Raw genomic sequence first — 55,206 nt, forward strand, 5'->3', positions numbered from 1 at the left:
CGTGGCCAACCAGTACTGAAAATGAATATCAATTCATATAAAAGAAGAAGGGCAGTACAGCATGGGGTGAGTACTGCATCTCTCACCAACCGTACGCCTCTTAAACCAACTTGATAGGGATAAGCCAACAGGAGAAGAAGCATCTATGATCTCTCCCTTTTTTGCTTTACAACATACGAAACATGAGCCGGTTATTGTGATTTCGCGAGTTAATATGAACACACATATGTATATTTTTTATTCTCTAAGATTGGAACTGAGGTGGAGATATAGATGCTTGGTCTTAAAGTACACCAAAAGCCGTTTTCAACTTATACAGGGCTTAATTTTATTTTCCTACATTGAGTGACTTGAAAGCATGTATGAAATGCCCGCGACATCGACATCAACATCCCAGCACCTGAACATGTGTTCCTTCGTTATATATACTGCTTCGTCCAACCATAAGTCCACCATATACACATCCAGGACATTTCTTGCTTTCGATACGTCGATATGGCTGTTCTTGTGCCAAAGGCTCGCTCTCACGTGATTATCGCCCTCCTGCTCGTGATGGTTTCTGTGTCGAAAGCCGTACTTGATGCCCATTATTATGACCAGACATGTCCTCAAGCTGAGAAAATCATATTGCAGGCGGTCCAAAATGCCACAAGGCACGACCCCAAAGTCCCCGCTCGCCTCCTTAGAATGTTCTTCCATGACTGTTTCATTCGGGTATGAACATTTACAAGCTCATATGCAAAAGCTCTCTCTCTCTCTCTCTCATGCGTGTCATTGGATGCTGCATACACACAGGGATGCGATGCGTCGTTGCTGCTTGGCTCTACTCCTGGAAACCAAGCAGAGAAAGATGGTCCTCCTAATATCTCGGTTCGAGCATTCTATGTGATCGATGATGCCAAAGCAAAGCTCGAAATGGCATGTCCACACACAGTCTCTTGTGCTGATATCGTTGCCATTGCAGCTAGAGACGTAGTCACCATGGTAATAGCCATAACTCCCCTAGCAAGTGGTTTTTACCTCACGATGCGCCTTCTGTGCATGATCATTCCTATATACTTCTCATAATGATTCTGAGCTTTATTCTAAATCTGATACAAAGGCATATGAAGTTCGTTTGATTTCTACCTTGTTCATTAGATTAGTTCTAGCACGTTCGCAATTACTCCGTAGGATTCACTCAAGAAACTTCAAACAACTTGTTATTGATGTATTCCAGCAACAAGTCAGTCCAGTAAACTCGACTATCATTTTGGAAAAAGCCTAGCTATCACAGTTTTAGAAAGTCGAGGTCTATGAAAATAAACCAGCGAGCCCGAGAGAAATAGGAAAAGAGTTTCAAATGGCTTCCCATCTAATTACTGTATTCTGTGGTCTTGTAGTTATCATTTGATTCACTTGAAAAGTTACTCCCTCGATAAAGAAAAATTACGAAGTTGCTCCACACATTGAAAAAATTTCTAACGCCTCGGGATAGCTATTATGGCATAATATTGGCTACTGTTTTCATTGTTAAGGCTGGAGGGCCATATTGGAACGTGCTGAAAGGCAGAAAAGATGGAAGAGTATCAAATGCTTCAGAGACGGTTAACTTGCCGGCGCCAACCTTCAACGTGACCCAACTCCTTCAAAGCTTTGCCAAAAGAGGCATAGGCCTCAAGGACTTGGTCGCGCTATCTGGTGGCCACACTATAGGCTTCTCACATTGTTCTTCTTTCCAAGCCCGGCTTCGTAACTTCAGTTCGACTCACGACGTTGATCCGACCTTGAACCATGCATTCGCACAACAGCTGAAGAATACTTGCCCTAAGCCGAACAGAGACCGAAATGCAGGACAGTTTCTGGATGCCACTGCATCAACTTTCGACAACAATTACTACAGAAGACTTGTGGCGGGTGAAGGTGTGTTTGGGTCGGATCAAGCACTGTATAGTGATTACAGGACAAGGTGGATGGTAGATTCGTTTGCCAGAGATCAAAGTCTGTTCTTCAGTGAGTTTGCAGCTTCTATGGTAAGACTTGGAAATGTTGGAGTGCGAGAAATTGGAGAAGTGAGAATAAAATGCAGAGCGGTAAACTGAGAGAGAGTTTACTTTATGAAGCATGATTTGCCAATTTCTTTTGTTTCCCATTTCTGTGTTTGTTTCTGATTCAATAAGAACTAATCTTTGTTGATGGTGTAACCATCACATAAGGGTCGATCTTTGTTAATTGCACAAGCATCACATGAAATACTTCATTTTCAATTTTCAAGCTAACAACGCTTTGTTATTATATTCATCAATCACAATCCGATCAAACTTATTATTTATAGGAAAAAAATGGGATCAAATCGAAGAATAGTGGGTAAGGAAGAAGGTACAAAATGATCAGAATGGTAATAGCAGATACAGTACACTTGTGAAAGATGACCAAGCCCGCTTCACCAAGATATACGTATCTATGCTTACATATCTTTCTATGTGATTGTTAAAGGCTTGATCAACTAATTGAACTCAAGCAAAAGCTACATCAGAACGAAAGACATACTTGACCCCCTTCATCACATTGCGGGCTTCATGAAGCAGACACTTATCACCATGTATATGAAGTAGAGCCATTCCTTCAGCTGGAGCGACCTATAGAGTTAAGGTGGAGATAAATCACGAACAGTAGACCAGGACATGGAATAACAACCCCCCCGCATATTTGAGGATGCAACACGAAGAATGCCACAAACAAAACGGGGCAAAGACAATCTTTATTGTATGAATCCAAAAGAAAAACTTCAAACAGAGAAAACACAGAATGGATATACCTCAGCCACAATACCATTTCTTGAATTATAGAAGACAGTTTCTCCTCCAACCAGCATCTCTGAAGGAGAATTACTACGGTTGCTTGAACCATTCTTGGCTTTTGACTTTGAACCACCGCTTAAGTAAATTAGTAAGGTGTAGTGGGTACGTTTTCCTTCACCAAGATCAACACTTTCATCAATATGTCTTCCAAATCGTTGACCAGCCTTGTACCTGATGCGTAGGCAACTCCAACAATCAATGAAATCAAACTTTACAGGTACTGATAACAACTATTTTCTTTGCCAGCTTTTACGGCTATTAACAGAGCGACTTTCAGTTCACACTGTACAATTGACTGTGAAAAGGTTCAAATCCGATCTAAGCATATTCAGAAATAAACCAGCAGTGATGTGATTTGAAGCAGAAATCAGACCTCAAATGCACAAAACAAGGGAAGTCGTTTTCAGTTTACCCCAGATTGACGACACTGTATTCTTGCCAATTCAAAGCCTTGAAAAAGTTAGCCAATGGGTGACTGATGCATCTATACATGGAAAAGATACAGAATGCGGTTTCGGTAATGCTATAAAGCAATACAAACCTGTAAAATCTGATATTTGGATTCAACCCAACAGCAACCCTCCCTCGAATTTTGATATCAGAGAATAATTTGTTAAGTCCAGATTCCCATATTGCATTTGCAAGCAAGGGATCGGTGATAGAAATTCTATCATTGTCCCTGTAAGCTTCGCCTTTCGTTGGACCAAGGCTTCCTTGGTGAACAAAGCCAAAGGATTCAACAACTTTTACAAATGCATTAGATTCAGCTGGAGTTAAAAAATTCTGCACCTGAAATCTTAACCATGAAAGAGAAATCACGACTCGAAATACACGTTCATTCTATATGCAAACACATTTTCTTGTAAATTAAAATAATCGGTTCCATGTTGCTTGGATCGTATGCACGAGTGGGCCTAAAAACTAAGTCGCCGCACCCTACTTGTAGTAGTGATGCGACAATCAACGTTCTCGTCCTAAACCATCTCAACATATGAACCACCATGCAGAAAGCTGTGTGACAAACTCGTGCACTGGAAGAAAACAACTGTATTCTCAGATTAAATGCAGAAAAGATAGTTGACCCTTGATGTGGAGCTACTCCAGTGGAAGCTGCATATATGAAATTCGAGCAGAGTTATGGAGACCGTGTGAATATTTTCTCGAGATATGATTTAGATAGCAATAAGTCATCTTATTATCTAGACAAACCAAACAACCAATGCAGTCTGCTAAAAGAATCAATATATCTAGCTGCCGACTCGATACGTCCATATCAGGCTCTGCCTCTGGCTAACCATGACTAGCTCTATTATACCTCATAGCTGTAGAAATTACGTGGTTTCACATAATCCTACTTTCTTGAAAGCAACATTCAATTGATCCACCTTCTCAACAACCCTTTTCCGCTACAAATATGCACAAACACCTCACAGGCAATCAGCAGTTGCCTCCTCAGAAACCACCGACACTCAATGAACACGTTCCTCAGAGCATCGTCCCTTCCAAAACGGATCCCAAAACGACACCAGAGGAACAGTTTTTTCCAATCCACAAAAGCGAGTATATCTGGACATATACCGGACCGGAAGCACTGATTACGGCACGGCAACAGACATGGAGCAGAAACGCTGCGCAAGAGAGCAAGAGGCGGAAGACGTACGGTGAAGAGATCGGTGTCCTTGAGGCGAGTGATGTGGAGATCTTGCTTGGGCTTGACGAGGGGCCACTTGGCAATGGTGGGTGATGGAGAAGGTTTCGTCTTGCAGCTTCTGGCCTTGTCTCTACCGTCTCCCATCTTCCTCTTCCTCTTCCTCTTCGCCTTCGCCTTCCCCGTTTCTTCTTCTACCATTCTCCAGCTGATTGAATTTCCCCAGATCACAAATCACATTCCGTCGCAGGTCCGATTGATGACCCGGTCCGATCGCGGGTCCTCGGTGCTTCGATGGGCCGAATATTGGATCATGTCAACCCAGACCCGCCAGTTTTTTGTTCTCTCTTTTTTTGGGTCGAAATTGTTGTTTTGATTCAACTGGTAAAACCAGAAGGGCCTAACATAAGTAGGCTTTCGTATACGGAAGATCCCAAAGGGTTTGGGGGTGAGGAAATCCCGGTTCAGTGCTAGTAAATTTCTCCCGTAGGTTTCGGCAAACCTAATTCGTGACGGACTTGGCCTCTTTAGGAATGTGTAGTATCCGAATATGATCACAACAATCGAAAATAAACACACAGGCCGTAGTACCTGAATGTCTCCTATCCATAATTCGATTCTTGATAAGCCATGTGTCGAGGGGATGTTGAGTGATGAATGTGACCAAACTTCCTTTGCCCATGGACATAACCAGAATAGATGCCATGTTGTCTCTGCATCGCAATCCTTGCGCACGAAACATATATATTGGATTAGGTACAATTCTCTTCCTGAATAAATTTTTCTTTGTTGGTAGTCTGGCACAAAGACCACGTACTTTAGGAGTTGTTTGCACGTTCCAAACATCCTATCATAAATTGCATGTTGAAAGGACGATCATTCTTGATTTCGGTTGGGCTTGTTCTACTTTTGATTGAACGTTTGCCTGACTGAGTCCCTGTCTAGACTAACTAACTGATCTTTGGCCGCTTGAGGCCTCACTAAGACTGTAAGGATTTCTTTAGCAATTTGATCATCAAAACTATTTTTCACAAGTTGTGCATTCAATGGATTTTCCTCCTTGTTAATCAGGTCAGCCACAAAAATTGTGGCTTATCGCTTTGAGCAAGACCTCTTATCACTCATCTTTTCTACCATTTGTCTTAGATAATTCTTAATTGTCGTCCATCACCTACAGACCATTGCACTGAGTAAGAAACAAATGCCCTGCCCATTAACAAACCAAGCCCAGGAAGGGCGTATCGCTTTCTTCGTATGCCAGAAATCTCTCTTCGAGGAAAATAAATTCCTTTTAACAGCTTGCTTTAGAGTGATGATGGGTTTTGGGTTAATCTTCAAACTTGTTTTGCCAGCATTGCCTTATTAAAGGCAATCCAATCTCCGATGCCTAATTCTCCCCCATTCTTCTTAGCTTTTAGAATATCTCGTTTCTTCCGATGTAGATCAGATTTGGCTTCATTAGTCTTCTACCAAAAAGAAGCAATATTTCCGCTCAATTGTTTTGCAAATGGAGACCGAATCTTAAATATGGACATACCATACTATGGTAAGACTGGTATCATAATTTTGATCAAAATCTCTTCCAGCTTTAGGCATCAATTTCTCCTTCCACCTCTCTAACTTTGCACTCTCTTTGCCCAATATACATGCAAACATATCTTCCTTAGATACTCCATAATATGACGGAATTCCCAAATATTTACTAGTTTTTTCAAACACCAGATCTCTCAATTAACTGGCCATATTCTCCTTTAAGTTATGAATACCGATTCAATACTACAAATATGTTTTGACATTCCTGTAACTTCCCATCTAAGAAGAAAATTGAGTCATTTGCAAAAAAAAAAAAAAAGAGAGACAAAGAGGGACGCCGCCCGTTTAATTTATTGCATTTGATGTTGTCAACATCCACTACGTTCTTGATGAGGGAAGAGAGTACATTAGTCTTTAGAATGAACATTTAGGGGATAAAGAATCTCCCTGTTTAATACCCCTTGACGGTTTGAAATACTGTAAGTGCTCCCCATTGGATTTCACACTAAAAAATATAGTCATTACACATTGCATAATTTATATCACTAACTTCCAACTTCCAACTTCCAACTTTCTTCTTCTACTTTCGTTTAAAATCTTGCGAGTGAAAGTGGAGATTCCACCCCTTGTGTTATTAAAGCTTTTATCTCAATTTTTCAAGTGTCAACAAGGTGAATTATTAAAATTTCCATTACTTTCTACAGTGGATTTTTGTCGTTCAAAGACAAGAATTGTTGATTTTCTATAAGGTAAGTGAAAACTCTAGGATCTAAGTTAGATTGATCTACTAAGTACTTTTAACTTGATTGGTTGATAGTTGTTAATTTTAATTTCGCTTGAATTTAATGATAAGCGTGAGCAAGTCTCAGTAATGTTGTGTTGAGATATTGTGATGATTTGACTCGTCTTGATGAGTTCTTACATGCTTAAAAGGTATTTCAATGATTTCCGTGGGGTGTGGTAATATGTTGGATGTTAAAAATGTGAAAATGACCAAATTGGGTTTGAGAGTGTCATTTTCGTATTTCGATTTACCAGCTGCTGCTCATATTCACCATATATTCATTAGTTATTGCTAATATTCACCAGCCGTTGTTTTTATTCACCTTACATTCACCAGCCACTACTTATATTCACTTTATATATACCATCCACTGCTCATATTCTCCTTATACACACTTGCCGCCTTATACACAATGGCCGCTGCTCATATCCACTTGCTGAGTATAATCACATACTACTCATATCTGCTTGCCAGTTATACTTGCTTGTCATTTCTGACCCAGTTGTTTGACTAAAGTCTTTTATTATATCGTTATTGGCATGATGAGAAATGAAGGATGGTATATTTGTTAAAGTCCGTGTAGTTATTTGTTTATCATTAATTGCATGGCCAAAAAGGACAAACCATGAGGGCCGATATGGGACCGGCCAAAGCGGACAATACCTCAAGTAAATTAATCTATGGATGACAAAATGGGACTCCCTTTGTTATGTGTGTGGTTTGAGGATGAACCAGGTGGAAGTTGGTTGGCTTGTAACTATTCGGTCCGATGAGGGCAGGGAGTGGTCGCCGAGGCCAGAGGGCTCGAATAAGGAGCGGTCCTGGCAGGCTTTTAGGATGACAAAGGAGGCAGAAATGAACTGGATTGCATAACGAACAAGAGGAGAGCGTGTTTGGTATGTTGAGGGAGTGTTTAGGATACCTCGTAAGTTGAGATGGATCATGGCCACTAACTCGTATGAACTCACATGAGCGTGTGTTAGTGACCTTTTGGTGATGAGTATGAACTTACTTATGTATATCAGGAAGTACCTATGAGTATGTATATCAAGAAGCTTCATGACAAGTATGAAATATATATTCCCTGTGTATAGTGTTGAACCACTATGTGATACTTGTACACCATGAAATAATATGCCATTTGCTTGCATTTGAGTGAGTAATTTTATGCAATGTTGTTATTTATTTCAATCGGCATATCATGATAAAAGAAGATAATGCATATACTAATGCACTCGTTATACATGGTTATTTTTTTATTGTTTTGAAGTCATGTTGTTTGTTGGTACCAGATTGAGTTGTAAGCCGATCTCCTACTTTAGATTTAGAGATTTTATTTACTGGGTTTCGGCTCACCCTTTATTTTTTTTTTTCAGAATTATAGGATTATCTCAAGGGAAGAGATGATGCCGAAGGCCATCAACCGTTGAGTTAGATGGTGGCTTGGTTAATGTTTAGACTCGCTTTTGGGTTAACATGTGTGTAGTGGTGCTAGTTGACTCGACCTTCTTCTCAAAACTTTTGTAATGTGTCGCATTTCGTTTGAATAATGTATCAAGATGGTAACTAGTGATGTTAAGAAGTATAATTATATTAATTAAACTCGTGTGATCTCTTGTACGGGATGATGTGGAAATTTTGTGGTGCTTCAGCAAGCTATTAATAATTACGAATTAAAATTTGGAAAAGACATGTGTCGCGCGTGACGTTCTGAAGCGTTGTAGAAAAAGTTACTGAACAAAGTAAGATGACATTCATTAAGGTTTTCATTTGAAACCACATCATCTATAATTACAATTTCATTTTCTGACCAAAGCTTGCCTAACCTTTTACAAAGTGAGGCCAGTTGTACATCCACTTCATGATTTTTTTTTTCCATTAGAGTACTTCAGAGAAAAATCACCAGCAGGTAAAAAGACATAAAGCTCCGGATGGGGAGAAAAGCACAGCTGACAAGAGAAGAGCGGCTGATTGTTGACACATGAATTTCGCTTACAAGTTTATCGAGCATTTTTTTTCAAAGAAACAGTGATTTGGAGGCTTGACAAGTGGACTTCCTGATATCTGTTTGGTCTAAAATTTGTACACAAGGTACGTCAACGTCTTGACTTACTCCCCTCAAAATGTCAGCCAAATCAGACAAATGTATGAGCGCGTACTTGCCGTTTCTGCACCACTGTGCAGTCTGCTTTGGTGAACTTGCTTTTGCACTTAGCCTAATCCAAACTCAAAAGCCCATCAAGGCCCGACCCACCAAGGTTCAAGAGCCCATGGGCGCCCCATCTCTCTCAGCTGCCGTGTGTGCAGGGCATCCAAAAACCCTAAAAAAAGAAAATCCCATTTTCTTCCGAAGGAGCCCACGAATTCCAAGTCTTTCTTTCTCCATTTCTTTTTCCTGCCCGCTGCATTTTCACCTTCAAAGTTTGGCGTTGGTGTCTTCATCTTGAACTCTTCACTTTTAAGCTCTTTGTTTCCCGCTCCTCCTCCACCTCTTCAAACAGACCTCCTCCATCTCTCGACACCTCTCGGTGACATCCTCCTTCTTTCAAACAAGGTAAATATCCTTATCTTAGTCCATCTTATATTAGTAGTCGCCGAGGATCCCCAGGTCAGTCTATAGTCGAAAGTCGGAGTATCGTATACTTGCTTTGCCCCCACGGGTATCGCAAGTCTACTACTTCGACCTATGGCTCGATGAATCGTGTCTGGCATCCTTAGAGTTTAAGGTTCCATCATAAAACTTTTGTATATGGTAACATTAGGCCTTAGTTTGCGGTGGAGTTGCTAAACTTTTCCTCGCCACAAATATCTGCGATTGTCTGTCCATTTGTTTTTGTCATCTTCCCTTGTTTGCCCCGTTTAAATACTGCTGGTGCTTTGCCGAGAGTCCCCATGCATGGTCATTTGTTTCCTTGCTAGATTGATTTCATTTAGTTTTTATTTTAAGCTTGTTCGAAAGCCTTCTCTTACTCACTTTGCTGGCCTTGTGCCACTTTTTACATTTATCTCCTTATATTGGTGTGTAATATGCATATTTTAATGTTTAAGCATGACCAAATGTGTGCCTCAAGCTTGCCTTCTATGGTCTTGATTTGCGTTGTAATACCTTCAGTTTTGCCGTGATGCATTGTGGGAGAAATATTAGCTTCAGTGGGGATGTTAAAAAAAGAGAAAGAAGAAAAAAACAAAGAAATGGAATGGAACAGAGAATTTGGTGATTTTAAAATGAGAAAAGAAAGAGACGTGACTCTGGTGGAATTGATAAAATGGAGCACAGAAATTGATAAAACAAATGTAGTCTTATTTAGATTAGAATCGCATTTAGGGAATACATAATATATGTTTGATTAGTATTTTGTTGCCGTTAGTTAGCTAGTCTTTTTATGTCATTTGGTTTTAGTCATTATGCGTCTAGCTTAGGGTAACCGCTCATGGGGGTCGTGTCCCAGAGTGTCATGATAAGGCTATGTTTTGCTATTCCCCGATACGGCTCGGGTTTTCTATTTCTGTACTTTATCTCATCTCTTTCTTATAGCATTGTTTGTGATTGTTGCTTATTTGATTGTGCACTTATGCATGGTCATGGTTTAGTGTCTTAGGCTAATAAAAATGGACGAAAATCGCATGAATCACTTAGAAGGTAAACCAAACGAGTTTATACACCGAAATGGCATTAGTTTGAACAACTAGCATAATCATATCCCCCACCTTAAATCTCTAGTTGTCACGCCCCGAACCCCGCGGGCGCACGACATCCCGCTATGGTCGTTATGATGCGACGACCCAGGACTCGTCGCCGACCCTTTTCTTTTTATCTTTGAATTACGCAAGCGGAAACGATAACCAACACAACAATCGCCAGACAATAATTAAATCAGGGATAGCAGAGGAAAACCAGACATAACAACAGCCATTTTAATAATCACTTGATTAACCCCTGGGAACATACTTACAGGCCCACTCCGGGCGTTTTCACAAAAGCCAGCAAAAGACAAAGGTTAGGGTTAATCTACTCCATCCAAAAGATCAGCTTCCAGGCCTAACCCTCAAGGACCAACCAAAAACCGCGGTACTCCACACCGCATAAGAAGCAACGACAAGCTAAGGTCCTGAAAAAGTTTTAACAACAACAAATGAGATAAAATCTCAATAAGTTAACGGCCTAAGCCCCGCTTAGGAGGCCAACTCGCACGGGGGTCCCTAAACAGGCGAAACGGCGACAATAACATCATTAACAACCACAGGCATCCTCACCTCGCCTTGGTACACACGTTGATGAAATGCATATGTCACATACTCGAAGCATTTAACGAGATTTTCCATGCATTAATGCAACACAGCGTGCGTGTCTCGATTATAAGGCAAAACCCGCTTGGGCACGTCCCATACCATGCCTAGCAGCTTTCTACCCCATAATCAAGCACTATGCATCACACGTATTCCAATTATTACGCCTGGGGCCACCACACATCAAGCGATACGCAGCAAGATGGCGGTCTACCGGTAAAACCGGGCTCCGTCCCGCCCCGTCGGGCACGGCTACGTCAAACGATACACAGGATGACGGCATTCCAATACGGCAACATCAAACGATACACAGTAAGATGGTATCCCGTAAGGAGCATCGAGTCCGGCCTCGGGCCGCGACAAGGCATCCGGGGTATCGGCACTCCAGATTATCCCCAGGCATCCGATAAATCGGGCAACGTCAAGCGATACACAGCAAGACGGCTTTAACGTGTGACCACACGAGCACACAAGCATTCCGGCCAATTATTATCTTCTCAATTAGCCCATGCATACATGAATCGTGCTCTCCTCGATGTCATACAATAATACCAAGTGGCCACACATGCAAACAGTCAATCAATTCTTTCAATCTTCGATATCAAACACGAATATCAACCACAAAGTATCACTAACATTACTTGGCATAACAGAATAAAATAATTTAATTCCAAAAGTCTCATAAATTTTCCACAGAAACTTTCGATCAAACAATTTACCATAAAATCAATTTAATACGACAATACGAGGCAAAATCGCCAACATTCAAGCTAGAAATCATAATTTGAAATTATAAAATTTTCCGAAATAACAATAAATTAAATTCGGAATTAATTAATTACTAATATCCGAAAATAATTTAATTTTCCAAAATGTCAAAATATTTCCTCGAATCGAAATCATTCAAATCATTTCCTAAATACGCCAACTTATACGGCGAAAACCAACATTGGTATCACAATTTGACGCTAGAAATTTTCCGAAAATAATAACATTTAATTTTCGGAAATTAATTATTTAATAATAAAATATTAATATTTAATTCGGAATTAATTTATTAACTAATAAAATAATTTTTAAATTCCGAAAATAATAACATTTCATATAATAATCAATAACAATAAACTAAACATAAATTAAACTACCCTAAGCAAGTTTAACGCCCTAAACACGGGATTAGGGGTTAACTTACTCGGCTAACGCCGGCGACGACGCGAGGACGACGGCGGCGACAAGGGCGGTCCGCGGTGGCTTCCGGTTCGGTTTCGGCAGCCGGCGGAGCGCGGCGAGGGAGACAGCCGCTGTGGGGGCTGCTCCGGCGGCTGGGATTGCGGCGGTGACGGTTGGAGGTGGACGGCGGAGTAGGTTCCGGTGAGGTGCTAGCCGGCGGCGGACAAAAGGTCCAGGCGGCGGGGGTGGCGCAAGGCCGGGCCGGCGTTGCGCGGCCACAAACAGAAGCCAGAAACAGCCGGCGTCGGGAGGGAGGAAAAAGGGAAGGAGCTGGGGTGGCGCGACGGCGCGAGGCGACGGTGGCTGGGCCGGCGAGGACAAGCCGGCGTCGGTCGGGGAGCAAGAAAGAGCAGCAGAATAGTCGTCGTTCGGGAGGGGCAAGCCAGCGAAGGAGAAGAAGAAAAAGGGAGAAAGAAAAAGGGAAAAGAAAAGAAAAAGGGGAAAAGAAAGGAGAGAGAGAAGGAGTGGGTGGGGGTCAGACGCAGCAGAGGGGAAACGTGCGGGCAAGGGGTTTCGGCGCGGCAGAAGGAGAGAGAGAGAGAAAGAGAGAGAGAGGATAATAATAAAAAAAAATAACTTCATTCAAATATTAAATGCGATCCGATGGCCCAAATTCAAAACCGAAAACAATCTACCGGTCTAAAATGAGCCTCGCATATAATAAGAGACAAATGCCAAATTAATTAAACACAATTATAACGAGGGAGGTCTACTTGTCCAAATTTGTACCCGGTCGAAAATTCACTTTTCCACTATTTCTGACAATCTCGATGTTGGCCACGACCCGATCGACACCGTCCAATTTATTTCGTCCTAGAACTCCGAGAAATTCGACACCAAAGTTTGGGCTCTAAATAACGGCTAAATTCGATCGAGTGCGATTCTAGTGAAATCTCAATTTTAAAAATAATAACCGGGAGTGATCAGTTCCCGGGCGAGATTTTACTATAAGCACACTGACGAATTACACGTTTTATAAATCCCAAAAATCGGTCGAAATTCGGAATGTCACAACTCTTCCCCCTTATAAAAATTTCGTCCTCGAAATTTACAATCCAACCCAACTATTCAAACAAATGGGGGTATTGGTGTCGCATCAACTCTTCGATTTCCCACGTGGCTCCCTCGGTCCCATGATGTTGCTACACTACTTTGACAAGGGGAATCGTTTTGTTTCTTAATACCTGCTCCTTCCGATCCTCAATTCTCACGGGTCTTTCCACGTACGACACTCTGTCATCCACGTCGATCTCTTCGTAGTTCAAAACGTGGGTCGGATCCGGTTCATACTTTCTTAGCATAGACACGTGAAATACATCATGTACTTGAGCCAACCTTGGTGGCAATGCTAGACGATATGCCAACGCTCCAATTCGCTCCAAGATTTCGAATGGTCCTACATATCTTGGGCTTAGCTTGCCTTTCTTGACAAAGCGCGACGTCCCTCGCATTGGTGATACCTTGAAGAACACATGATCTCCGATTTGAAACTCCAATGGTCTACGTCGCCTATCTGTATAACTTTTCTGGCGACTTTGGGCAGTCCTTAGCCTATCGTGTATCACCCTTACTGTATCAGTTATAACTGGTATCAACTCCGATCTTGCCAACTTCCGTTCTCTTACCTCGCCCCAGTAGACAAATGTTCCATAAGCCCTTCCATATAAGGCCTCAAATGGGGTCATGTTAATACTTTTCTCAAAACAGTTGTAAACAAATTCTACTAGATGTAACTTCTCATCCCAATTATCCTTGAAATCAATCATATATGCCCGCAACACGTCCTCTAACACTTAAATCACCCGTTCTGATTGTCCATCCGTTTGTGGGTGGAGTGCACTACTGTACTGAAGTTTTGTTCCTAGAGCCACTTGGAGACTCTTCCAAAAATTTGAGGTGAAACTTGGGTCTCAGTCCGATGCAATGGTCACAAGCACTCCGTGCAGTCGCACTATTTATTTAACATATAAGCCTTTATACTTTTCAAATGTATAGTCCACTCGCACAGCCAGAAATTGCGCAGATTTAGGCAATCGATCCATTATTATCCAAATAGAATCGTGATTACTTGACGTTCTTGACAATCCTTGTACAAAATCCATAATAACAAGCTCCCATCTCCATTTGGGAATTTCTAAAGGTTTTATCATATCTGCAGACTTATGGCGTTCGGTTTTCACTTGCTGACACGCCAGGCACTTCGAGACGTGCTTAGCGATATCAACCTTCATTTTACTCCACCAATAATGTTGTCGAAGGATACGATACACTTTTGCTTTTCCCAAGGTGGATACTATATCTTCTCCTATGCGCTTCTAATGAAATATCATTCCTAAGTCCTTCCTCTTTAGGTACATGGAGACATCCATGAAGTCTTACTATTCCATCCTTCGATACTTGAAAATTCCGATCTTTCTACCTTCTGCTACTTCTTTGCAAACCTTTGTAATCCCAAAATTTGATTACTGCATTATTCTAATCCTTTACATAATCTCCGGTTCAATCCTAAGTGCAGCCATCACACTCGTCAGCTCATTCATATCTAGCTTAGACTCCAAATTTGAATTTTTCTTAAGCAAATTCCATTCCCGATTAATCATATTCACCACCGTCATTGAAGATTTCCGACTAAGAACATCCGCTAGCATTTTCGCTTGCGTTCCAACCAACAATCTACCTGACCTCGAATGTATTGCATCTTTCATATCCAGCATGATCTGAACTTTCAGAAACCATAAATGAATCTATCAAGATCTCTATCATCTTAATTACGACATAACCTAAGAATACCTCTCCTTCCAATTGGAGATTCACGAAATCAGAATATTAAATCAATGGCTAAAATACTTCCAATCATAATACTTAGAAAAAGATCAACTTCTTCAAATGTCGAACTCATTATCTCCCAAGCAATTGACTGTATTTGTCTCCATGAAGTTTGATACCGCCTGAGTAAGAACTTGTCTTTGATCACTATTTGAAAGATCGACTCTTAGACATGAGTGACTATCATCTTCCAAATCATCAAAATAAGATGTTGTCCTCAATTCCACATAACTTAACGTGAATATTATTACTTAAATGATCATTACCTAATTGAATAACTTCAGCTCCTCAAATCTCCCAAAGGTAAAAACTTACCTATATTCTATTCAATATTCCCCAAGTTCTAAACCTCGAGAATCATCATTCAACTTATCACTTCTAATATTACAACTTAAGCATCCAGCCATTTTCCTTTAAAGAGGGTACAATCCTTATCCTTTAATTCCACAAAACTGGTTAAAATCAAGTTGGATCCCACAATCATGAGGAACATGCCTATCACTTCAACCTATAAATCACAAGTGAATTTACACCACATGTAACAACTCAAGCTTATAACTTCCAAGGTCATTACTTATCATACTAAGTATCTTCATCAAGACTTTGGATATAGATTCTCTTTTCCAACAGGAGATCGCAGTCTAACTCAATCAATCATAACTTAGTTTTCAAATCATAACTTACTTTCTATAAATCATATCTTGGCCAATTCATCTAGTTCCACCAATAATCAAAACTCATCCATCTCATTCGAAGACCTTTGCGGATAACATCCAAACATCCAAAAGATCAGTGCTCACCATCAGAGCTTAAAATTTAAACTTAATACCTCTAAAATACATCAATCTTGATGCAAAATAACCAATACTAGCATCCTTGATTCCTCTGCCAAAGTGTCAACTACAGTTGCCAAATAGCCTTGGCAACCCTCATCTAACATCCGAGTAACCTTAGGTGACGAAATCAAAGGGATCGATAGTCCTCCTCGATTCCCGTCAAACTCAAATCCAACGCTTCCTATAGGCTCAAACTGAATCGTCTTACGATAACAATTTACTGTGGCTCATTGCTTGGTGAGCCAATCCATCCCAATAATCGCACCGAGGTCAAATATCGTCCAAATAATTAAATCTATGTTGTCTTTACGACCACCAACAGATAACTTACAACTAGCACAACCAACTGCGGACACTACGCTATCCTTTAAAGGGGCAGAAATACTATAGACCACTCTCAGTAATTTCGGATTTAACCCCACTAAGTCCACAAATTGCTTAGCCACAACAAAGGCGTAGATCCAGGATCAAACAAAGCGTAAGCAGCATGGTTGTGTAACGAGACTATACCTATAATTATGGTAGGCGAGTCTTCCGCCTCCTTCCTCGCGACAGCATAGACCCTTCCTTATATTTGGGGTCGGATCAACAGGTTTGGTGAGACATTCCTAGCAGGTTGTCCTACCTGCTGCACTGGTCCATGCGCTCCTGCGGCTTGTTATGGACAGTCTCTTACATGGTGGCCGTGCTAGCTACATCTTAAGCGAGCTCCCGTCTTCCCTAAGCACGGGGCTGATCCACGGCTCCTATGATAAAAGCGGCACACACCATTTGAATTGAATGTCAATTTCCTCATACTACCTTTCTCGTTAGGAGGGCTGGGAAACCTATTCCCTGTCATCAACTTCTTCCCAATCCAATGATTATCCTTGTTTGGCACAAACCATGATCTAGACGAGGCTGCCGTCTCAGCCAGGTTCCTTTCAATTAACTGTGCCCTCTCATACAACTCATCATAATCCTTCAAATTCTGGGGCACCAGTGGGTCTTAATATCGGGCTTTAACTCATCCCTAAACCTCCTTGCTTCCCAATTCCAAAAATGAATTAGGAACCATAAACAATCCGTTGACAAACAAGAAATCTAATAACCAAGCACAGACACATAATGTTTTCCTAACTTACTATCCCAAAACCCATCGCACCTTATCACTCCAGGTCTCGACCGAACTTGGATCGAGCTGACCTTGCTCTGATACCAATTCGGACGGGGATGTCACGCCCCGAACCCCGCGGGCGCACGACATCCCGCTATGGTCGTTATGATGCGACGACCCAGGACTCGTCGCCGACCCTTTTCTTTTTATCTTTGAATTACGCAAGCGGAAACGATAACCAACACAACAATCGCCAGACAATAATTAAATCAGGGATAGCAGAGGAAAACCAGACATAACAACAGCCATTTTAATAATCACTTGATTAACCCCTGGGAACATACTTACAGGCCCACTCCGGGCGTTTTCACAAAAGCCAGCAAAAGACAAAGGTTAGGGTTAATCTACTCCATCCAAAAGATCAGCTTCCAGGCCTAACCCTCAAGGACCAACCAAAAACCGCGGTACTCCACACCGCATAAGAAGCAACGACAAGCTAAGGTCCTGAAAAAGTTTTAACAACAACAAATGAGATAAAATCTCAATAAGTTAACGGCCTAAGCCCCGCTTAGGAGGCCAACTCGCACGGGGGTCCCTAAACAGGCGAAACGGCGACAACAACATCATTAACAACCACAGGCATCCTCACCTCGCCTTGGTACACACGTTGATGAAATGCATATGTCACATACTCGAAGCATTTAACGAGATTTTCCATGCATTAATGCAACACAGTCGCGCGTGTCTCGATTATAAGGCAAAACCCGCTTGGGCACGTCCCATACCATGCCTAGCAGTTTCTACCCCATAATCAAGCACTATGCATCACACGTATTCCAATTATTACGCCCCCTCGGGGCCACCACACATCAAGCGATACGCAGCAAGATGGCGGTCTACCGGTAAAAACCGGGCTCCGTCCCGCCCCGTCGGGCACGGCTACGTCAAACGATACACAGGATGACGGCATTCCAATACGGCAACATCAAACGATACACAGTAAGATGGTATCCCGTAAGGAGCATCGAGTCCGGCCTCGGGCCGCGACAAGGCATCCGGGGTATCGGCACTCCAGATTATCCCCAGGCATCCGATAAATCGGGCAACGTCAAGCGATACACAGCAAGACGGCTTTAACGTGTGACCACACGAGCACACAAGCATTCCGGCCAATTATTATCTTCTCAATTAGCCCATGCATACATGAATCGTGCTCTCCTCGATGTCATACAATAATACCAAGTGGCCACACATGCAAACAGTCAATCAATTCTTTCAATCTTCGATATCAAACACGAATATCAACCACAAAGTATCACTAACATTACTTGGCATAACAGAATAAAATAATTTAATTCCAAAAGTCTCATAAATTTTCCACAGAAACTTTCGATCAAACAATTTACCATAAAATCAATTTAATACGACAATACGCGGCAAAATCGCCAACATTCAAGCTAGAAATCATAATTTGAAATTATAAAATTTTCCGAAATAACAATAAATTAAATTCGGAATTAATTAATTACTAATATCCGAAAATAATTTAATTTTCCAAAATGTCAAAATATTTCCTCGAATCGAAATCATTCAAATCATTTCCTAAATACGCCAACTTATACGGCGAAAACCAACATTGGTATCACAATTTGACGCTAGAAATTTTCCGAAAATAATAACATTTAATTTTCGGAAATTAATTATTTAATAATAAAATATTAATATTTAATTCGGAATTAATTTATTAACTAATAAAATAATTTTTAAATTCCGAAAATAATAACATTTCATATAATAATCAATAACAATAAACTAATCAATAACTTATACCCTAAACACAATTAATTAACCACTAACCCACAATTAACACAAACTAAACATAAATTAAACTACCCTAAGCAAGTTTAACGCCCTAAACACGGGATTAGGGGTTAACTTACTCGGCTAACGCCGGCGACGACGCGAGGACGACGGCGGCGACAAGGGCGGTCCGCAGTGGCTTCCGGTTCGGTTTCGGCAGCCGGCGGAGCGCGGCGAGGGAGACAGCCGCTGTGGGGGCTGCTCCGGCGGCTGGGATTGCGGCGGTGACGGTTGGAGGTGGACGGCGGAGTAGGTTCCGGTGAGGTGCTAGCCGGCGGCGGACAAAAGGTCCAGGCGGCGGGGGTGGCGCACGGCCGGGCCGGCGTTGCGCGGCCACAAACAGAAGCCAGAAACAGCCGGCGTCGGGAGGGAGGAAAAAGGGAAGGAGCTGGGGTGGCGCGACGGCGCGAGGCGACGGTGGCTGGGCCGGCGAGGACAAGCCGGCGTCGGTCGGGGAGCAAGAAAGAGCAGCAGAATAGTCGTCGTTCGGGAGGGGCAAGCCAGCGAAGGAGAAGAAGAAAAAGGGAGAAAGAAAAAGGGAAAAGAAAAGAAAAAGGGGAAAAGAAAGGAGAGAGAGAAGGAGTGGGTGGGGGTCAGACGCAGCAGAGGGGAAACGTGCGGGCAAGGGGTTTCGGCGCGGCAGAAGGAGAGAGAGAGAGAAAGAGAGAGAGAGGGGATAATAATAAAAAAAAAAAAACTTCATTCAAATATTAAATGCGATCCGATGGCCCAAATTCAAAATCGAAAACAATCTACCGGTCTAAAATGAGCCTCGCATATAATAAGAGACAAATGCCAAATTAATTAAACACAATTATAACGAGGGAGGTCTACTTGTCCAAATTTGTACCCGGTCGAAAATTCACTTTTCCACTATTTCTGACAATCTCGATGTTGGCCACGACCCGATCGACACCGTCCAATTTATTTCGTCCTAGAACTCCGAGAAATTCGACACCAAAGTTTGGGCTCTAAATAACGGCTAAATTCGATCGAGTGCGATTCTAGTGAAATCTCAATTTTAAAAATAATAACCGGGAGTGATCAGTTCCCGGGCGAGATTTTACTATAAGCACACTGACGAATTACACGTTTTATAAATCCCAAAAATCGGTCGAAATTCGGAATGTCACACTAGTTGCGTAAGAAGTGCGATATTATCTCGTATTTCACTTATCTTCTAGCCGGCTCCTAAAAAGCTAGTGGCGATCTCAAATTAGGATATAACTCTCGTAAGCTAATCAACTAAAATGACAAAACCCACCATCTTGCGAGATAAGGATTTGGGAGAACTAGCATCAATTGAGGACCGTTGATCCACTTTCGACATTACCATTAAACTAGCTTCCCTGAACCCTGCTCAAGAAGGGTCAAGGGTTGCGACACTGATTCAACTAATTTAGGCTAGATTAGGAGGGGAAATAAGGAGGAGACAATCACCGATGCTAAACAAAGGGAGCATAATCAACTATAATTGGGCGAGAATGGTAATGGGTATTTCAGAATCATGATTGCTAGGGTTTAAGAAAGGTTTTAGGGTTTATGTAGAGGAACTACCACCATGGTAAACCTATCAAATGGGTGGGTGTCGGTTAAAAAAAAGTTCGCCCCAAATTGACCAATTTCGATACAAATACAAATTTAGTGAATTAAACCCAACCTGACCTATATTGTTAAAATGCTTTTATATTTTATCAAATTTAGGAAAACTCATATCTGAATTAAGATGAAAGCATGAAGTGAACGAACGTGAGAGCAAGAGAAAGTCAGAGAGATGGGTTGGGTCTAAGTAAGTTGTGAATCCACTTAACACCTAGGAAGCACCGACACGCTATTTGAGCTTCTGAATCGGTGTCCGACACGTGTCGCATGTCCGACACGCTCCGACACGCTCGGACATGCGGCCGACATGGTTGGACATGCGGTCAACGCGTGCCGGAGATCCGACACGCGGTCAACACGTCGGACACGTCGGCGACACCCGAGTCGGGAATCCGACACGCGATTTTCGACACGCACGGGGTTAATTTTACAAATTTCCAAAAAATTTAGGGGTCAAAATGTAAATTTATAAAAAAAAGTAAAAAAAGTAAAAAGAAAAGCAGAGAAAGCTCGATTACTTCTGTTTGCCCTAAGCTTCTTTCCTCCGCATAGCTCCTCAAGACCCTTTCCTCCGCCGGATCTCCTCAAGATCCTTTCCTCCGCCGTGATTGCTTTTCTTGAACGTTTTGCATCTCGCTTTTCGCTGGGTACCGTCTGCTCCCCACCCGCCACCAAATTACCCTTCGGCGCCGCCGCTCGAGGCCTACCCAGGGCCTGTGCCGCTGCCGCCTCAACCTCCCTTCGAGGGGTACCAGCGATATTTCGCCAGAGGGTATCCTCCGCCGCTGACGTCGCCTCCTCGTTACCCCACCACCACCGTCGCAGCCGACGTCGTTCCCCTTTTGCCCCTTTTCTTTTTGTACCTTCAGATGTATGTTTCTTTTCGAAGAGGCCTTTGCCTCCTCTGGTTGTGATCCCCCGGAGGGATGATCAAGTGTGGATTGCTTTTTTTGTTTTTTTGTTTTTGTTAAATGTTAAATTTGATGGTGGTTTGTGGATTGCTTATTTTATTTTCTCCAAGTTTTATGGATTATTGGAATTGAATGTAGTTGAATTTGTTAAATTGAAACAATGAATTATATTAACAAATGGTGGCTTAATGTTTTTACTGTAAATTCATTTTAGGCTCCTTTTTTCTTATTATTTATTTATTTATGGATTTGAATCAAATTAATTTATCATGAATGTATAAAAATTTACTTTTTATATACAACGTGTCGCAACGTGTCGGAATTCTGTATTTTTGAGAAATAATGTGTCGCGTGTCATGTCGTGCCATGTCGCGTGTCGCGTGTCGGTGCTACTTAGCTTAACACTCATATTAAATCCATTGATAACCCATAGAGTCGAGTCTTCACTCATTTATGACATATTTATTAAATATAACTAATTCATATAACAATCTAGCTCATCAAATATGGGTTAAAAAATGGATTTATGACCTATTTTGACAAATCTAAACCATGGGTAGAGAGAGCTCTTCCCAATGAGAGACTACAACATTTTAACCCTAACTTGCCGGTTAGCAAGCCTAACAATTTTGTATATATTTTTTCTCTCGTACAACTCAAGACTACAAACGTTCTCGAATTTTGTATATGTTTTTGTGCTGGTTTGTCGTAGTGGATATGTTTTTTCTTACGGTAATGTTGGGGGTTGCTAGCACCATTAACCCTTGCTCGCTATTTTGCCAATCAATTGAATTCCTTGAAAAATCAAATTTAAGCTCATATCGCATTTTTGAAAAAAGAGATTTCCTTTTTCCACCATTATACCATTTGCCACATGTTTCAAGTTTGTTTCTAAACTAATCACGAAAAGAAGAGAAAGCATTTTAGATGACTGATACACTATGAAGCAATGATATAACGGTGCAATCAATCATTCATTAATGTCCATGCATCTCGAATCTCATTCTATTTAGCGCTACATGTATTTACATCTCACCTTCGATTGATATGTTATCCCCATGTGTATGTCAATCTAAATATTTCTCTAGAAAAACATTCTGAAATTTTGAAGATACGAGCATTATTCTTGCATTTGCATGACCCCATTGGTCGTTTGAGAGGGAGAGATCACCAATGAGTTTCGATAAACCAAAAAAAATAAAGCATGGCAGGCGTCTACATCATCAGAACCCATCATGTATTGATAAAGTGAATTTCCTATTTTTTACCAATGAAGAAAAAGTTGATTGAAAAAGAGCGGGCGGTTTCGATGTGGGAACCCAAAAGTGAGAAGACACGTGGGGGTCCCACCACTTCGCTTCGGCAAATCCCAAGTTACTGGAGATCGGGAAAGGCAAAAACCTAGACCAACCAGTGGCCAGTCCAGCTGAAGCAACGACCAATCAAGTTAGTTCCGGTCACCACGCCCAATTATCTATTACCCCCTCAAAGTTGGAGGCCATGTGCTACTTGCGCAGGTAGACCATAAATTAGTCCCGTGATCTAAGTCAACCTGATAAATTCATCCGCTTCCAGCAGCGTCCAAGAAATGACTTGACTCGCATTGCTGTAGTCAACAGAGAATTCAACCCATATACGCATAAAATACGTTAATTTCTGCTTATGATCAACTCTTGCCAGCAAAGTAGCTCGCATGACAGTAAACAAGCATTAACCTTTTTCATGGAACGAGTCTTTTCTTGTTTTCATCTTTTTGATCCCGTAATTTGCGGTTTGCGCGATGTTATGGACATAATGGTTTTTCACACATTTTTGAGTTAAGTTTGCATTCTTGATTTAGTCAAAGGAAACCTATGCGGAGATTAGAGAATTCTCAAATACCCGAAAAGATTGTGTTGATAATAGAACATAAGACGCCGCATTAATTTATTTGGCCAAAAAGCTCATTATAGTTATATGTTCAAATGTATTCTTGATTTCTGCCTCCTCATGCTTCTGCTTTAGAAGATACTGGACACTGAGATCTAAGTATTTTCCGGAAACTAAAATTCGGCCTGTCATATTCCCATTCTCTTTGCAATTCACACTTCTTCTCGCCGTTCTACTTCTATCTCATTCATTTCTTTTCAGCAAACAAATTTCCGGTGACAAGAAGCAGTGGTTGGTTCCCCAGATAGCCCATTTTACGGTATTCACACGAAAGTTCAGTAATTATTATTGCGCTGCTGCATACTTCAAGTTAGTAATGAAATCTTCTTTTGACCCAAAAATAGAAAAGTGAGAAGAAAGAAGAGACCATTTCGGCAGCAAAGAAGGGAGGGCAAAGGAGGAGTAGGTTGGAGCTGACTCGCCAACCAAGGCGAGCCCCATGACGAGGTGCGTAGCGATTGGTCGAGGTGAACGTGGGGCGTTGTGAGCTGTCAAGAGGGCATTGGCTCACCCCGCACATCATTGTACGATACGTAGACGAGCCCTATATGAATTTATGTTATGATTTCCCATTTCTTTATTCCTTCTCCTCCTTGTTCTGGAGCTTGCGTAAGTCTTGTCCTGAAACCACTTCTTTCTTTTTTTTCATTTTTTGTTCCGTCCTTTCCCAGTGAAAACCCAATATGTAATGTCGCTCTCTCGCTCTCTCTCTCTCTCCCCCCATCTTTACTCTTTGTTTCTTAAACATTGCCAAAAGGAGACAAGTCCATCCTGTTTTGATTCTTCTTGCTCCATTTGTTTCAATATTTTCGCTTGTTTGGACTCCTATTTTCCCACTTTCTCGTATTCTTTCGTTCTTTTCCTCTTCGTGGGTTCATTATTCTTTCTCCCATTTTGTGGGTGGGAGCTTGAAGTAGATAAGAGCGAGGATAGCGAATACTTGAATATGTTATAAAAAACATTCCAGTAGTGTTTGTGGTCTCCCAGCAAAGAGATTGACACATCAAGAATCCAAAAGAAAGATCTTCCCTATCTCTCTCTCTCTCTTTGTGGGTTATTCTGCAATCGGCCATAACTGTTCTTTCTGATGCTTCCCTCACTCTTGATGACAAATTTGACAGGATGTGCATGATTTTGAACCTGTAAATAGTTTGGGGTTTCTGGGTTATTTCCATTTTCGTGTAGAGCGAGAGAGACACTCTCGTCTTGGCCTCAAGAGCAAGATTTTTCTTCAGCAGCAGCAAATTTTCACGTATTTTAGGTGAAAGTGTTGTCGAGAGATTCGTAGGGTTATTTTGTGAGATGGGTTATGTGGCTTATTTTCACCTTAGTCCTTTTCAGGAACATGGCGAGAGGCAAAATTCAGATGAAGCGAATAGAGAAAGCAACGAGCAGGCAAGCCACCTTCTCGAAGCGCCGGAACGGGATGATGAAGAAGGCTTACGAGCTGTCGGTTTTATGCGATGCCGAAATCGCGGTCATCAGCTTCTCTCAGAGAGGAAGACTTTATGAGTTCTCAAGCTCCAAGTACGTCTCAAACATTTCATTTTCATCCAAGCAATGTAGTGTTTTTGTTAGATTTCTTATTTTAGTTGAATGCTTTTTCATATTTGCATTTTTAGGCTGTGAACAAAGAACTTGGGAAACTTAATGAATGTCTGAAAATGGAACTAGGTATTGGTACTTGCACCAGTTAGAGTCTAGTGTACGATGATGTCTCGTTTTTCAATTTTTTTTGATGACTCCCCCCAATTCGCCACTACTCGTCTATAGTACCTACTGCGCTGCACTGACGTGGTGAACTTTTTCTCTTTCAGAAAAATAAAAAAAGCTTTTTTACACTACATATATGATGCTGCAGGTGATTTTTCCCAGATACGCTCCTCAAATTAGCGATCTTAACCTGCTTGTGCGTTCAAAAGTTTAATTTTGTGCTATGTACTTCATATGATATCGTATAAATCAAAATTGGTGCAGTCACATTCATCTGGAGCTTAAATCACCGCTGTTTCTGCATATAATCCTACATATATGAAGCTGCGCATGCAAACGCTGTTATCTGAGTACTATTTCCGCCATGGAGTTACTTTTTCCTTTTCCAACAATGATCCCTATGGAGTTTACATTGGTTGAATTGAAGTTCAGCACAGAGGGTTGTTTGACTCGTAAAAATTGGCAAGACTATTGGTCTTTTGGTTTAACAGAACTTGTGTCTTTGTTGATTCCTTCCCAAGATTGTTCTCCTTTTCTTGCAAGAGTCATGTTTTCTGTGTCTGAAAATCAGAATGGACTGTCTATTCAACTTATCTAACGGTATATGGAGGTTGATTCTAGAATTACAAGCTATGATAGTTGTGTATAAGTTAGGTTTTCTGAGGTTTATGTATATAGCCTAAGTTATCACATGGTTCCATTTCTGGCATCTTTTCTTGCCAAATATCTAAATCGCTGATCAGTCGATACTCTTAGTATTGATTATTCGTGAGAATTCTACACTGGCATCATTAAAGGTCATGTTCCATTCCATCTCTATATAAAGAGCAAATTTTGAAAACTGTCACATAGCATGCTCAAATGTTGGAGTGTTGTGGTCTAGACATTCCTAACGTCTGTATGCTCATGTTTGTCTAACAAGAGACTCTAACAGTATGTAATGCGCTGTTGCATACCATAAACACCTCATATTCTATAGCAGGTCTTGTGTCATGGTTTCCAGAAAAACAGTTAGGAATTGTGCTTTTCTTTTTTGGCAGGGGTTTCAGTTTTTAATGTAAAACGTTTGATAGTAATTATCAATAGACGACGATGAGAAGGACTAAGTAAAAGCCAGGAATTGAGAGAGGAGCTTCTGGGTATGATAAATCAATTAGAGGAATATGTCGAGATTTTCAATGACATTGACAGTGGATTTAACAGTCAGTTTCATTTTCACAGTCAACTATACTGGTCAGTGAAAACCAGAAGTTTACCGAAATGAAGTCATAGCAAAGTCCACAAAACGAGAATAATCAAGAAGGTTTGGGGAAAAAAAAATCTCGAGGCACTTCAACAGGCTTTAAAATCTCACCACGCAAGTTACCCCTTCCATGTTCTTGATTTGCATCGCAGCTATGATGTCTCATATACACTCAATGGTCATCAATTTGCTTCTGCCGTGGCTGACCTCTTTGGATAATTAGCTTCGTTTTTCACTGGAGTTGAATGAACTATCGCATTGGAAGTTTGGATTCCCCTTGTATGTATATCTTAGTGAATCAAGAATTAGTACATCCTTAAAACATAAAGAACAACATAAAAAGAGTTGAATGATCAAGTACATAGGTAAGATCCTCCCAAGTTGGTACAGTGTAGTGTTTTTCTTTTTCTCCCACATTTAGTTGTTGCTTGCTCGCGATAGTGAACTGCAAAAAGCAGGGTACAGATTGCTGTTTAAGATAGATTGTGCCTCTAGAGTTCCTCCGTTTTCACACATCTATTTAATATCACAGCATATGGAAAGAACGCGTTTTGCACTTCCTCATGAGTCATGACTCTTGATCGAGTAAAAAGTTAACATGGCAAGAAAGAGCTAGGAGAGTACATTCACCGCCCATGTAAGCTGACACTTTAGTACTCTATATTCTTAAAGTATTGCGATCAACATCTGTCTTTCTATGCTCCATTCTAATGTACATCCTCTCCATGAAATCATCTATGCACAAGAGCATCTGATGGCGGTAATTTTGCATGTCCAACCCATTTCAATCAAGTTTCTATCGTCCTATTCTGCATTGAGCCATATCCACTTTACCTAGACATGCTAATCTCAAGCTGTCTTTTCTTGAACAAAAATGATAATTGTCTTACAAAAAATCACACATGATATGACGTTAAGGACTCCAAGAACATGCATATAACATCTCATTTCTTTGTTTTGTTTCCTGGACTTACGGTAAGCTCCCGACTCTATGCAATTGCAAATCAGTACCTACCAAAACTACTCTTATCAGCTTATAAATGATGTCCACTTTGGCAAAAAGACAGGCTTATGAATGAGGTTTCTCCTATGTTTAATGATACGTAAACACTGCTATACTCTTGTTTAGTGCCCTTATGATCATAGTCTAGATTCATTTTTTTTCATTTGAGAGAAAGAAGTCAGTTGAGGCAATTGATTAAGTTTTCAAGCGTGTGATTAAACCCGTTCTTGGTAGCAATACTGTGTGAAGCAATGGTATGTATACTAAAACCGATTTGCAAAATTTCGGGAAACTAGAGTATGGCATTTCTACAAGTGGGGCATTTTCCAGACCTCATCAAAGTCCTCTAGATATGAGAGTCGACACTTTTCTGGTTTTACCTAAACTAAAAATTGAATGGAGAAGGACAAGCAAAATTCAAATTCTCCAATATGTCAAATATATTTTGCTAGGTCGTTAACAAAACTGTTAGTTTTTGGTTGTTTATGTATGAAGTTTGGATAAGCAAGGTTAATTATTTGGATTTGTAAAAGGGATAAGCGTACTGGAAGTCCTAAAACTTGTCACGAAAATGCAATCGGGTTCTAAAACTTTCAAAAAGTGCAATCAAGTCCTAAAACTTATCATAAAAGTGCAATTGAGTATTAAAACTTTCAAAAGTACAATCAACGGAAGGACTTAATTGTACCAATTTGACAAGTTTTAGGACTTGATTGCATTTTTTGAAAGTTTTAGGATTCAATTGCACTTCCGTGATAAGTTTTAGGACTTAATTGCGCTTTTTTATAATTTTAAAACTCAATTGCACTTTCGTGACAAGTTTTAAGACTTCCAATGCAATTATCCCTTTTGTAAAAAGGCAACTCGGTGGAATGGTTGGGAAGGAGCTTGAAAGAAAGAAACAATGAAATGTGATTTTACAAAGCTTGGTGTATGGGAGGTTTGAAACTAGTTTTTCCACGTATAAACCAGCAGAAGAGATCCTAGATCTATAGCCTTCCACTGACTCAAAAGCCACCATTTTTTACTCTTTTCACCGACTTAGACATGGTGACTCTATAGCTAGAGTTCTCGACTGTTAAGTAAACTTGCCGCACATCTAAAACACACTAGAGAATTCTACAGAAACCTTATGCATGCTAGATTTTCTAGAAATTAGATCGATTATTTTCAAACTCCTCATTGATCCAATTTTTGTGATACTCTATGTTTCGAACTTGGCGGGCGGTAGCGCTTTAGTAAATATGTCAGCGACTCTTCATGTATGAAGTGATATTTGATGTCGATATTTTTAATTCTTCCATGAAAGACCGGATTTTTCAAGATAGGGATTGCATACTTGATGTCTCCAAATATCAGAGTCGATCCCGCCGGAACTTCTCCAATGTCTTATTTGAAACCAAAGTGTTTGACTGATGGTCATAGTGGTTGCGACATATTCGGTTCTATAGTAGACTGAGCTACTAGGTCTTGCTTCTTGGACGCCTATAAAACATTCCAAATCCTAGTGTGAATGCATAGCAGGTAGTACTCTTCCTATCATCAGCTGAGTCTGCCAGTCATTGTGACTGGAACCGAGGAGCTTGGCCATTGCACTTGGCCGGTACCAAATACCATAATTTGTAGTACCTCATAAATACCTTAGGATTCTCTTGGGATTTGGCTTGGGTTTTGTATGAATTGTGACAGTAGACTTGTTGCTTCCATGATGTCTGGCCGTGTTGCAGTGAGATACAATAGGCTGCCAATGCAGCTTCTATAGAGGTAAACGTTAGCTTTTTCTGCCCCATCTTCTTCTTTTAGTAGCTTTTCATTTGTCATGGTTTGTCATGGGTGTAGCAACCGCTTAGCAATAGTTCATTTTGAATTTCTTCGAGAGGTTCTTAGCATATTTCTTTTGAGAAATGAAGACTCTTCATTTTGGTCAATCTTGTTGCCGAGGAAGTAGTGCATCAAGCCCAAGTCCGTCATCTCGAATGTCTTCATTATTTCTTCTTTGAATTCTTGAATCATTTTATCATTATTCCCTGTATATATGAGATCATCTACATATAGAGAAACGATAAGAATTTAGACTTACCTAGGGTCTTGATGTAAAGGGTTGGCTTGCTCATGCTCCTCATGAAACCTTGGTGAAGTATTCGTCGATTCTGCCATATTATACTCGTGGTGCTTGCTTTAATCCATAGAGGGCCTTTTGGAGCTTTAGAATTTTTCTATACTTTTTGGCGACAAAGCCTAGTGGTTGTTCCACATATTCTTCTTCTTGAAGATATCCATTTAGATGTGGTGACTTTACATCCAGTTGATGTATCTTCCATTTCTTTTGTGCTGCTAAGGTTATGAGAGTCCGAATAGCGTCGAGGCGAGTCAAAGGAGTGAAAGTTTCGTTTTAGTCGATACTTGGTTGTCGTAAGTATCCTTTCACCATGAGTCTTGTCTTATGCTTCTGAATTGACCCATTTGCAATTAGTTTTGTCTTGTGCACCCATTTGGCGCCAATGATCTGTCTTTGGGGCAATCGACGAGCTCCCAAGTTTCACTTTTCTCAATCATCTCTATTTCTTCTTCCATAGCTTTTATCTATACTTTTTCTTTGGAAGTTTCTTCATAGTTTTCTGGTTCTTAGGCCGTAAAGTTGCATGTTTCGTAAAGTCTTCTAAGAGATTGTACTCTTAGTATAGGACACTCTGGAGTAGACTCTTCTTGCATCGCGCTCTGAGAGTATGGCGGTGTTACGTCTTGAGTGGAGGAATCTGACATTCCATTTTCTCTATGTTATTGTCTCCTCACGTGCTGGTGGTATGTCTGGTAAGGTGACATACTTATCGATCTTCTCTTCTTTCCAGTTCCAGACAGCATTCTCGTCTAACTCGATGTCTGTATTAATCATCAGCTTCTTAGTTTTTAGAATGTCGATTGATAGCCCTTAGATTAATTGCTGTAGCCAAGGAATATATTCTTTTCAGTCTTCTCGTCGAGTTTGTTCCTCTTTTGAATAGGGGCATTGATGTAGTAAATATAGCCGAAAACCTTTAGATGCTTCGCTGAAGGCTTCTGTCTGCTCCATGCTTTATGATTGCTTTAATTGGACATCCATTTAACAGGTATGCCGGAGTGTAGGTCCAAAACAAGTTAGGAAGTCCTTTCTCATTTAACATGGATCTCGTCTTCATGATGGTTCTATTTTTCCTTTGTACAACTCCATTTTGCTCTGGGCATAACCAATAGTTAGTTGATTATGAATGCCTTCGATCTCCAGAGAACTTGATGAACTTATTGGAGCTGTACTCGGTGCCTTGTCGCTTCATAGTACTTTGATTCTACATCACTTTGCTTTTTGACATGGTTTTTGAATTTCCTAAAAATAGAGAAAACTTTCGATCTTTCTCAAAGAAAGTAGATCCACGTCATTTTGGTATGGTAGATAATGAAATATTTTTGGTGGGACGTGGGCGTCTGCATTGGACTGCATACATCGAATGGACTAGTTCCAATGGGTTTTTTGCTCTCCATGCACTTCCAGATAGGAATAACTGCCTTGTTTAGTTATTGTACTAGTTCCAAATTCCAATGGCTTTTTTTGTCTGTCTAGGAGCAAACGCTTTAGTTACTGTACTCTGCAAAAATGTCATACTTAGAATGTATACTTCACTTCAAAAGATTGAATAATTAGTTCTTCATTTTCCAACCCACGAAAGGGGAGAGAGATGATCCCTTATGTTCGTTGTTTAGTTTATTTGGTAATGTTTTCAATTTAAGCTCGGAGCACATATCATTGAAGATCGTCCAACTCTAGATTTTTGTTTTTCGGGGAAATTATACGTTTAGATTGGACAATTTCATCTAATCAGTCTCCTGTAGAAATTGGTTTTCTGAGGGTTGACCATACTCGTGATGTTTCAGCATGCAAAATACTATAGAGCGATATCGTCAATATGCAAAAGAAGATATGGCAAAAAAGGCCAACATGGAGCAATATATGCTGGTTAGCTCTCTCTCTCTCTCTCTCTCTCTCTCTCTCTCTCTCTCTCTCTCTCTCTCTCTCTCTATGCATTATCAAACTGCAGTTTGAAAACGATATATGTAGGAAAAATTTAGAAAACAACAGTGCAGTAACTGCAGCTGGGCCACAATTCAGTGAGCATTCAGATGGCTGCATTTTTATCCCCGTTGAAAAGTGCTTTCCACCTGATCTTTATATTTTAACTGTGGTCTATGTGTCCTAACCAACTGTCTTATGACTTCAATAGTAAGTTGACAGGATAATTGACCTTTGATAAGCACCTTCAATGGGGCAAAGTGTAGTTCCTATTAACAAGCAGGTTACACTTGAAACGTGTTCTTTAGTCAAGTAGAAGAATTACTCCGTTGCTGTTGTAATTTCCAAGCCTATTGGGCGAACCATCCTTCACCCTGATTGTGCATTTTGAAAAGAACAATGGTTTCAAAGCTCTAAAGATGAATTCGTACTTATGCGGGGATGTTTCCTTCCACCGTTATAGATGTTGCTGCGTATGCTGGCCAGAAAAGAATTTTATTTCCGCAGGATTCTGTAGTAGAAAAACAAAAGCTATTAGTATGATGTTAATAAGTGTACTAGATTGTGGGTTTTTTCCTTATAGCTTAAACTTTTAAGAAAGTGGTTATTTGACATAATGTCAAGGTGCAGGTCATGAATTTTAATCTTAGCAGTCTGTTGTTTTTATTCTTTTTGTTTCACAACATTCCTTCTTACTTCGGCTGTGATTTGAGGTGATTATGTCCATATATTCTATTTCGTATAAGGTTCAACTTACACATGAAGGGAAGTATTTATACATGCACTTATTAGTTTAAATTTTATAGGAAAATGGTCATTTCACATTCGCACATTAAAAGATATGCTTTGAGCGCTTTTGACAACTTAATTTTTCAGGAAAAGTTAATTACCTGATAATAGAGCAAGCATCAAGAGTTCAAATCATCAATCGTATGCTCGCTCTTATTGAGTTATTATGGTAGTTTTCTTGTTATTTTCTTCTATTATCTAATGATCTGGTCAGTGTGGTTACATTACATTTACTTCTTGATCACATAAGTTTAGCTTACACATGAGGAGGAGCGCTAGAAAATGTATCAGATGTATATTGTGGTCTGATTTCTTGGCATTTAACTTTTAGGGAAAATGATTATTTACGGTATGATTACCTAAATCATCAAAAGTTAACCATAATGAGGCTACTCTTTCTAATTTAAAGACCTCAAGTTTGCACCATAATCTGGGAAGCTTGTTTATGTAGTAATAGATCACCCTGACCAAACTGTAAGACTACCGTTTCCTGTAATGAAATGGAGCATCATACACGGTGCATTCCATCTTAATACAAGGAATGAACTGTTAAACTCGGCTACAGATTATTAGGTAAAAGGTGGAAAACGTAGGTTCTCATTTTCATATTAAACGGTGCAAAGTGTAATCACTAAAGAAGGCGGGGATTAAGTTGTAATCTTCATAATGCTTTAAGGGTGAGATCGAGATAGAATTGCAGCAGCTGAGCATATCCTAGAAGTCTCCTGTATAAGCATTTTCATATATATAACCCTTTCTTCCACGGGATTGGTCGAGATGTCTGAAAGAGGATTCTTGGACACTTAGATAGAGAGAGACAGATATCTCAGCTATTCTTACTCGTACAACATGGCCTCGTTTCACTGCTATTGGCAGGTCTTACACGGGAGTTCTTCCAGAAGATTATGAGACATTTCAGTTCAATTACAATATAGACAAGTATTACCATGTCGAACTTAAATTACTTTCATATTGAGTTCAATTAGATTGGCTAAATCAAGTTAGCACTCACAATTAAATTTGAATTGCAGGCTTACCCTTTGTTAATGGACTGCAAAAATTATAGCTTTCCATGTTTCATCTTTCTAGAATAAAAAGTTCTCTTTGGATGCAGCATCTGAAGCATGAGGCTGTGGACATGGCAAGGCAGATTGAGCTCCTTGAACTCTCAAAACGGTCTGATCCTCATTCAAGTTACTCTCTTTCCAAATTCACGTATTATAATCTGGATTATGTCTAGGATGACCAGTTCTGAACATGTGTTAGGAAGTTTTTGGGACAAGGTTTGGGATCATGCTCAGTCAATGAACTTCAGGAGATCAGTGGACAGTTGGAGCGAAGCTTGAGCATTATCAGAGCAAACAAGGTATACGTTCACAGTTCACCATTGATGTTGAATAGAATTAGTCGCTTGCAAGTTACTTATTCTTATTTTGAGGTTGAATGTTTTAAGTCCGGAGGGGAGAGTTAAAATGTGGAGTATAATTTGCAGGACCAATTATTCAAGGAGCAAATCGAACAACTTAAAGCAAAGGTAGTGTACTTAAGAAATTGGTTTCAACTTTTCTGCCGTTCCGTCAAAGTAACATTTAGTTGACTGATCTCCTTTCATTTATCAACTAGGAGGTGTTCCTATCAGAAGAAAATTCAAGATTGCGCGAGAAGGTAAGATTGTTATTCTCTCTATCTAATCGCATCAATTCGTTTCGGGTCCCTTCATTATTCAGCCAAAAGAACTGAGAAAGCAAGCAGTAGTATTCCTGTTTTAGTATTGCTTCTTTGCTGCAACTTATCTTTCTGTGTTCCCATTGACTGTCATATGGCGTTTTTTTCTTTAATAACACGTACTTCTAGGCCTTTTTTGGCCGTAATTAGCACTGTTGGTCGAATATCTGTCCAGTGGCAATCTTTGTGGAACTTTGTCATGCCATTCTGTTGTTGTGCCAATTCTATCAAATGAATCTGATGTTGTTATTGTCGTGTTGGGAAAATGTTAGAGATGTAAAAACTTATTTAGAAAGTCAGTTTACCAAAAAATGAGAGAGATACTTGCTGGGCAGTTGAATATGAACCGCTTATTTCAATCATGTTGTGAACTACTTTTTCTGAATCAACATTCATATTCCTAGCATTTGCTTTCTGAATTTAGTTGTGCTCTAACAGCCAACTAAACTTCGTTTTATGAATTGGTAATGTGATAGTATGGCGAGATGGAAAAGCCATGGCAGTCTGCATCATCAGTTCAACCAAAAGAAGCAGGAATTTGCAGCCTAAGCAGCCAAAGTTCAGATGTCGAGACTGAATTGTTTATTGGACTGCCTGAAATGCGCTTCTGATTTTTTATTCAAAGGCATAATTGAAACACAAGCAATTCCGATCATTCGTCTCGCTGATTTTGCAAGGCCAGGCCCTCTAATAATCCATGCAGGATAACCTTTTGTCTTTCCCTATTCAAGCTTTTAAGTTTCGTCCCCTCAGTCAAGATTGTTGCGTGTAATATTCTTTCTTTGAAGCCTTGTAAACACACATGACCTCATAAGAAGCACGGAGAATGTGGATCAACAGGTTATGTCATGAATGAATGACAGATGCTGGTGCGCTTTGCTTTATGCTGGCTTAGCTTTTCGGTTGCTGTCAGAGGTATTTTCTTTCTGGGCTGCATTGTTTTTAGTGCATTCAAAAGTGTGGTCAGGTGGTAACCGTGACCAAGAGCTAGAAATGCACGGGCTCGGCCTGAACACATGTTAAATTGGGTCTGGTGAAGCACTGCAACCTTGACTATCTGGGCTTTCTCTTAAGAGATAATGACATAAATAGTCCTTAAACTTTGACTCAATATATAATTTGATTTCTGAACTTTTAATTTATTTAACGTGGTTCCTAAATTTTTAATTTGTTCAAGATGATCTATGAATTTTTTGTACATGTTCAATATGATTTTTAAATTATATGAAAATATTTAATATAGAACAAATTAAAAAATCAGTGATCATATTGCACATTAAGTTAAAGTTTAGGGATTGTTTGTGTTATTTTCTCTTTTCTTCAATAGGAGATGAGTGGGAATCTGAAAGGAGTTGATGCTAGGGTTACGAGGTGCACTCGATGTTAGATCTATTGAACAAATTTTCTTGGTATAATAGCACGAAAAAGGTCATCTTGATTTTGCTCGTAAGCACTACCAAATTAAGTTGTCATTCTAGTTTTGGCGACGGATTGAATTGTGCAGGTCATAAGCCATCCGAAAGCCAATCCAAATGCATGTGATTTACTTTATAATTTTTTGGAATGTGTGAAATTTAGTTAATGCAGCTAGGTATTCAAATTAAGATATGATAGGTCGACAATCTCCATTACTATTGATATAATAATTTCATGGAGGAAAAGTAGGGTCTGATTTCATGAGAAGTAGACATAACAGTTCAAAATAGACAATGATCTCTCTCTGTGCGTCTCCAGCGGGAATCTGTAGGGACCGAAAGGACGCAGACAAAAGAAAAATGGGACTCTCTCTCTCTCTCTCTCTCTCTATGCTTCTTCTTCGGAGGCGACAGCCTTTTCTTCTTCAGTGAAAACCATAATAAATTCAAGAAACTTAAGGATCTAACTTATCACATCTCATCCATGTCATGACAAGCCCCTCTTGTGCCCCCACCAGTGGCTTGCTTTTGCTCGTACAAGACGCTCCTTCTCCTCGCCGTTTGTCATCTTGCCATTTAAAAGATCCAATCGATTGAGCATGCAAGAGAGAAATGGTGGAACCACCAACCACTTCCGCAACTCGACCTCTGTTCATGGACATCGCACGCGGGCTCTTGGATAAGGAACATTATTATTAGTTGGCCCTTGGGAGCGGCCATGGGAGCTACCCGGGCCACCTTCAAAATTTGAAAAATCAGATTTTCTCTCTCTCTCTCTCTATCTCTATCGCTGCGGGGGTCGCAGATTCAATCTTGAACTGCGTGAGCAACAATTGTAGGCGTCAGGAATATCATGTAGGGGGGGGGAATCTGCCACGTTCTGCGCAAAGACCGATCCACAAGATGACATCACCCTCTTGCAATATGACCCCATTTGATTCTGTGTTCTGTTATTCCCCCCCATCCGGCCCTGAAATCATCTGGTTTTTTTAATGAGCAAAACCGTGCGTCTGCTTCTTGGTTCTTGTCCTGTCCTCCTCCTCCTCCTCCTCTTCCTCCATGGTCTCGAGCTCTGCGCTCTCAAGCTTTGCAGCTTATAACATACAGTATTAAAAAGAGCAGCAGATCTGAACAGTTGACAGATGCCCACTTCAACAATGTGATCGCCACCTGATGATATCTTTATGTGGGTTAGATCATAGATGTCCTTTGGTTATGCAATCTAAGGGTCGTGAAATTTTGCATTAATCAATCTGATTGGGCCTTTGGGACAGTTATCCTTTCTTTTTTTTTTATTTAAACCTTTTGCTTCCATGCAAATGGAGAAATTGACTATGCTATGAGTCACATGTCACAACCCTCATGAGCTTTGTGCTCAAGATGTCGTGACAGTCTACATATCGGGTATGGCTATCGATTTTTATAAAAATAAATAAATTAAGAAGAAACCATCAAACATTCAACTTCTGAATTGTCAAAGTCGCGCATCTAAATTAATTCATCTTATTTCCTTCCGTTCATATCTTTCTACTTCTTCCTTCATTATGCTTTATACTCGATTTTCATGCATTAGGTCGTGATCGTCTTAACTTAATTAGACTTTAGAAAAGAGGTTATAGTGCTAGATAGCGTCAACCGTGGCTAATTGTGCTAATGAGATCTAAGCTAATCATCACATCCAAGAGAATTAAGGGCATACCACATTTCAAATAGAGGAAGACCGACAAATATTTTCTCATATTGCTACTGAACCCTTCTCTCTTCCTCTGCGCTCTCCACTAGGGGGACCACATTAGCAAATGCTATTTCAAGTTCTGAGACGAGGCTGCGATGCCTAGGATGTCAATTCAGAAAATTGGGAGTCACATCAAGCAAACAACTAAAGGTTTTACGGAGTCTTATCTCCACGTAGCCGTGGTCCCGAAACTGAAAAAGGGACAAAGGGTACGCCGTGACAAGGCATGAACAAGCCCCAATCTCTGGAGAAAACTCTGAGCTAGATGAGATTTTATTAACAGTAGAATTGATAGGGGGGGGTGATGGGCCATGTGTCCTTCCTCCTTTCGAAGAACAGGAACGTGCAATCTCTTTTCGTGAATGGATACTGTAGATAGGATTAATTAGAAATAACGTGATTTTGTCTTGACATGGAGTGCGAGTTCGAGTATTTTGACGAAACATGGTTTGCCCAATTAGCCAACAGCTTCTTGCTGCTGATCATGGGATGCACCACAACCTCAAATGTCAATTTTTGTGTGGCGGGTTCTCGAGATTTTGAGAACACACGAACTCTCTTTGAAGGCACTTTCCATGGTGACGTGGGATTCCAATCGACAATTTTCTTGCGGTCCATCCAATACCCGACATCATATATTGGTAGCAGTGATGCGTGTTAAGGTCTTGTTAATCTAACGATGGAGGATTGGCACCGGTCAATCGTGCAAAATGGTCACGGCACAGTACAGAAATCTCCATTTCTGGAACTACTGTTTATTGGGTAATGATAGATGAAGGGGATTTGGGGTGCGGGAGACAGCTAGTACAGAATTAAAGTTGATAGGTGCAATCAAAACGAATTTTTCAACGGAGCAATGAAGCGGGCGTTGGACGTTTTCTCTTACTTTCTTGCAATGATTACCGGCTTCTATCGGCCCCTTTCCAGCTTCCCTGTGTTTAGGCTAGCCCCTTGAACGGGTTTCAGAGTAGGCCTGCTGCACCATTTGACCCGAAGAAAAGGACAGAGAGAGAGAGAGAGATATAGGCCTGATCTTGACGTCGATTGTCGATGCCGTCGGGAGCGTCATCGGCTCACAGCGGTCAAATGGGCAATCATCTCTCGCTGTCGGCTCAAATTGCCTTACAATTCTGGTTTTTCGTCGCTGAGTTAGTCGCCTCCTGGCTGTAAAACGTCCAATGCGCCGGAGTTCAGAGGTGAAGAACGGCTATTATTGGTGGTTACCCAATTTGCTACATACGGCTCTGCCTTGTTTGGACCACATCTCTAAATGTAACAATACTTCGTAAGCGCTTTTTTTTTTTCTTTTATCAGTAAAAGATTTACGATGGACCAAGTGTTAATACGAGCCTAGATATTGCATACTCAAATTAATAGTCACTAGGAGATATATACAACGTTCTCGAACGATCAATCATCAATTTCTCTAAATTTAACATCTTCGACAATGCATGCACTCAAAAATTACGTTCGTGGTAACTACTATAGAATTGTCGTGGACTTTATAATCCTTCGGTGGCCAAACATGATACAAGCATGCATTCCGAGTAATTTTCAATATAACAAAGGATAACGGCTACTCTTCTAAATGGTGGATCGGGCATTGAATTTCTTCTTCCCAAGAAAGTACTTGCTTAGAAATACCAGAAACTTTCTGGCAGAAAGCATCACGACCCGTTTCCAAACTTACTTCGAAAAAGCTACAACTAAAAGACAAGTTGTCCCTAGATTCCTTAGCATCATTACAATATGCGCGAAAGGGATGACATGGATGCTCCACTTTAACATTCGATCCTTGGCAGATAGCTTGTTATGTATGATGACCCAAACGTGAAAGTATACTTATGAATATTTGGACCGTTGAAGTATTATTCCACGTCGCTTGATAATGGATTATAAATGCTTTTTATATTTATATTGTCTCCCTTCATTTAATAGCTCGCGCCCTCCTTTTCGTGAATGTACATCCATACCCCATTAGCCAAATTGGTCAAGTGTTGTCTCACATCGTTTGACAACGGGTTCAACATGAACAAACCTAATTATCGCCTATTTCGAAATCTCGATTTCTAGAGTTGAGACTTCGCCAATAATAATTATGACTCAAAACGAAATATTTTTACGGGGTGTAGAAATCTCGTGATAATGTTGCCTCTCAATCCCAAATATGGTTGCTACAACTTGTTGCTCCTCTCCGCAATTCTACATATACATAATAAGTATAAAATAGTGTTTATGCCAAAAAATGATCAAGTTTTTGTTATTATCGACAAGTAATAGATTTAGTCAATAAGAGCATAATTTGATCTTTTACGTACAGAATTATCAACAATGTTAAGAATCAACAACTTAATGAATCGACAGCTTGAAGGAATCGACAAAAAAGCGAAGTCGACAATCTCATATGCATCCATCAACGTAGTGGAATAAAATAACCGTCAAGATAGTGGAGTCGAAGAAATCGTTAAGATAGTGGATTCAATGAAACCATGAAGCTAGTTGAGTCGATGTAACCGTTCGATATCCATTGTAACCTCTGTTGGTAACCATCAATTGTAGGTTCAGCAAGCCACAATGTATTCTTTGTAGAGGCCCTACGCACAAACAGACATGTTATCTTTCAATTCCCGCACTGTAGTTATAGTTTCAAGATTCGTGTCATTGATAAGATTCTTAGGTGTTTTTAGCTGTAATTTTCAGATTTGCACCGTCGATTAAATTTTGGTGTTTATCTTTGCTATAATTCCTAAGTACCTCATCGTCAATTAAATTACAGCGGTACATTTTTATGTTCTCAGGTTTTGTCGTCGGTTAAATTCCAACGAAGTTTGTGTGTTTTCGGTTCCGTTAATAGTCAAGTTGTGAATTCCCTTATCTACCTGTGATATATCCTGTTCGGAATTGCTACACATGTTTTTTTTTTTATTGGTAACCGAGGATCCGCCACCATTCCCCGGGGACGAGCTCGCACAGGTAATCGGGGGCGCCTATACCTCGGGTGAGACTAGCCCAGCAACCCACCGCCAGGGGCCCCCACTTAAATTACGGAACCGAGCGGGGATTCGAACCCATAATCTCTCTGAGGGAAGGAAAGCGCCCACCAACTCAGCCATGTGCAGGTGGGTATCGCTACACATGTTTCCTCCTATAAAAACCAAAGAACGACTTTTGGTGAAAGGTATTTCGTCGCACAATGGAATTCTGGCGAAACATCTTTTTGGCACGCCTGGTGAAACTAGTGTGGTCAATTTAAGGAAATACAATGCCAAGAACAAGAAATCATCTAGAGCTTGATCATACTATAAGTAACAACCTTGGTGACACTGCTACCCATTCTGAGACCTCACCACTCCAGTAGAAGAGCCAAGCCCGTTGAAATTTTGCGACACTTTATGGAGGAGCAGGCAAGGGAGTTAGCACCAAACTCCATTTTGGTGGCTATCATGAAGTGGTTGTTCGTGGAACAGCGAAATAAGATGGCGAATCACGTAGTGAAACACATCTCTAATGTGATCACGCCAATGGTCGCCACTGCGATCAACTATGCCATTTCTAAGCCCAGGACATCGAATCAATCCATACCGATCCAACTCAATACTTTGATTTCCAAGTATGTTCCTCCAACTCTTAGTCAATTGAAACGTGGAAATAATTTAGGCCAAGCGATCCCTGAACCTAGGTGGCAGGAAGGTCAAGTCTGTTGACCTATCTACCCTGAACTTGGAGGGTAGGAAGGGCAATGTTATCAACTTGTGAATCCTGATCAAGTGGCTGAACTTGCATTAAAAGAATTAGGTGTCAATAGAGGAATAGTCAAGCCAATATATAGGAATCCAAATTCGGACTGAGTTGACGCTATACCTTACCCAAGAGAATTCAAAACTCATCACTTCATTGTTTCCACTGGCAAAGATGATCAATCGATTGTTGAATATGTTGGTCGATTTATTTCCCAATGTGGAGAGGCAGGAACAAATGTATTCTTGAGACTTAGGTTGTTCCTTTGGGAGAAATTACTAAAAAAGTCATAAACCTATTATACTTGTGTCAATTCAGTCCAAAATTTTTCAAATTGGCCAATTTAGTCCTAAACCTATAACAATTTACCAATTGGGTCATTCTGCCTAATTTTAATCGAAAATCGTTGATGTGGACATTGGTCATCATATGTGGCATAGTTGGCATTAATGTTAAAAAATTTTGTAATTTTAAATTTTTTTAAAATTTAAAATTTTATTTATTTATTTTCTTTTTCTCTTTGCATTTTTTTCATTGTGCTGGCGAGGGCCTTGCCAGAGGCCGACGACACATAAAAGAAGGAGAATAAAATAAACATTAAAAATAGAAAAAAAAATAGAAAAAATTGTTCATGTCAATGCTGTCTATACCACATAGAACAACGGTGTCCACGTCAATGATTTTCGGCCAACATTGGCCGGAAGAACTCAATTGGCAAATTGTTAAAATGTCCATGACTGAATTGGCACTAGTGCAAAAGGTTTATGGCTTTCTTGGTAATTTTTCCATTCCATTTGTTTTTATTAAAAATTGCATTTACTTGGAATACAAATTTATTTCCTAATTGATGTAAAGACAATTCCATTCTCAATTTTATAGAACGATACTTGAGGTATCAATTGCTAATTTGGCTAGAATCTATCGATATAATAATGAGTCAGTCGATTAGATTGTAGCTTAATTCAAGAGGGCTAGGAATAAATGCCTTACTTCACTCTTAGAGGAAGAATTCACAAATTTTGCTTTCAGTGGATTGAAATTCAATCTGAGAAAAATCTGAAAGCCAAAATTTTTCTAATTTATTCCAATTGGTAACAAGAGTGTCTAAGTATGAGTAACTACTTAAGGACAAAGATAAAGGGCCACATGAAGACTTCGCACAAAACATGCATTTCGTGGGAAAATATGAGCTTTATGATGATCTGGCCAAGATAAAATTCGGCAATGAAAAATTGATTTTGCCGGTGACGATGGAGCATGCAATGACTCTTGATTATCTAATTTAAAAGAATCGAATGATCGATTAATTATTTAATTCCTTTAAAAGGGGACATTTGTTTACACAAAAAAATGATCAACTTTTAGTTATTATTGTCATGTGATAGACATAGTCGATGAGAGCAGAATTTGATCATTTATGAATAGAATTATCGACAACTTAATGAATCGATAGCTCGAAGGAATCAATAAAAAGTGAAATCGATAATCTCGGATGCAATCGTTAAATAAGTAATCATCAATGCAGTGGAATAAAGCAACTGTCAAGATACTGGAGACGAAGAAACCATCAACAAACTAGAGTTGATGAAACCGTTAGGCTACGTTTGGTGGACCGGATAAAATTCCTGATAGGATAACTTTTATCCTATCCAGTGTTTGGAGTGACGCGAAATCCGGATATGACCGGATATAGCTCGGATATAGTCCGGATAAAAAAGTCCCACCTAGGGGGTGGGATAGACCCGGATAGGATATGTAAATATGGCAAAGAATTTTAAAAAAATAGAAAACTAAATTTCAAAATATATGCAAAATCTTCTGGTATCCCTAGGGGTGTCAATGGGTCGGGTCGGGTCGGGTTTTCATGATACTCGACCTAACCCAAATATTGGACATATGTGTTCGACCCGACCCGAGACAAGACCCGAACAAGATAAAGCTACACGATCGGGCCGGGTCATGTCGGGTCGGGTCGGGGCGGGTTTTGTGTTTCAAACAATGAATTCAGAGATAGAGATAGAGAGAAGGAGACGCCATTGTTGCGGATCCCGAATTCATCATCTTCCCAGCAGCACCCCGTGCATCACCGCCCCGGCCTCAGCGATTCAACAGTCGCCGCCGCCTTCTGCGCCCGCCGTCCCGGCATCGTTGCTGCCGCAGGCGTCGACTTCGTTGTCCTGGGCAAGGCCCCGCCAGATGCGGTTCTCCGACAACAGGGACTTCACTTGCTCTCAGAGGAGGCGATTCAATTGCCCCATCTTCGCGATCTCTTGATCTTTTTCCTTGATTTTTCTAGCTAGCCCCTGCGTCTGTAAAGAAGTCAAGAACAAAGTTGTCAGGGTTTTGCTTTTGGAAATCCCAGAACCAAGTCATAAACCCTAATCAGTCCATCAAAAACTTGTCGAAACAACATAAAATGACGACGACGACGACGAGGACGACAAGAAAAGGTAAATTTTGAAAAAGGAAAGGAGGAAAGAAGGGTCGTTACATACATGTTGGGAAATCAAAGGGTCGATCTCCGATTCATGCCCCCGAGACGGTGACTCCTTGGTCATCTTGCGAGGATCGTGAGTCGCCGAAAAGCGATCGCCGCTCAAGAGGTCGTCGCCGATGGCGTCTCTGGACCGCTTGTGGTGGCGGCTCCCAAGGACAGAGACGGCGGCGGCGGCGTTGTTGTCGCCAGTCGATGATTTCGCCGCGCAGAACTCGGTGATGATGCGGTATTTCCGGAGGTGGCGGCGCGATGGCCGCGAGATCTGGTTGGGCGGCGTGGTCTCTGGTAGAAGGATGAAATCCTCCGCCGCCTGGCTAGGGTAGAAACAGGTCGTCTCATTGGTGAGCTTGAGGATGCCGCGGCCGTCGATCTCGGCGACGCCGCTGAGGGTGATGTTGCCGGCGGCGGCGGCGCGGCGGAACCCGGGGAAGAAGAAGTCGGCGGCAGGGTCCTGGGAAGAGGAGGGATCTTAAGGGTTTTGGTTATTGTTTGGGTTGAGCTTGGGTACCCAAGCCCAATAGATCCAAACAATACCTAATTATTTTTATTGTTACCCAAACAAGTTGAGGCCCAACCCGACCCAATAAAAAAATTTCGTGTTCGGGTCGGGTCGGTTCGTGTTTCGGTTCGGGTATTGTGTTTGGTTTTGACACCCCTAGCTATCCTTGCAACTTTTGCCCTCTCTTCCCATCATCTCTCACTCTTCTTCTTCTTCGACTTGTTTATGCTCTGTTCACATTCACGACTCACCACCACACGAAGGCAAGAAAGCTTTGAAAAATCCCCGAAATTCACTCTGCTTCGCTCCGACTAGTAATTAAGCTTTTGATTTTGGTCTGGATTTTTTACGCCTACGAGTACGGGTCTCGATTGTATATATACACAATCCTTGCGCTCTATTGCATTGGCAACGATGGGTTGCGCTGAAACAGAGTATCACACAGTCAAGTTTGTTCAAGACTAACTTGACAATTCTGAGGGGTTGCCACCGTGTGTATGAGTGTTACCGAGGATAAGAACGCGAAACTACAACAGCGTCACAGCTTGGGAGAGAGGAGCTTCCTCCGGTAGTTAGCGAAACAGTGAACGCATGAAGAGTGGAGGAGGTACAAGGGTGATCAAGAGAGATATTTTGAGGATTTTAAAAGCTTTTTAAAAATTCAATCCAGGTTACACCAAACATATAATATGATTTTTTACAATGCAGAGGATATTAAAAGGATTTATAATCCTACTTTATCCTATCCTATTCCAATCCAAATCTGGACGATCAAACGCAGTCTTAGGTAATAAAGTCAATGTAATAATCGTTGTTACCGTTCGGTAACCGTTTGTAACATCTGTTTGTAATTATCGATTGGAGACTCTAAATAGTCACATCGTATTCTTCGAAGAGGCCCCACGCACAAACCAAGAAACATGTTATTTTTCAATTATTGCACCATCGCGTCGTCGATTAAATCCTGTCGTGTTTCTTAGCCGTAGTTTCTAGATCCACATCATTGATTCAGTTTCAACGTGTATCCTTGTTGTAATTCTCGGGTGCTTCGTTATCGGTTAAATTCCGGGGAAATTGTTGTACTTCCAGTTCCGTTTGAAGTGATGTTGTCGATTCCCTCATCCACCCGTGATCTTTCCTCTCCAGAATCGCCACATAACCTCATCTTCTCTAGTATAAATCTAAGAATGATTTTTGATGAAAGGTATTTCGTCGCATAGTCGAATTCCGGCTAAACAAATAGACTTGTAACCCAGACTTTGATGATTATATTTTTGGTGACCGAGCTTTAATTTTTTGGTGGAGTGAATAAAGAGGAGAGAGGAGAGGAGAGGGGCCATGTGCAATGTGCAGGAGGAGATGAAGGAGTGGGGGAGAGGAGGTAACCATGGTTAAGGATAAAGAGGGTTTACGTACATTAACGTCACAATTTGAACGGGGTCAGTTGCGTTGTGGATCCCCAGAAAACCACCTCTTATTTTAAACCCCCTGGGAATCACCAGCCCTCCACCACCGCCATCTCATCTCTATTGCTCTTTTTTATTCTTTTCTTTTCTTTGGCCCGAATATTTCTAATTTCAATTTGACAAAAACTGGGTCCATGATCCAAATCCATCAACGAGAGAAGCCGTAAGATCTAATATCAACGAGCTTATGAAATTTCTCCAGGGAAAAAAAAGAACTCCATAGCTCGGCAGGAGTGTTATTAATTTCTCCTAAATGATGCCGCGGTGTAATTTGCAAATTGACGCGACACATTCTTATTCGATTTCTTTAGTGTTGTACTGTTCGACCTAATAAACTGAATGGAAAAGAGTATCGTACTTAGCGACGAGTTAAGATGAATCTCGGGCATTATATTGTGTTAGGAAAAAGAAGAGCAAAGCAGCGTGTACGCTTTATTAGCAAATCGCTTGCTTTATTCAACCGGGTGCGTGGCCATATCGTCATCTTTTTTACCGATTCCAATTCCCAAAGTCAGATTGCAGGGGTCTCCACCGCTTCTGGGGTCTTGTTGCTCTGATAAAAAAAACGAAAACGAAAAAACACTTGGGAGTGAGTGAAGATATAAAAGGCAAAAATAAAAAAGAAAAAAAAAACGAATTTTTTTTTTTTATATAATAGGAAGAGACATGAAAAGGTTATATAGATGGACACAAGGGGGACGACACATGGCCTTGTTGTCGTCGCGTACTTAAAATTCCTGAAATCAAATGGGGGTTTGGCTTTGATTTGGAGCTTCACGGATCCGCATTTCTCGCATCCCTCGCACCCCCCAGGAAGGTATTCACCCCCCCAACCCCACCACACCCCCCCATCAAGGCCTTTGTAGCGTAGCATCCTCCTCCGCCCTCTCCTTTCCCTGTCGAGGAAACCTCCTCGGCTGAAACTCCTACGCACTCTCTGATTGGTCCGACTTCCTCAGTCCTGGAAGCTGTTTTTCCCTCCTCTCTTCTTTCGTTGGAAGGGAAGGAAAGAGCGGTGTTTTTTCCTCGAGTGGGCTCCTGTCCTTTTGGCCTCGGCTGAAACTCCTACGCGCTCTCTGATTGGTCCGACTTCCTCAGTCCTGGAAGCTTTCTTTCCTCCTCTCTTCTTTCGTTGGAAGGGAAGGAAAGAGGGGTGTTTTTTCCTCGAGTGGCTCCTGTCCTTTTGGCCTGGGTGTGGCTTTGATTAGTCATGGGGAAAGAGTGGTATTGGGGCGGCGGAAGATCCTCCAAGAGAGGAGGAGATCATAGGAAAGAGGAGACCTCTTCTGGGTGCATGTGTGCTGTCTTCCATTTCTTTGATTTTCATCAGTTCCAGTTTGCCATGAACCAGCAGCCTTCTTTCAAGTTCGGCTCTTCGCTCCCTGACGAACCCACCATTCCTAAGGGTAAACGTTCTCTCTCTCTCTCAAACTTGTCAAATTTGTTTTGCAACATTTTGGATAAATGTCACCTTGTATCATCTCAGGAACGGAAGCACCGAGGAACAGCTTGGAACTAGAGCAGCCTCGGTTAGAACCCAACCGGAAAGATGGTGAACTTTGTTTGGACATCCCAGTGAGTGTGCATGTTTATCGTCTCCCCACATTTTTTTCTTTGCTTTGAAAGTGAGTAATGATGACACTATGATGAGAAGTTGGGGGGGTAAAGACCTTAACGCTCGTTCTTTGGATTTCTTTTCTCTCTTTAAATCACGCAGATGGGCATCCAAATCAAAACCAGTGGAGACAGAAGGCAGAAGCAAGAAGGTCATTGCTGCGACTCTTCCTCTTCTTCCACTACTACACCTGAAGTCGTCAGGACTCCAACTCTTGTGGCCCGACTCATGGGGCTCGATCTTCTTCCAGACAGCTGCTCATCCTCCCCTAGAGTCTCTTCAACACTAGAGACACCCACCTCGATCCCCGGAAAGTGTCACCCACACACCGGCCGACCTCGAAAGCCGCGGCCGAGCGATCAAAAGAGCTGGTCGGAGAATTACTGTGGAGTTAATGCGGGGACTCGGTCTTTGCCAGAGACCCCGAGGATGTCCTCCGCCAGAAGATCGGTCGATGCAGATCGCCGTCTCTCTCTCCAAATCAGCAAGGAGAACTTAAATTCGAGCGAAGAATTGGAGTTCTCGCGCTTCACCACGTTGAGGAGGAAAGAATTCAAATGCGAGAATGAGAACAGGAGCCCGAGTTACTACGCGAGGCAGATTGTGAAGCAAGTGAAGGAAAGCGTCGGAAGGAAAGTTGGAATGGATATCACGAACATGGTCAGGAACAGCGAACAAGGAAGAGACTCAAATGTTGAAGCTGTGAAGAAGCATTTCAAGTCCAGGAAATCTTCCCGAATTGGTGTGAAAGCTGTGGAAGACAACTCGAGCCCAGGAAAGCAAGAACAATCAACAACATTTTCGCCTAGGCTCAGGCACCTGGAGATGAGGGACAAGAAAATTAGACCACCATCAAACGTGAAGGATCAAGTTTCTCAAGCTCCAATACCAGGTTCATCACCACCATCTCCAAGCAATGTCATTGATCTTCAGGTGCAACCCACAAAAGGTACCGTGAAGCTGAAGCCTCAAGCTCCTGAAGGGCAAGTCCTGAACCAGCGCAAGTCCACTGAGAAATGCAAAGCAGCGATGGAACGGTTCAAGAAGCCATCAAGAGCATCGACTCCGAGTATCATCAGGAACAAGCAAGAGGAACAATTTGTTCGCCCGACACAAGCTGCAGTGACATCATCGGCGAACGCTCCGGACAAGAAAAGGAAGAAAACTCCATACTCCGGCGACATGCATAGCATCGCCGTCCATACTCTTCTCCCAGTTAAGAAAGATCCTTCCCCTCCGGCTACTAAAATCCCCCAAAAACAGGTGCTTCACTTTTTACCCATTTCCATTTCCATTTTTTTTTTAATTTTTAAAGTGAACGTAAAGCTAGTTTTCTCTCCTTTTTTCTTCTTCTTTTTGAATTTCTGTTGGGTCATGCATTTTAATTGCGGTTACTGTTATAGTTTTTAGTTATCTAAACTTTTATGGGGGTCGTCGCAGGTGCATGGAGCTCACGCATCAAAGCAGAGCTCGCAGCTATCTGGTGGTTCGAGCCCGCAAGAAGCGACGCATGTGCTCAGTGCCCGAAAAGGTGAAGACGACAGGTCGAATGGTGGTGTTTCCTCCGCCACCGCCGAAACTGTAGCAGCCGAACTGCAGTACGTTACCCTAGTACTGAAACATTTAGGCATCGAAAGGCACACATCATTATTGTCCTCCATGAGATGGTTCTCCCCATCCCGCCCCCTCGACCCGTCAATTTTCGACCATCTCGAGCTCTTGTCCATTACGTCCCCGACAGATGGCGATGCCAGTGCACCGACGGAGATACTGAAGGGTCACTTAGAACCCAAGTGCAACAGAAAGCTCTTGTTTGGTCTCTTGGACGAAATCTTGGTACAAGTTTTGAAGCCTTGTCTGAATCTGAAGCCATGGGTCGGTACAGCTGAACACCACAGTCACCGTCATTATCATGGTCATGACAAAGGGTCGCAACTAATCGACAGGTTATGCACCAAACTCGAGAGCTTCCCGAGAGCAGACTGCCGAGTTCTTGAGGACATCGATGCCTTGATAGACAAAGATCTACCTCGCATGAAGCACCAGAGTTTGAGGGCGTTCGAGGAAGAAGGAGATGGGTTGGTAGCGGAAATCGAGCGGGACATACTGGACACGCTCGTCCAAGAAACGGCCTTGGCCATGGCCATGGCCATGGCATGAGGACATGTTATGTGGAGCGTGTGGAGCGTACGGACGGGGGGTGGAAGTTGTTCAAAACGTGACGAGACAGCCAACCCAGAAAGCATATGGGTCATTCACGTGATGAGATGCTCGATGTGGGTCAGATCATTTCATTAGGGATGTAGGGGGGGGGGGGGGGGGACTCCTTGAAAAGGGCTCGACCGATTTACACGTCGGACTTAGGTTTGGAGTTCAACCTCGCGGTCCCCCCGACCCGACAGGGTGCAGCCCCCGATTGGCTCAGACCCTTTTTGGGGCAGAGGAGTCCATTGCATTTGCCCTTTTGTATATTCTTCTTCGGAGGAGCCTTGTGATTAAAGAAAATATTAATAACAACGTTGGTGTATTTCTACTGTATATTCTGGGTCTGGTAGTGGTAGCGGTCCTATGTTGCAGCTGTGAGTGTGCCGTGGACTTGTCCCCCATGCATATGCATGGATTCAATTCAATTTCTTTGATAAATCAGCATTATGATAACGTCATGCGCGGATCGGATCAGAACATGCTTGATCTGGCCGGTTTTATTTTAACCCCGAGTTGAATTAGAACTTGGTACATCCCTTAGTAAAGAGCTGCAACTTGGTGCCTGGTGGGGGCTCTCGAAAATTGGTCATATCTAAGTTTCAGAGCTAGCCATATGCAAATTAGCATCCCAAAAGAAGGAATAATTAACATAAATTTAAGGACATCCAAGTAGTCGTCCTTGTTTAGTCCTGTTTCGAACACAGATTTCTCGGACTTACTGCTTGAGTCTCGAGAATTATGCAGATTGGAGGCGAACATACATCCCAATTTGGTCGCGGAAACACAAGGTACGGTCCGTCCATATATTACTCTACAACTCTTAACACTCCGTTGCCTAAGAGAACGGTCGGAGAGGAAACTGTAGCTCGGGCGAGATGGGCGGCCATCCGTACCTTCATCAATCGTGGTGGAGGGGCCTTCTGATGGTCCCCTGCTTGAGTACTGTTTATCTGATTGTAGTCTGTGGTGACAAGAAACTTCTTGGTAATTTCTATGTAAATCTTCACATGTGAACACTTTGAAAAAGAAATGTGATTTTCACGACATTTATTATAAGTCGCTAGACACTTAATTACCCAAAAGTTAGGACAAAACTTATGTTAAGTCATGACAAAAGCGACCGCACTACGACTAGCTGCCTATGACGTCCAAACGGTTTCTCCAGAAGGGACCGTATAAGCCTTTGAAGCAAGCACCCTTCTTATAGTATACGCGTTTGAAATGGGGTATGACCATAGGAAAAAGTTACCCCTATATGGTCTCTATTTATTAAATGAGGGGGATGAAGGTCAGCGAATGTGTAAAAAATCAAACCAAACTTTGAATTGTCGCCCTGGAAATAGAGAGGGACACTAGGTCATCCTTGCCAAAAAAGAAACGGAAAGAAATGATAATGGTGTGCTCTTATTTGTGATCCAATATGGTGGTAACATAAGTCGCTCAAATGAGACAATCGGTGTTTGTTTCTTCTGTCTAGTAGCTCAAGTTTTGGACGGAAGTTCTTAACATGCGACAAGAATCTCAACCATTCAATCAGTCATTTCCCATACAAGCCTAAAGAGTCCAGCCTCAAGATCCTTCTCCATCTAACAACTTAAAGTGTATTTGATCTCAAAGAATTGATAAAATTATCCAAAATAAAAATCCTCAACCTATTATATGGTGATCAATTTAGTCATAAAATTTTCAATTTGGCCAATTTAGTCATAAACAATTTGACAATTCTTCAATATAGATCTTCTAGCTAAGGTCGGATATTGTAAACGTGGCATGGCCGGCGATATAGCTCCACTCAAAATGACATCGTTTCGAGAAATTTTATAAAATTGTATTGTTGTTTTTTTTTCTTTTTTTCCTTTTCGTAACTGTTCATCTTCCTTGGGTTACCAACCATAGTGAGGGCCTATGAGCCCTCATCTAGATTTGACGGTGAGGGCTTTGACACCCTCGCTGCCGGCATCAGCGAGGGCTGACCCTCGCTTAGATTTGACAAGGGCTGCGGCGTCCTTGCTGACCACAGCGAGGGCTCGTAGGCCCTTGTCCGCTAGGTGATGAGGGTGTGCAGGCTCTCACCTGTGGCCGACAACTCTCATTGGCCATCGCTAAGGCTTCGACTACTTCACCAACCCTCTCCAGAAAGATGAACGAGGGAAAAAAGAGAAGAAAAAACAAAAAAGAATAAAAGAAAAAAAGAAATTAAAAAATTGATAAAATTTCTCTAAATAACGTCATTTTGAGGCCAAATCGTCCAAGTCAGCAGCTGGTCGTACAACGTAGCGATTTCCAATCTAAATTGGCCGGAAGGACTATATAAGGAAATTGTCAAAATGTTTAGGAGTAAATTTGCCAAATTAAGAAGTTTGGGACTGATTGCCCATTGTACAACATATTTAGGAATTTCTACACAATTTTCATCAAAAAATATCAGCAAGTGTACTATAAAATTATTTTCACCTTGCACAATCTTGCTTTTCATACGTCGTTATTGTTATAGTTCAAAATCAATAAAACACAAAAAAAATCTAAAGTGATCTTTAAGCAGTGACAATCTGACGATAGTGAAATAGGATTTCGTCAATTCCTATTTTATAGGAAACTAGTTTCAAATCTCAGATAAGGGCCATACTTTCAATATCCTTCATCCGGTTTTTCGATTGTTAGGTTACAAACATGTACATCCACATATATGCACGCGATTCCCAAAATTTATAATCGACCGATCAGAGATACGGTTGAGAAGAATTTCGGCCAATCGAAAGCAAAGGAAGATATGGCCCAACTTAAATTTGGAAAAGTTTTTAAACTAGAGGTAAAACCCCCTAGATTTATCTTGCATTTCTTGAGCAGTAAGGCGCCGGATTTACATAGCTTTCGACAGCGGTTGACTCGAAGAATTAGTGCAATGGTGGGCGACTAACCGTTGCTGCAGGAGTCGTCCCGTCTAATTCAATGGGTAGCCCCCAATATAGTAAAAAAGAGGGGCCCCAGGAAAAGAAGTATGAGTATGCCGCGGACAATGGTTGCTATCGACGTGAACGAACGTGCCATAGGGCCTGGAACTGCCCGAACCCAAGAGGAAACACTAGAATGCACCCCTGAAGTTGAAGGGCAATAATCAAAATGTCCCGCTTTCTCAGGAAAATGTTAGATGGAGAGTTATAGTATCTGAGAGCAGTGATGTACTCCCTCGTCAGTGCAGTAGAAGAGGAAGATGAGGGAATTTAAACCAAGACGAGGGGAAGAGGGAACACGACGCCCTGTTTGAGTCAATGGAAATGGCGGAGGCAGTCAAGTCAGGTCAGGTCAGGACCGTATCTGTTGCGTATACAATTGCGTGCTGTTCTCTTGAGAAAGCAACGATCCGCACGGACCATACTGGGCGGTTTCGTCCTCATTTATTGCTCGACCAGCAATAATATTATAACGCCAGGAGCGAGCGAGCATGGCATTGGCAGAAGGTGGTGGTGGTGGTGGTGGTAGCCGAAATCTGACGGAAACAGCAACCCCAAAACAGCCGAGCGGGAAAAATTCAAATGCATGGCGTGTACAGACGCAAACTGTGAAAAAAAATATGGGGGGTAGGCCAGTAGGTTGGTCGCAAGCTGACATCGTTGTGAAATTCAATAATGGGTATTAATGATGAGAGATTAGAAGGGTAGCCCATGGTTGACCCAATATGCATTTAATGATTGTCTGTCTGGAGGTGTTTGAGGAAAGACTACTTTTGGAGGCCTATAGATCTGTTCTCTTCTATGGACCAAGCTACGTTTGCCTCCTCCTGGGGTCTGTTATGCAAGCTTCGTGAAAGTCTTGTACCGGGTGATAGCTATTTTTAGGCGTCGAAACTGATGTTAGGTATTTATTGGGAGCTTTAGGGATTGATGGTGACTATGGATTGAAGAAGGGGGAAATCGCCATTACTGCTGCACAAAACGAGACGCAGCTTGGGAACTGCAAGCGAAACTGCTAGTTAACGCAATACATTGTGAAGGGGCAAGTGTTACAGACTTTATGCTTAAGAGTTTAGTCATATATAAGTAACAAAACCCGTAGAAGTAGACCAAGTATTTCTTTAAATTTTTACAAATTTGTTAGAAATAAAAAAAGATCGGTCTAATTCAGGTAGTCCGAGTGGGTGGTTCCACACATGGAACTGAACTGAAAATCACCGGTTTCAAAAAATTGAAATTGAGAATCGAACCAGTGCTCTTGAAAACTGTCCAAAATTGAGTTCCTTTCGCTCACCCCTTGATTTGCTCGTTGATATTCAGCTCAGATTCATGTCATAAAAGATCATATGCGCATTTGAGGAAATTATTCCACCCATCATATTTCTATCAAGTAAATGAAACAGCCTCTTACCTATTTCGTTTCACTGATCTCCGCAAAATAGATTTTTACTGGTGGAGTGATTTAGGGGTGTGCAAAACGGACCGTCCAAACCAAGAACCGCCCGGACCAGTTGGTTTGGGAGTGTCGGTCTAGTTCTCGATTTCTAAAAGTGAAACCGGTGCGCAAGTGGTCTGGCTCCCGGTTCTAAAGGAAATTGGAACGATTACATATATATTTTTTTATTTCTTCAAAAAAATTAGTAAAATGTGAACTAAATTATAAATGAAGCACTTTTTTCATTCGTCTTTTTAATTTGAGGATAATTACATACATGTCACTTAATTCAACACGAAAATATGACATCAAGTAGTGGGAAAAAAAAGTGACTAGTTCTATTGGACTGGACTGGAACGGTGGTCAGATCTTATTCCTGGTTCTAGGACCAACCAGTCCTGTCCCTGGTTCCCAATTTTGGGAATCGATCCTCCCAATCCAGTTCCCAGTTCCACCTTGGAGCCGGATCGAATCGGGAACTGACCACCCTTAGAGTGATTGAGTTTGATGATCAAAAAGAGTATCAGTCAAGGTCATTTTATTTCCTTTAAAGCATTCATTTACAAGTAGATAAAATTAGTATAGCCCTCAAGTTCCAGCAAATCTCAATCTGACAAAACCTAGTAGGCAAATCCATATATAGGATCCTATACTGGGTTAACATGTTAGAAGTATAACTGGCATCAGGAGGTTCTACCATTCGTATCAGGTCCAGGCCAGTCCATCCAGGTTCTCAAGCCCTCCTTAATGGGCTAAGGGCCCGTTTGGTTCGGCTTTGGGGGAATGCATTTGGGGGAATGCAAATACCTTTGGCCTAAAGGGGTTTTTCGAAATGCAAGTGGCGTTTGGTAAGTGTTTTATAAAATCAACTTGGGCTAAAGGACCTTTGGGCTATTTTTTTTTTTTAAAAAAAAACTCCGGTGGAGCTACATCGCCGGCCACCGCCTCCGGCCAGATCTGGTCGCCGGCCAACCGCCGACGGCCAGATCTGGTCGCCGGCGACCACCGCCTGGGGTCGCGCGACCCCGGCGACCGCCGCCTGGGGTCCCCGGACCTCGGGCGGACGCCTCGGGTTGCGTGACCCAGGCGAAGCGTTGCCTGGGTCGCGAGACCCAGGCAACCGCCCGAGGTCCGGCAACCCCAGGGCGACGGTCGCTGGGGTCGCGCGACCCTCAGGCGACCACCGCTTGGGGGTTGCGTGACCCCGGCGACCGCGGCCTGGGTCGCCGGACCTCGGGCGGTCGCACGGGTCTCGCGACCCGGGCAACGCTTCGCCCGGGTCGCGAGACCTAGGCGACCGCCGAGGTCCAGCGACCCAGGGCGGCGGTCGCCGGGTCGCGCGACCCTCGGGTGACCACCGCCCGGGGGTCGCGCGACCCCGCGACCGCCGCCTGGGTCGCCGGACCTCGGCGTCGCCTGGGTCTCGCGACCCAGTAACGCTCGCCGGGTCGCGCGACCCAAGCGACCGCCCGAGGTCCGGCGACCCCGGGCGGCGGTCGCCGGGTCGCGCGACCCTCCCGCGACCACCGCCCGGGGTCGCGCAACCCCGGCGACCACCGGGGTCACCGGACCTCGGGCGTCGCCCGGGTCTCGCGACCTAGGCGAAGCGTTGCTGGGTCGCGCGACCCGGGCGACCGCCCGAGGTCTGGCAACCCCAGGCGGTGGTCGCCGGGGTCGCGCGACCCCCGGGCAGTGGTCGCCGGAGTCGGGCTAGCCCTTAGGCGGCGGCGGCTGGCTGCCGGACGTCGGTTTG

General features: G+C 41.8%; 5 protein-coding genes across 7 annotated transcripts; 3 read left to right on the forward strand and 2 right to left on the reverse strand.

The window, feature by feature from the left end:
• The first annotated feature begins 299 nt into the window (after positions 1–299).
• On the forward strand, positions 300–2,253 carry LOC115690974 (peroxidase 66). The gene is made up of 3 exons (XM_030617494.2): positions 300–714; positions 796–984; positions 1,518–2,253. The coding sequence occupies exons 1-3, from the start codon at positions 496–498 to the stop codon at positions 2,079–2,081; spliced, it is 972 nt and encodes a 323-aa protein (XP_030473354.1). The 5' UTR covers positions 300–495; the 3' UTR covers positions 2,082–2,253.
• Positions 2,254–2,340: 87 nt separating this feature from the next.
• On the reverse strand, positions 2,341–4,729 carry LOC115690975 (uncharacterized). The gene is made up of 4 exons (XM_030617495.2): positions 4,501–4,729; positions 3,382–3,629; positions 2,798–3,011; positions 2,341–2,618 (listed from the first exon to the last, which is right to left on the reverse strand). Exons 1-4 carry the CDS (start codon positions 4,687–4,689, stop codon positions 2,496–2,498), a joined length of 774 nt encoding a protein of 257 aa, XP_030473355.1. The 5' UTR covers positions 4,690–4,729; the 3' UTR covers positions 2,341–2,495.
• Positions 4,730–24,102: 19,373 nt separating this feature from the next.
• LOC115690955 (MADS-box protein SOC1-like) lies at positions 24,103–34,781 on the forward strand. Of its 3 annotated transcripts, XM_056303078.1 has the most exons (9): positions 24,103–24,643; positions 24,724–24,909; positions 29,681–29,753; positions 31,248–31,329; positions 33,287–33,348; positions 33,439–33,538; positions 33,665–33,706; positions 33,796–33,837; positions 34,374–34,781. In XM_056303078.1, exons 2-9 carry the CDS (start codon positions 24,846–24,848, stop codon positions 34,506–34,508), a joined length of 600 nt encoding a protein of 199 aa, XP_056159053.1. In that variant the 5' UTR covers positions 24,103–24,643; positions 24,724–24,845; the 3' UTR covers positions 34,509–34,781. The 3 variants fall into 3 exon arrangements, with proteins under 3 accessions (XP_056159053.1, XP_056159052.1, XP_030473323.1); XM_030617463.2 differs by lacking the exon at positions 29,681–29,753 and having other exon boundaries at positions 24,110–24,643; XM_056303077.1 differs by lacking the exons at positions 29,681–29,753; positions 33,665–33,706 and having other exon boundaries at positions 24,108–24,643.
• An 8,235-nt stretch (positions 34,782–43,016) lies between these two features.
• Positions 43,017–44,946, reverse strand: LOC115690951 (uncharacterized). Its single transcript, XM_056303019.1, has 3 exons — positions 44,865–44,946; positions 43,281–43,750; positions 43,017–43,088 (listed from the first exon to the last, which is right to left on the reverse strand). The coding sequence occupies exons 1-3, from the start codon at positions 44,944–44,946 to the stop codon at positions 43,017–43,019; spliced, it is 624 nt and encodes a 207-aa protein (XP_056158994.1).
• Positions 44,947–46,303: 1,357 nt separating this feature from the next.
• LOC115690919 (uncharacterized) lies at positions 46,304–49,400 on the forward strand. The gene is made up of 4 exons (XM_030617418.2): positions 46,304–46,653; positions 46,734–46,822; positions 46,965–48,125; positions 48,303–49,400. The coding sequence occupies exons 1-4, from the start codon at positions 46,458–46,460 to the stop codon at positions 49,020–49,022; spliced, it is 2,166 nt and encodes a 721-aa protein (XP_030473278.2). The 5' UTR covers positions 46,304–46,457; the 3' UTR covers positions 49,023–49,400.
• The last annotated feature ends 5,806 nt before the right edge of the window (positions 49,401–55,206 follow it).

Source organism: Syzygium oleosum, unplaced genomic scaffold, assembly GCF_021117445.2.
Source record: "Syzygium oleosum isolate NSW1041296 unplaced genomic scaffold, Sole_v2.1 Sole_v2.25, whole genome shotgun sequence".
Classification (NCBI taxonomy): Eukaryota; Viridiplantae; Streptophyta; class Magnoliopsida; order Myrtales; family Myrtaceae; genus Syzygium; species Syzygium oleosum.

What these genes read in the sequence shown, in the direction of transcription:
- LOC115690974 (XM_030617494.2), top strand. Translation starts at nt 496, where the DNA reads ATGGCTGTTCTTGTGCCAAAGGCTCGCTCTCACGTGATTATCGCCCTC. An exon ending in TCCATGACTGTTTCATTCGG is followed by an intron (nt 715 to 795) that starts GTATGAACATTT and finishes GCATACACACAG; the next exon opens with GGATGCGATGCGTCGTTGCT. An exon ending in CTAGAGACGTAGTCACCATG is followed by an intron (nt 985 to 1,517) that starts GTAATAGCCATA and finishes TTCATTGTTAAG; the next exon opens with GCTGGAGGGCCATATTGGAA.
- LOC115690975 (XM_030617495.2), bottom strand. Translation starts at nt 4,689, where the DNA reads ATGGTAGAAGAAGAAACGGGGAAGGCGAAGGCGAAGAGGAAGAGGAAG. An exon ending in CCAAATATCAGATTTTACAG is followed by an intron (nt 3,012 to 3,381) that starts GTTTGTATTGCT and finishes CCTACGCATCAG; the next exon opens with GTACAAGGCTGGTCAACGAT. An exon ending in GAAATGGTATTGTGGCTGAG is followed by an intron (nt 2,619 to 2,797) that starts GTATATCCATTC and finishes TTAACTCTATAG; the next exon opens with GTCGCTCCAGCTGAAGGAAT.
- LOC115690955 (XM_030617463.2), top strand. Translation starts at nt 24,728, where the DNA reads ATGGCGAGAGGCAAAATTCAGATGAAGCGAATAGAGAAAGCAACGAGC. An exon ending in ACATGGAGCAATATATGCTG is followed by an intron (nt 31,330 to 33,286) that starts GTTAGCTCTCTC and finishes CTTTGGATGCAG; the next exon opens with CATCTGAAGCATGAGGCTGT. An exon ending in TCGAACAACTTAAAGCAAAG is followed by an intron (nt 33,707 to 33,795) that starts GTAGTGTACTTA and finishes TTTATCAACTAG; the next exon opens with GAGGTGTTCCTATCAGAAGA.
- LOC115690951 (XM_056303019.1), bottom strand. Translation starts at nt 44,946, where the DNA reads ATGAGGTTATGTGGCGATTCTGGAGAGGAAAGATCACGGGTGGATGAG. An exon ending in CACTTCAAACGGAACTGGAA is followed by an intron (nt 43,751 to 44,864) that starts GTACAACAATTT and finishes AAAACCCTTAAG; the next exon opens with ATCCCTCCTCTTCCCAGGAC. An exon ending in ACCCTTTGATTTCCCAACAT is followed by an intron (nt 43,089 to 43,280) that starts GTATGTAACGAC and finishes TTACAGACGCAG; the next exon opens with GGGCTAGCTAGAAAAATCAA.
- LOC115690919 (XM_030617418.2), top strand. Translation starts at nt 46,458, where the DNA reads ATGGGGAAAGAGTGGTATTGGGGCGGCGGAAGATCCTCCAAGAGAGGA. An exon ending in CGAACCCACCATTCCTAAGG is followed by an intron (nt 46,654 to 46,733) that starts GTAAACGTTCTC and finishes GTATCATCTCAG; the next exon opens with GAACGGAAGCACCGAGGAAC. An exon ending in AACTTTGTTTGGACATCCCA is followed by an intron (nt 46,823 to 46,964) that starts GTGAGTGTGCAT and finishes TAAATCACGCAG; the next exon opens with ATGGGCATCCAAATCAAAAC.